Raw genomic sequence first — 72,089 nt, 5'->3', positions numbered from 1 at the left:
TGTCGTAGAGCCGAATGAAGCGTTTAATGTTGATATAAACAAACACTCTTCCGAAGACACTGAATCTGTGCATTCAAACACGAGTCTTGAAGAAATTTCTCCGGCTCAACTCGAAAGAAGGCCAGCTGAAGTTGACGAAAGCTCTTCTGTTGAAGAAGAAGTAAATGTTGCTCAAGTATCTGATCCTATTTTGAATGACAGCAATTTAGGATCTTCAACTGCTGAAGAGAAGTCCAAGCAGAACAGTGGAGCTTCGAAGGAAAAACTGCAAGCAAGTATTGATGCGTAGAGTAAAACTGAAGCGTAAATTATATTTAATGCAGTGTTTAAATTGGTCTAGAACTATACAGCGTATAGAAAAATTATGTTGTGTTGCTTGTGATTTTGGTATAGACGGTCATATAGTTGTGTATGTATAAGTTTTTAGTTACTTTATAATAAGTGTTAAGTTGTTTTCTTTAGTTTTTATTAAGTTTAATTTATCGATATAGTTTTGCACGTTTTCTTATAAAGTTATATCATGTGTTTTAATAAATAATGACAAAAAATTACTTATAATATTAATTTGAATAGTTTATTTCAAAAATAATAACCAAGGCTTGTGAAACAACCAGAACTTAAATTTCACAATATATTCATTCTAAAATTATAAACTTTTAAAAATTTTAAGTGTGAAGTTACCAAAAAAGCATGCTTGAAAAATTTACAAAAATACTCTTTGTCAGCTTACAGAATATACCTAGCAATTGCCAAAGACTATGAATAAATGTACAATAAATTTTCTTTCATTAAAGAAACTTGTTGCACAGTAAATGAAAATTTGTATGGCTTACTAATAAGAGTAGTTATCAAAATAGTTGTATCGTTTAACGAAAAAACTACTAATGCATAACATGAATACGAAACCTTATTATCGTAATCACCCACTGAGCACGAAATATTGAAAGTAATTGTTTTCTTATACTTGATATCTTCACTTTGCTAGTCAACTACCCATTTAATTTTTCCTTCACATACTATGTATTGCCCTCCAACTACAAAAATACCACTTTATAACATAATCATCTATATAAAACGCTACTACAAACAGGATTCTGCAGAAACTGTTTTACAGTAGGCCGTCTAATATTCATTAAAGCATTTTTATCATCGTTTCAAGCCTCAGATTATTTTGTATATGCTTTAAAATTATTTTTAAGAGCCAGAGTTTGCTGACTACGCTCTTGATTATGTTTGGTTGTTTACAAACTTTAAAAACTTCTGTTTTTATTAAAACTTACTTAAATAACTTAACTTTTTGATTAAAATTTTATTATGTTAACCTCAGAGACACTTGATGTTGATAAGCCTACTATACCTGTATATTACCACACCTTAGTATGATTATTTTTTATCACATATGCTTATTAATAAAATACATGTTATCTGAAATATTTTTAGTTATGCTGTTTGAATGTAAACTTTTTACATATATGAATGTAAGTCTTTTATAAATAGAACTATGTAAACTGAAAATTCAAAAGTAAAATATTTTCTTATTTGCTTTTATGCTCAAAGTAATATTTTTAAAATATACTTCATAGAAAGAAAGCATTGTAACAATGTATCATTTGCAGAACAAAAGTGAAATAACAAAGTAAAAATGTACTAACCGAAGCTTATTTTGAAGAGTTTGAATTTTAATAAATAGTATACTTAAATTGTAAAAAATTAAACTATCTCGGGAAAATAGATAATTTATTTTAAGTGCTTAACAGAAATAAAAATTATTTTATCTTATTTAGACATTTTTTTAAATAAGAAGCTTCAAAATGTTAGTACCATGTTGTTTAACGTATTTCAAAAAAAAAACAATAATTATTTTTGGTATTATTAGTTGTTCAAACTGGCTGAATTATATTCATAAAATTAGTAGTTTCAAATTTTAAAGTTTTAATAGCTTTTAGCGCACTATATAGTTTAGGTTACTGAATATAACTACACTTAGCTTGTTTTAATGTGAATTATAGTTTTGCCAATCATAACTATCTTTACATTAATTAAAAAATTTCTTCCACAATATACAATTACCAAAGAGAGCTCCTCGCTTGTCGCGCTTCATAGAAAAATATTTTCTGCGGGACTTGTTTAAAAGAGTTCTGGTAATCAAAATAAACTACTTTTAACCATATGTATTTCGTAATACTTAAGCAATAATAAAGTATTAATAGATACTTATTATTAGATTTAGGGGTTAATATTAGTTTTTACCACATAACTTTCTTGTACTTTTAGTTTAGTTTTTAAAAGTCTACTTAAGTTTAAAATGCAATGCTTAGATTTTTATTATCTTTGAACTATAAAATTTACACGACGTTTTTAAAAAAACAAGTTAATGTATTTTTTTTTAATTCTGCAAGAATCGTTAAATCGCAGCGTAGAATATGCAGCAAAATATAGGAAAAGGTCTAGCCACTGTCAAATACCTGACGATTTTAATTTCAAGCTTTCAATTGAGAGAAAACGAAAAATTAGAAATTGATTAGAATAAATCAATATTTATACCATGCTAAAAGTACTTATCTTTACTGAAGACAGCTTACTTTGCATTTATAACAGAAAAGTCTCAAACATAGCAGAAAAGTAACATAATTTTTTATTATTCAAAATTTTGGTGAGTAGTTTAACTTAAAAACAAACTTAAATAAAAGTATTATAACATGATAAATATTTTTTTTAGAAGCGAAAGTGTAATTTCAAATTTTAAAATATTTTGTAAAATATCTATATCATTTTATGTCAAAAACGAAAAAAAAAGTTAATATAAAACAATTATACTTTATAGTAAGATTGAGCAAATTTTACATCCGGTTATACAAAAGAAGTTAATTTTTTTTCGGCCAGACTTACATGCTCGCGGGCCGCACTTTGCTTACTTCGATCTTTAAAAATGTTGTCTGTTTATAAAAAAAAAAAAAAAAATATATTTCTTATTAAAACTTACTTTAATAGTTTTATAATATTTTTTTTAAGTTTTGTTTCTCTCCCACAAAGACATTTAATGAAAAAAACCTATCATATTTAAACTCTAAAAATGTAAGACTAAAAATATTATTTTTTGAACTTCTAAACTTTGCACTTTATAAAGAAATTGCATGAAAACAATAAAACAAGTGTTGGTTTAAAATATTATAAGATATACACCACATAAGAAAAATGACGCTGTAATACAAAATAAAGTTTAAGACGGTTGAACAAAATAAGTTTTATAAAATTTGTTAATAATCAAAGTAACTCTTTGTAACAAAGTTAATATTTTTTTTTATTTAAAATGTTTCTTTAATGTATTAAATATACTTTTACTGAATAATTTAAGACAACGTTTTTCATAAAACAGTTTAAAAGAAAAGTTAATTTTATATTAACAAATGTCTATTAATAAAATACATGTGTCTTTCAAATGCATAAGTTTTGTTGAAATGTCTGTTTTTAGAATATTTAAGTGTAATTTAAGATTTAATTAGAAGTTTTAAAAGTTAAAAATATAGAAGAAAAAATTTTATTAGTTGTTTAAAATAAATATTTTTACTTTTATTCGTGATTTAAATGCAAAATTTATCGTGAAATAAAACATTTTATTCGAAAATAAATTTAACTTACTAAGGAAATAAAGTAGTATTCGAGATTTATTACAGTCAGTTAAGCTCAATTTAAAATGTGTATAAATTTAAAATTTTAATTGTCTTTTAGACGTTTTAAAAGCTAGTCAGATTAAATAAAGAATATATACATATATAATAGATACATATTACTATATAAATTTGTTATATAAATTTATACTCACCTATAAAAAAATAAAATCATTAGTTCTAAAGATTTCTAGATAAATGCCATAAAATTTCTAATATAAAATTAACTGTTATCATAATCAGTTTGACTTAAAAAGTTCTTGAAAGAAATTAGTAAGATATTAATATTGCTATCGAAACGTTACTATTACTTCATAAAACTTTCTAATACTGTTTAATTTAGTTAGTAATTTTTTCTATTTGAAAGTAGTTTGAACTGTTTGTAGCAACATGAGTGAAAAGTATTTGAACGACATTAACAAAGCATATCAACAATCTTTGACAGCATTGAACAATCTCAAAAAACTGTGTGAAACAGAAGGAAAGAGAGGTGAGGAACTTCTAGCAAAAAGCAAGAGTGTTGCGAAAGTTGTGAAACGTCAGAAAGAAAATCACCGGGTTAAAAGTAGAAAGCATGACGAACTCAAAGAGAAGCATGAAACGTTAGACAAAATTGCTGAAATCAAGTTGAAAATAAAAGATGCTAAAGAGGTTATTTCGACGGTATCTAGTTCTGTTCCAATATGAGATTTGAACATCCAATTATTGGTATGTTAGATGAAGTTTATGAAGAGCTTGGCAAAGAAACATATTCTTCTGCTACAAATCATTCTGCGGAAGAAGAACTGCAAGTGTCAGTGAAACCTGTTTTTGATGCGGGGAAAACCCTAAAGTGTGAAAATCACGCTATTGAACTTAACGGTCAGGTGCATAATGTTCTTGAGTTTGCAAACGAGAGTTTTTCAGTTGACAATGAAAATGGTGAAGAACGTTATCTTGATCTAAAAGAATTATCTGTTTTTCTCGAAAAACAAAAAAAGTCAGCAATAAAAAGAGAAAATCTTGAAGAGGAAAACGTTGGCCCAGTATGTGATCCTGGTTTGAATGACGACACTTCAGGACCTCCAATTACTGAAGTTCAGACTAAATTTGAAAGAGAAGCTTCCAAAAATCAGGCTGCTGAAGAGCAGCTCAAACGTGACAGTGAGACTTCTAAAGAAAAACTACAAGCAAGTATTGATGCTGATGCTAAAATTGAAGTTCAGCTCAAATGTGAAAGAGAAGCTTCCAAAGAAGAAACAGATAAGACTGTTGAAGATAGCAAGTTAGAAACAAATGTTGGCGCGGAGAATTTATCTGGTGCGTAAAATCTATCTAATTCTGTTTACCTTTTGTAGTTTAAACGGTTAAGACTTTTACAGCGTATTCTGGTAACTTTGTTGTTTACTTGTGCTTTAGGACTTAGTTAGTAACGTTGTTATGTTGAATATAAAATTTAGTTACTTCATAAAGCTGCTTTAATTTGCGTTTAAGTACTTGTTATTCTTTGTTTACTTGGTTTGTATGCGTTATAATGCGTGGGTTTTTTTTTTGGAAATAAAATAAAAAAAATCTTACGTTTTTTTATCTGAATCAGTACATTAAAAGTTTAAAAATAAGTTTCTAGATAAAATAAACTTGTTTTAAAAATAGCCTTCCTCTAACAATCAATTAAAATGTATAACTAATTAATAGTTGTCAATAACTGCCCAGTAAAATATCAATAATATCATATACATAGAGAACAAAGTGACTATCTAAACTTAATCATTTTCTACAGAGAAGGTTTGAAATAATTTATAATGAAAATAATGAAAAAATATATATATAATGAAAAGGAAAAATGAAAAAAAAACCTATGAAGTGATAAAAAGTGCACAGCCAGTAACAGATGATAATAATCATGTTTGTCGACTGTGTTTAAAAGTACTAACAGACGCTGTGTATGCGTTAAAAAGGAAGGTTGCTTAAATAAGAGAAAATAATTTATACCATTTTGTCTACATATGGTAAAGCTCCTCTTAATATACTTTACTTTTAAAGAATTTTATAGTCACCTAACTGTAGCTTTTGTGAATTTTAGTTATTTAAAGTGAAATACCGATTTTTGAACCGAATATTTTAGCCAACACGTAATGTTAATTAACAAGGTAAAATAAATTAAGTTGTTAAAAAAACTAAGAATGTGGCATTGTCTTAATAATAGATTAAGTATTTATTATTATTGATTTTATTAAAATAAGTTTGGAAAAGGCTCCCTAACCTATTTTGGTCAGTTTCCAGTTGGTCTTACAACCAGATAAAATGGCATAACGTATTAAACAAGTTCAAGTTTCTAATTTATTGAGTTTTCTAGTATTTTTTATCTAAAATTTCAAACTATTTTAAAAGGTATGGTCCTTGAAAAGTATTAAAGTATTATAAAAGTTTCAATTTTCAGAACTTAAATTGTTCTTAAACTGCTACATATATATTTCACATTTTATTTTCAGGTTTAAAAGACTTATTTAACAATTCTTTATTACCCCAACTACATAATGACTGATACACATACTTTATGATAAGTAGCCTCTCACTGATAAACTTACTAATACTTGTTTTGCCTTCAAAATTTAAGGTTTACTTGAAAATAAACTCACGTCTTTATATAATCTATAAAATACAAAGTAATAATAATTCTTTAATTTCTGTACTGACAAATCAGACATTTTGCCTTCAAAAACTAAATGCTTGTTTACAAATAAAATCACAACTTAATAATATATTTGAAAACATTACTGAAGCTTAAATCATTTGAACTGACAAAATTGACTATTTTCAACTTTATTCAAAAATATATATATTTAGCCTTAATTACCCTGATAAAGCTTGACACACAAATCCGGCTTTTTATATTTTGAATATATCTTGTTAACTTAGTAAGACAACTTATAAAGTTTTAATATTGATAAAAAGTGTGACCTGGTGGATAGGGGTCTTAATGATGGCAAACTTTCTCTGTAGAAAGATTGTTTCTTAGTTAGCACAAAATTAATTCCACAATACTACGATTACAAATTCTGTTTAATCTGTTATTACTAAAAAAATCCTTATAATATATAGTTAGTAGATACATCTAACTATTTTACAACAATTAACAATATTAGTTTATTGAATGAAAAAAAGTAACCTTAAGACATTTGGTACTAGGACGTTTTGCACGAAGGACCTTTTGGTTATCAAGTTTTACACCACGGATACCTTTTAATGTATTTTCCAGTAAAAAATCTTAATTAATCCCTAATGTTTTTAATATTTAAATATCTCTTAACGTTTAATATCATATTAATTGTAATGCAAATGGTTTACTATCATTTCTAACTCTCTGTCATTTCTAACCCGATCATTTCTAACCCGATCACTTCTAACCTGATCACTTCTAACCCAATCACTTCTAACCCGATAATTTCTAATTCGTACATTTCTAACCCAATCACTTCTAATCCGATCACTTCTAGCCCGATCATTTCTAACCCGATTAACCCAATCATTTCTAACCCGATCATATCTAACCAGATTTAACCCAATCGTTTCTAACACGATCATTTCTAACCCGATCACTTCTAACCCGATCACTTCTAACCCGATCATTTCTAACAACATTATTTCTAACCCGATCATTTCTAACCCGATCATATCTAACCAGATTTAACCCAATCGTTTCTAACCCGATCATTTCTAACCCGATCGTTTCTAAACCGATCATATCTAACCCAACAATTATTATTCCGATCTTTATAGATATGTTTGTTTATTATTGTTTTTAAATAAGGATTTGTTTTTAAAACAAATTAATTTCAACATAGTTGTTTGTTTTGTTTAAAATTAAACTTAATTTTCTTGTAGCTTTTGTTAAAATTTAATTTTTGATATTTATTGCTATTGGAAGTTTTTTAAGTCTTTTATCATACGCTAGACGTAGGCATCAAAATCTGGGCCTATAAACTGAATGACACTTAACAAAGAGACAAAAATGTATATACCTTAAAATCAAAAACTCCAGTTTTATCCAATATTTTTAGATTAACAGCAAAAGAAATCAACACTTCAGTGTAATAATAATTGATTTATTTGTGATTTGAAGGAGAAGTATTTTAATGAATTTGGTTTTAACTCCTCAAAAAGCAAGTTTAACATCAATTCTTTCATCAATCAGTGATTTCCAATAAAATCAAACACAGCTGCACAATCTTTCAATTTAGAACTAACTTCCGATTTTTTTTCAACAAAAAACCTTCTCTTAAAAATTCAGCAACATATATTGAAACGATTAAGTAAATTATTTCAATGATTTTAGTGCAGCAATCAGCAAAATAGTCTAAATCACACACTTCTTCATTAAAATAAGGTTCATGGTTACTTTTGTAAAGTTCATTTAGAACATACTAGAATGTCAAAATTCAAACAAACTACAAAAGTTGATGAATAAAATTTATTCTTGTTCAAAAATCAACCGGATATACACATCCTGACTTTTAGAGTTAAGTTCTGTACATATGTGCAACCGTTTTGTATTTCATTGTTTTTTATCAATAATTTTATCGATTTTTCAAGGCATAATCGATACAATTAAATTAAACATTATTGGAATTAAGGTACAGACAATTAAAAAAAATAAAAAGTTTAAGTGCATTGACTAACCACTAAATTGAAAACTAAAAGTCCAAAGCACATTAAGAATACAGGTCAAATAAAAATCTATTTAAAATATTGAAAAACGGTTTATTATTTACAAAGAAAAAGCGCTGCTAATAAAATCAAACTATAGAATGAACCAAATTCTACATATCAAATCAATGATTTATAGGTTTAAAAACTCGTTAAATTAACGACAGCTTCTAGTATAAAGTACTTTATCTTTATCACGTAAACTTAATTCAAAGTTTTTCTTTTTTTTTTGCAAATGTTAGTTTTGTTTGAAAGCTAATTCCACATTTAAACTGAAAGATAATTATGACTAGATGAATTTTTCTATTTATTTTTAAGGTAATTAATGATTTTAATAAGGTTCAAAAATGGATTATAAGTTAAATGTAGTTAATTATTTTTAAAAAGCATTAGAAAAAGTATAAGACTTTTGAATTCTAAAGATTAAATATTAAGTTCTGATAGTCGTTAATGTAAGAAATATAATGAGTATTGCAGCTGTTAAAAACTACTCCGTACTTTTCCTTTGGAGAGATTCTATATGGTTAATACACACATTTTTTAAGTATGCAGACCAGATTGGCAAGTTGAATTCAAACTTAGGGCGATTTATATGAAATACACCTTTTTACGAATATTAGTAACAGTGTATTAGAAACTTGAAATAATACAGTAAATAAAATTTAGTAGTCGTAATTAGTTATGGTAATTTCATTTAAAATTACTATTATTAAATTCTAGATTCTTAAAACGAAAGTGTATACTGATAATAAATCAAAAATAGACGTAGACGTTTTTTTGATATAAAACCTGTCATTTACTAAAACTTAAGTTTCATTTTTTTTTTTTTTTAGCCAATATTAAATTATGTTTAAAGATTTAATAAGAAATATTATATAATAAACTTAAGTATTAAAGTTAGTTGTCGACAACTTATTATTTTGCTTATTTTCTTTCAAAATATGATGTATGTAAAGCTAGATCATGAAAATTTAAAAGTTTTCGAAATTTAAAATTGCAAAAACAGTTTCTTACAATTAATATTAAAAACTTCCTTAAAAAATTGTTTGATATCTTTTGAAAACTATTATTTTACAGATTTCTTTAAACACACAACTTTAAGATTATTAGCGATAGTTAAATATGAAATATAAGTATAAGTTATTTGATTAATATATATAACTTACAAACTTATAATGTTATCATCGTGAGCAGCATCGTCAGCAAATAAAAGATCACGTATGGTGACTTTCTTCAGATTTCGCTTAGCTCTTAGATTTGAAGGGTTGAAAAGGTGTCCGTCAGTTCTTGTATGAAGCTTGATTCCAGTAGTTAATGAATTAAAAGCATGCTTTAATAGCATCGAAAAGAAGATTCCAAACAAAGTTGGAGCAAGTACGCAGCCTTGCTTTACCCCACTTATGATTTCAAATGAATCAAATACACTACCATCATATTGAATGGTTGCCCTTGTGTTTGTATGAAAAGACTTCACAATATTGAATAATTTTGGAGGACATCCAATTTTCAGCAGTATAGCATATAGTCCTTCTCTACTTACCAAGTCAAAGGCTTTAGTGAGGTCAATGAAAGCGATGTACAAAGGCATGTTCTGCTCATTACATTTCTCTTGTAACTGACGTACAGAAAAAATCATGTCGGTGGTAGATCTTTTAGACCTAAATCCACATTGAGACTCAGGATATACTCTTTCAGCCAGCTTCTGAATACGAGGAAGAACCACTCTTTCAAAAACTTTACCAGCAATCGCAAGAAGAGAAATTCCCCTGTAACTATTGCAGTCCGATCTGGAACCCTTGTTTTTATATAAGACTATGATCTTAGCATCACGCATGTCTTGTGGCACTATACCTTCTCTCCAACATTTGGCTAAAATATCATGTAAATGAGGTAACAAGCATGACTTACAATTGCGGACCAAGTCCGCTGGTATGCCGTCACTACCTGGAGCTTTCCACGGAGCCATCATATCAATGGCTTTACTGAGTTCTTCAGTAGTTGGTACGCTATCCAGGTCATCCATCATTGGTAGACTATCCATTCTGTTAAGGGCATCATTTGTAACAATATTCTGTGTAGAATACATAAGGGAAAAGTGTTGAACCCATCTACTCAACTGTTCATTTCTACTGTGTAAGATTTCACCAGTCTCAGATAACAAAGGTGAAGTTTATTCAAATATTTATATCAAGTTTGATTACGATTTATCTATTTTGTTTTAGAAAACATTCAAATACAGTTTGTTTAAATGTTTGAATTTTCTGTTTAAATGTGTTATAGTTTACAAATACTGAAGTATTTTTAAAGTTTTTTTTTTAATGCTTTATAGAAACTACAATTATTTATACACCTGACTTAAACTTTAATAAAAAGTTTATATGAAAACTAATTTAAATAAAAATAATTATTCACGAAAAACTAGGTAAATACATTTATGCATTTTCCATAAAAAAAAGATTAAAAGCTTCATGTAAATAATTTATTATAGTTCAAAAGTTTCAAAAATAGGTTTTTAAAATTTTGTTAAGCTTTCCATTGCTCATATGTTATATAAAAATTCATGTTTTAAGAAATTCATTTATAAAAACTTGATTAGCATTCGTTCAAAGAGTGTTATCATTTAATCGAGTATAAATATTTGTTTATTAGATACTCTAACAAAGAAAAATTTCGATAAGTAAACACATGGTTTAGAAGTTGTTTGTATGGTTTACAAAGATGAAAAAGATCACAAAAAAAGAAAATTCAACAGTTTTTGAAATAAGTAGAAATGAAATTAAAAAACTTTGCATTAGTTTTAAAAATAAGTACATGATTTACAATGTTTACCTTAAACATCAAACATAACATATTTGAATGCATTTACAAATTAAAATTCAAAACAGAAAACGTTTAAAGCAAAAAGCCATTAAAAATAAACTAAATACTACTTAAAAAACGGACAGTTAAAACTTCACGGAATCGTTAATTTTTTAAACTACCTTAGACTTAAATTTATACGAACATTTTGTAACACTATACATTAGCAATGCAATAAACGCCACATTTAATATGTAAAGTTCACTTTTGTTGTTGTTTAACTATCTGGGAAGCGGATTAAAATTGTTCACATTTCACCGGTAACATATTTTTTCATTAATATACGTTCTTTTTGGAGTAAATTAAATTGTTTAAATTGAATCAATCTAAATACTCTTAAAGCTAAGGAAACGTCTTTAAATGTTTTTTTTTTCGTAGTTAAAAAATGTAAACACTTTTATTAAAAGCAAGTTTGAAAACTTTTGTTTTATATTTACAGCAATTACTATGCTGCAAATGGTTAATTGTGTAATTTATAATTATCTTTTGATTTTTAGTTATAACAATTAATTTTAATATTTTAGCTGAAAGCGTATACTAAAGGATATCAAAGATAATATTTTGTTTTAAAAACTGAAGCATATATTTATTATGCAACCATATACAAAACAGTATAAATAACTTTTTATTACCTATATGTTGCTTATTTATAAAAATACTGTAGACAAATGGTATTTAGTTTTTGACAGTTTTGTAGAGATGTACAACATGAGTTTAACTTACAAGTAAATCTGATAAATAAAGTTTTCACCTATGTACTTATTTCGAAATCTGAAGAACCAAGTTTTTACACATGTGTTTATTTTAATTCTTTTTAGGTGTCATTAAATTAAAGCTTATCTATTAATATAAACTAGTTAAGTTTTATTTTTTGAAACTTTATTTATAATAAGAATTAAAATTACTTTGAAAAGCTCTTTTGTCATATTATTATCTTAGATATAATAAACGTACTTTATGATAATTATTTTTATCACGCAGTCAGACTATGTAAAGAATTGTTTGGCAAAAACAACGCTAAATCTGTAGGCTTAAAATTCAAACTTAGATTGCTATTAATTTATAATTAATAAAATTTTCCTTTAAAACGCTTATTGTTATAAAAACTTAAACATTTTTGAATAATGATATTGAAGTTTGTTTATAGTACTAACTACTATGTAACCTTTGTGAAACATTTTCAAAAATGATTATTTAAAAAGTCTTTAAGTTTTTTAACGCTTAAAACTTCGAATAGTTAAAATAGTTTCAGTGCAAACTGCCTATAGAACTCCCACGTGAATTTAACACGGAAGTATTAAACTTCCAACACTTTTTAGTAAAACTTTCTAATGTTAAATTTTTATCATTAGCGCTTTCTAGTTTTGAACAAATTCATAACGATTGTTCAGTAAAACGTAATACAATAGTACTTATTTTCAAATATAAACTAGTTTTGACTAAAAAATAAACAATTCTTTGTGTTATTTAAAACAATTTATTAGTTAAAAACTATAGGAGAACTTCATTAAATTACATAAATACGTAACTGCATTATAAATTTAAGTTTCTTTATCATACTTAGTTATAGGTTTTTTATCAATATGGTTAGCGTTTTCGTAAAGTTTTCGAACATAGATATTCGTTGATAAAACTTGCAATTATGTTATTCATGAAAACTCGTAATTTTATTATACTTATGTTGGTAAATAAAATAATAGATTAACTCAAAATATTAAATTTTATTTAGAAAACAATGTTTCACTCGCTTGAACCAAACCGAACGAGTTAATCACTTAAATAAAATTTGTAAAATTCCTTACATAAACATGCAAGAAGACATTAGGCCAATCTTGAATAAAAATTGGCACTTATGTGTAAAAAATCAAAATAAAACTTATAGTTTAAAGCTAACGATTTAGATAAACTGTAATGCTACCTGGTTATTTTATATTAAGGTTTGAAAATTGTAAGCTACCTAATAATATTATAAACTTAAAACTTATACAAACAAATAAATAAACTTACAATTAGTAGGCTTGTAAAATTGTTGAATAACAACAAAAAAAATAAAGCAACTCTTACAATTAAAGCATTAGACTGAGTAATTGTTTTAACTGTTAAAACTATCGTATCGTGAAGTAGTTATAGATTAGGTTAATAAAATCCAATGGCGCTAAGAGTTTGAAAATTTAAAATTGTTTACACTTGTTTGTTTTAATATTTGCTCGTACAAGCTAAAATTTGTAAAATTTTCGTGACGTATTTATAAAATTTTCTTATAATTTAAAGTAAAGCTTTTTAAAATGAACATATGAAGATGTTAATTTGTTCCTTTTATTTAAAGACGTTCCCCGTCAGCGTTCGCTATTTCCATCTTATCATAGGTACAGGTCATACAGATTCTCTGCGGAGTCCTTATTTGCCCGATGTGATGAAAATTTTCCAGTCAATATTGTAATCAGTGTTATTGTTGTTATAATTTCCAAATATATTTCGACAGTTCGGTTCCGTTTTCCTTATGGACGTTCAAATCTCTAATGTGGCCATACCACCTTGTTTTAAAAGTCTCCCCAGTGCTTCCTACGTATTTCTTTTTTTTTTGTGTTTTAACTGTAGATTTTTAAATTACGTTATTGGTACGATACTACTACAGTAGGCCTCACACTTTTATTTCGATAAATATCTAACAAGTTTAACTTACGATACTCAAATAAATTATTTACTGAGTTTATATTAGTGAAACTTAAAATAATACTACTAAATATAATTAAGTACCTTAAACCATTGCCAAAATTTAAATATAGGTAGTTTTAATTTAATATTTTTACAGTTTGTTCTTACATATTTAATAACTAAAGAGTTAAATTGATAAGTTTTAAGTCGTAGTTTAATATATACATATACAATATATTACCACAGATTTTTATATATATATATATATATATAATAAAGTTATTTAACTTGATAAATTAAATCTTTCACACTGAGCCCACCTAAGGGCTTTATTGATAAAAAGGTTTATTTAAAGATGTAAAAGTCAAAGGGCTCGAGTTTCGTGGCTATGCACTCATCAGCTTCAAAACAAGTTTAAAATAAAGCAATAAACCTTTTTATTTATATATATATATATATATATATATATATATAATTAAGTTGTTTAACTTGATAAATTAAATCTTTCACACTGAGCCCACCTTAAGGGCTTTATTAATATAAAGATATATTTCAAGATATAAAACTCAAAGGACTCGAGTTTCGTGCCTTTACACTCATCAGCTTCAAAACTAATTTAAAATAAAGCACAAAACAAAACAGCTTAAAATTACGTCATTATCTATTTAGGCTAAATTTTTTAACTTTCATTTGTGTGTTTTGTTTTTATGCTTAATTTAAAAATTGTTTTGAAGCTGATGAGTGCATAGGCACAAAACTCGAGTCTTTCGAGTTTCACATCTTGAAACAAACTTTTATATATATATATATATATATATATAAGATGTAACGTTATAAGGCGTTAAATCCTGGAGATCCTGATAAGCTAAGCTTATCGGAATGTATATCACAGATGTTCTTGTGCTAAAACTTTATTTCAACTAACGACGTTTCACTGCTCTCAAATAAATTTAAGAACAGATCTACGGAGTCTCAAAAAGCTCTATTCTTAGAGCTTTTTGAGACTCCGTAGATCTGTTCTTAAATTTATTTGAGAGCAGTGAAACGTCGTTAGTTGAAATAAAGTTTTAGCACAAGAACATCTGTGATATATATATATATATATATATATATATATATATATATATATAAAATAAGGTTAATGTTTAAACATAAACACTTTCAACTGAGCCCACTTGAAGGGCTTTTAAATAATTTATTCAAATGGCGATTTTAAAAATTCTGGAACATATGTTTCACAAAGCTTTAATTTTTCATAAAGCTCTGATCATCAGCCAGTTAAATTCAAAATACAAAGCACTGTACTAAACAAAGATACAAAAGTTATGCAAAAAAACAAAAAACAGTATGACGTAATATTGTACATTACAAATATTCAGTACAAAAATCGATCTACCTTCTAACTAATTAAACAACTAAAATTAACGAAAACAACAGTTATTTGACTATAAAATGCTTCAAAATTTGTTGTGTTTTAAAAGAAGCTTTTTTATATGTCGACAAGACGATATAAATTCGCTTCGCTTATTTAAACAACCTTCCTTTTTTAGCGCATACATAACGGCTGTTGATTGTTTTTTGTTTTTTTGCATAACTTTTGTATCTTTGTTTAGTACAGTGCTTTGTATTTTGAATTTAACTGGCTGATGATCAGAGCTTTATGAAAAATTAAAGCTTTGTGAAACATATGTTCCAGAATTTTTAAAATCGCCATTTGAATAAATTATATATATATATATATATATACAAATATACATATTATAGGTTTTATAAAAAGTTCTGGTCGATAGTGCTCGACAAATTAAATTAGAGCTAAATATTTATCTAGTTATATAAAAACTATAATTTATACAGCTGTTTCATACATGAAATATAAAATTTCATGTACTCCTCATTAAGCTACAGTTTGTTCCAATAGTAAACAGAATTTAGATTTTGAAATTTTTTATAATAATTGTGACGTAGTAATGGTACAGTTTATTGTACGATTAGCTGAGTTTGAAATAACACGCTGTAGTTTTTAATTTTTGCTTTTTAGGAAAGTTTAGAAAAGTTATTTTGGAAAAAAATTTTAAGCTATTAGAAAAAAAAATTAGACTGTTGGAAAAATGTTATAAAATACTTTCGTTTGCTGCTTAAATTTTATTTTGTTTTAATATTTAGTTGGTTTTAATTTTGTTAAAAAAGTATTTTTGATAATGGATACATATGTTTTGTCTTTCGCATTTCTTGTTTAGTGTTACGTTCTTATCTGATTTTTCGATCTCTATTTTTTTAAGTTACAAAGTTTGCAGCCGAATTTAGTATTGAATTTTGATTTTGTCCTGTTTAATATTTTCCATTCAATTTTGTAGTCTGTATTGTTATCTTTTAAATTCCATATGTAGTTTGCTAGTTATTTTGTGTGTCTTTTGTTAATATTGTTAAGTGATGATTTGTGGTTTCTGTATCTTTGTTTAAAAGTATTTCCTGTGGATCCTGCTGTTGCTTTAATTTATTATATTACCCTTTAAATAACGAATGCCTAGTATCAAATATAATATACGTAAGCAACAGTAACTACAAATAAAACAATAAAGATACAGACAATATTATTACGTCACACTGAACAATCGTTATTAACTTGTTCAAAAACTAGATAGCGCAAGTGACAAAAATTTAACTTTATAAGTTTTACTAAAAAGTGTTGGAAGTTTAATACTTCCGTATTAATTTCACGTGGGAGTTCTATAGGTAGTTTGCACTGAAACTATTCTAACTATTCGAAGTTTTAAGTTTTAAATCTAAAATATTTTTTAAATAACAATTTTTTTGTAAATGTTTCACAAAGATTATATAGTATTTAGTACTATATACCAACTTCAATATTATTATTTAACAATGTTTAAGTTTTTAAAACAACAACCGTTTTAAAGGAAACTTTTATTAATTTTAAATTGATAGCAATCTAAGTTTGAATTTTAAGCCTACAGATTTGGCTTTGTGTTTCCAAACACTTCTTCACATAGTCTGACTGCGTGATAAAAATAATTATCATAAAGTACGTTTATTATATCTAAGATAATAATATGACAAAAGAGCTTTTCAAAGTAATTTTAATTCTTATTATAAATAAAGTTTCAAAAAATAAAAGTTAACTAATTTATATTAATAGATAAGCTTTATTTTAATGACACCTAAAAAGAATTAAAATAAACACATGTGTAAAAACTTGATTCATCAGATTTACTTGTAACTTAAATTAATGTTGTACGTCTCTTCAAACATGTCTAAAATTAAATATTATTGGTTTACAGTGTTTGTAAACGAAAAAACTTTGAGACATTTAGGTAATTAAAAATTTTTTGTACTGTTTTGTATATGGTTGCATAATTATCATATACTTTAGTTTTTAAATAAGATTTTATATTTTAAATAATATTATAAATAAGAATGCACTTAAATAAGATTGGTTTTTAAATAAATTTTTTTGGAACCCTTTAGTATACGCTTTCAGGTAAATAATTAAAATGATTTATTGATATTAAAAATTAAAAGGTAAATAATAATTTCGCAAATAATCATTTGTAGCATAGTTATTGCGGTAAATATAAAAACAAAAATGTTTAAACTTTCTTTTTACAAAAGTGTTTACAATTTTAAACTACAAAAAAAAGCTCAATAAAAAAATGACGTTTCCTCAGCTTTAAGAGTAATTAGATTTATTCAATTTAAACAATGTATCTACAACAAAAAGAACTTATATTAATGAAAAAATATGTTACCGGTAAAATCTAAACAATTTTAATCCGCTTCCCAGATAGTTAAACAACAACAAAAGTGAACTTTACATATTAAATGTGGCGTTAATTGCATTGCTAATGTATAGTGTTACAAAATGTTCGTTTAAATTTAAGTCTAAGGTAATTTAAAATACAAACGATTTCGTGAAGTTTTAACTGTCCGTTTTTTGAGTAGTATTTACTTTAATTTTTAATGATTTTTTGCTTCAAACGTTTTTGATGTTAGATTTCAGCTTGTAAATGCATTCGAACATGTTATGTTTGAACACTGTAAACCATGTACTTACTTTTAAAACTAAGGCAAAAGTTTTTCAATTTCACTTCTACTGAGTTAAAAAACTTTTGAATTTTCTTTTTTATTATGTTTTTCAGCTTTGTATACCATACAAACAACTTCTAAACCATGTGTTTACTTATCGATATGTTTCTTTGTTAGAGTATCGAATAAACAAATATTTACACTCGATCAAATAATAACATTCTTAAAACGAATGCTAATAAAGTTTTCAATAAAAATATGAACTTTTATATAACATATGGGCAAGTGAAAGCTTAATGAAATCTAAAAGCCTACTTTTAAAAATTTTGAACTATAAGAACCTAATTGCATAAAGCTTTTAATCAGTTTTTCTTTATGAAAAAATTTATCATTGCGTTTACCTACTTTTTGGTAAATAATTACTTTAAATAAATTTTTTGTTATCAAAGTTTGAGTTAGGTGTATAAATAATTGCAGTTCCTATAAAGCAATAAATAAAAAAACTTTAAAATTCCTTTTAGTGAATGTAAACCCTAACAAACTTAAACAAAAAGTTCAAAAGTTTAAACAAACTTAAAACTTTTAAAACGCTTAGAGTTAAAGAAATAATTTGTTGGATGTTTAAAATAAAACAAAGCAAAATACAAACTATAAACAAACTTGAATGTTTGACTGTAAATATCACCAGTAACTGGAATGGCGATTGTTTTAGGATTTTTAACAATTTGTTCCAATAAAGGTTCAAGCTAACCTTGCATGCACTCACTATGAACGCTATTGCTTTTCCTTTTAATATAAAAGTTGTTTGGATTTTAAAGTTTATAGTGTAGAAAAAAATTATATTGAAATTGTTCAGTCTTTTTATCTAACATAATAGATAACATTTCAATACTACATTTTCGTATATTAAAAATATAAAAAATGTTCACTCACATTATGTTTTTTCTCAAACAAAACATTTATAAACTCAAAATATTTTTGAATTAAAAGCATTTAACGTTTAGCTTCTGCCACCCCAACAAACTTGGATTTAATTAATCCCTGCCTCTTGTAATTATGTACGATTCTGCTTTTTCAAGTTTCGACACTTTAATTTTGATTAGGTTCAATAAGTGCTCTGAAATGTTTTTATTACTGCTGAAAACGCCAAGTCTGTTTTATTGTAATATGTTTAAACACTGTTTAGATGTAAATTTTTAAAACTCAATAATACTGTACTTAGTACAAATAAAACTGGTTCAACTTTATTGTACCACAAAAACATAAACTTAATATCTAAGTTTGAAGACAAAATTAAAAATTGAGTTAAAAGCTTTAAAAGAATGTAAGTAACACGTTTTTATAAATTAATAAAAGTTAAACCTCATCTTATAATTCATATTAATTATCACTTAATCAAGCTAAAGATACAACTAGTAGTTTAACAAGTTTTGCTGAATATTATAGAACTTTTTTATAATAAATGTATAATTTTAAATTTAAGTAGTTTTTACTTAAGCTAGTATAACTTATACTTTTGATTTTTTTAAGCTTTTTAGTTACTTTTATTGGTTATGTGCCAAATTTTTAAATTATTTATAAACAAAAAAGGTTTTAATCGATTCGGCATAAGTTGACTTATTTAGCTAATTTTTGTGTATTTTGTGTTTATTTTAGTTTGTAAATTTAGATTTATAATTTGAAAATTAATTGAAATAGATTGAAAAAACTAAGTAGTTAATGGAAATCTAAAGCTTTAATTTCAAAAAGCGATTTTTTATATTGATGATGTCGTATCAGTAGTAAGTTATATCATATACAAACACAGAAAAAAAGTTTTTGTGAAAAATACTTGTTCTATTTATAATAAAACACATGGCTAACAAAAACTTTTATTGCTAAAGATTTTTACAATGCAAAGTATTGTGTAACTAGTAAGAGCATATTAAGCTTAAGCTAAAATGAAAAAAAAACTAAATTTTGCAGAAATTTGATAAATATAACAGACAGACAATGTTATCGCATTTTTAAAACGGTGTATAAGATTTTTGATACTAATTATAACTAAATGTAATTACAATAAACTTACTAAAAAAATAATATTTTTCGGTTTCAATGAGTTAAAAAAATTATAAAAAAATAAAATCAAACATTTAGTATTCAATGTTCAAACTATTTACAAAAAACAAACCGTTATCGCTAGCATCGTCCACCAATATTATTTCCACCAACAAATGGTCCGGGGTGGTGTGTAGAATTGAATAAATGGTTCGCATCACCAGCGATATTGGTTCGTTGTAAAATAACACAACAACTGACGTAAGTGGTAAGTTTGCTTAATCAAACTCTGATCTTTCCTTGCAACTGAAAATAAGAGAAAGTTTTATATATTTTTTAAATTATGTTCCCTTTTGTAGTTAGTTTTGATTACATGAAGAATTACAGCAGGCTTATTTGTTTTGTTTAATGCAATATTTGTGAATGGTAAGTTTGCAAAATCGAACTTTGGTATTTTTTTGATACTAAACGAAAAGTAATCATTTAAAATTTAGTTTTAATTGGTTAATGAATAAAATTATTTTAGTTTTATATGTTTTTAAAATTACCACTGATATTAGTTGTAAGTTTAAACTAGACTTTTTTGGTCTTGCTTGATTAGTAAGTGGTTATATACTGTAATAAATTTTTTAAAAACTGTTATTATTTCAATAGATGTTATAGTTTATAATCAATTTACAAACTGAACAATAAACTTACTGAATTTATAAACATCTCATAAAAAAACATTACAAAAATAGTTAAGTTAAGAAATTTATAAAACATCCATTTAAGAAATAAAATAAATTTTATAAAGACCTTTTTATATAAAGGGCCTGTGGTATTATGATTTTTTAGAACCGAATTTTGAGTGGCATTGGTATACACCAGGGTTTCCCAAACTCATTTACTAAATCACCCCCTTTTCAGTAACTTGAAAAAAAATCGCCCCCCACGATTTTACAAAGTAGTTTTTCTTTTGAGTACAAACTTTTGAGCTAAAAAAAGATGTGTACGAAATGTAATTTAGTCTTGTACTTCTTATGCACGCACCTTTCAAAGTAGTTTACAGGGCTTGAGAAAATAATTTACAGTCATTTTCTTAGAAGCCCAGTAAAGTGTATCAAAATACTTAATTATTAAAAAGCCTTGAGTAATCTGTAATCAATCCTGTTTTAATATGATCTGCTTTGAAACTATTGAAACTTTTACGTCAGTGGTGGACAACTTTTGTAGTCAGCAATTCATATTTACTAAAAAATATTTTCTATTTTCAACTCGTTAGAAAATGTAATTGCGGGCTGCATGATTTAGAAAAAATACAAATAAGAAAATTAAAAAACTCGAGCAAAATTGTAATAAAATGATTTAGTATTATTGTGATCTATGAAATATTTTTGTGAACTGAAAACGAAATGAAAGCGTATATCAAAATATTAAATATCAAAAAAATAAATTTTATTTATTTTGCACAAGTAGTTTTCAATTTACTTAGCGGGTCGAAATTCGACTGGATCTGCGACTGGATCTAAGCCGTACGTTACCCACCTGAAATCTTAACTTAAACCTGACATTTTAATAATATCTCATAAAACAAATTTCGGACATTTAGAAGTTAATACTAAGTAACTTATTTAAGCCGCACAAAATACTTAAATTACTTTATAAATAGGCTTTTTTAAAATATCTATACCAGAGATTAAAAATATAATATAAAAGAATTAACAGTTTATTTTACACATAATGAAATAAGTATTAAAACATAATTTCTGTTCTAGTATGAGGAAGTTTGACCGACTGGTTGATTATCTCACATAAAAAGTAGTTTCATCAACAGCTTCAGTAAATGCAGTAAAATTATTAATTTCAATGCAAAAATATATTATAAGCAAGTTAGTTGTAAAGTTGAAAACTTTGTTTTATACTTTTTAAACTATATGTTGTGTTGTAGAATACCATCAAATAGTATTTGACTTGGAATAACCTTTGGGAAACTAAACGTTAATTTTAACAATTTTTTTTTTATTTAAGTTCAAAAAAATCCAATGTTTTACAGTTAATTCTGTAAACAGAAAGTAATCAATTTAAAAAAACTTTTAAACAGATTTAAATTTTGTTTTGTAACTGTAGCAGTCTTTTTGATGGCTTATTTAATTCTGTTTAAAAAGTTTTTTTTTCTAGCTATTAGCCTACAATAATTTAACAGAGGAAAATAGTGAAAAACTAAAAGGTAGTGTTGAAGTATTAAAATAAACTAAGTATATTCTAATTGCTAATATATGTTAAATTCAGATAAAACAAAAAACAGTTGTATTAATAGTTTAAAACTCCTTATATTATAATTAACTTTTGAACAATAATAAATCAAGTTAGAAAATAAAATTGTGTTTAAGAAACTTTTAAATGAAAAAGTAGAAGTCATTTCAAATAGAGACCTCAAATTTATACTCTTTTAAAACCAAAAAAATCTTTTTAAAAATAAAAACTTTAATGGTTGTCAAAATATTACAATCAGATAATAGTTTTATAGTGATATAAGTTGTATACAGATTAAACTAGTAATAAAAAAAACCTGTCAAATAAAGGTCTTTCAAACAAATATTTTAATCAATGTGCTATAAAAACTTTTAGTGTAATGTAAAACAACGAATATCAACTACAAAGTTAACCAGGTCAAAATAAAATTATTAAAATCTTTAATACATAAACACTTTAATAAATATAGTAGACTTCCGCTTGTAAACTTTGAAAAAAAACCAAAAAGTGCAAACTCAAAAAATTATTACCATATTTTTTTTTACAAAATGACAAATTTCAATATGTTATATGCAATGATGTTATGAATAAATATGAAATCCACTAAAACATAAAACAAACTTTCATTAAAAAAATAGATCTATATAAGCTATTAAATATTATATATATTTTGTTTTATTAATATTTAGTTAGTAATAGACTTTACTTAGTTAAATTTAAGAAAATATAAATTTGCATTTTTTTTTGGGTAAAAAGTGCGAACTCAAGAGGAAGTCTACCGTAAATAATATTTATTAGGCATTATGCAAACCTGTTGTAGAATAAATAGCTTAATAAAGTTGTTATTATAAAAAGACTACTTAAATACAATACAAACCAGGTTAAATAAGAAATACTTCAAAAGATCAAATAAAATTAAAAAACTTCCATAAAATAATGTCTGCTACTGAAGTCTAATATAATGTGAAGGATGAGGAATATGACTGCTTGCAAGTTTTTCTAATCTAATTCTTAATTAGTAAAATAGAGCCTTAAGTCACCTCCTTTATATATCTAGATTAGACCTTTTGTTCAAGATGTTGATAACTGAACTTAAAGCTTTCTCAACAATATAGCTAGAAGGAAAAGCTACAAACAACAATCTAAATTCCTCTAAAATGATTGGATACTTTTGCCTTAGTTTTTGTTGAGTCCAAAAGCTTTCATATCGTTCCTTGGAAGAATTTACTTTAAGTTCAAGGTCAGTTTGTAAGTCTGAGAAGGTTTCCTGTAAGTCGTTTACTTCAAAAGTATTTGCCTCGAAGGGATCCATACTTTTATCTATATGATAGCTTTTTTGTGTCAAATCTAAATTTTACTACTTAGAATGTTAAAGTTGTTAAAAATTCCAGATTTTTTCCAGGTTTTTTTTTGCTTAATTGTCAAATTCTAGGTTTTTCCAGGTTTCTAGGTAAATTGGCAACCCTGTATAGTTTTATTTCTTAGTGTAACGTAGTGACTTTTCAAAAAGCAACTGGAAATATCATGAGGTGATAGTTAGTAATAAATAACATAAACTTTTACAAACCATTTATAACCCCAAATAACATATATGTCAGGTTATAAAATAGTGAGAGGGATTCCAATCGTCTATGATATATGTAATTGTTAAATATGGAAATATATAAATGAAAATATAGTATTTACTTGAAAGTAAGAGTCATAAGCACTAGATTTTTTTCATTTTTTTTCATAAATAAAATAAACTTTTTTGTTTAAGTTTTACCTCAGGGTCAAATAATTAATAGCAAGCTAAAAATAGTAAAATAGCAAGAAAAAAGTAAAAACCTTATGACAACCCAAAATTTAAAAATCGCCCCCTTTTCGCCCCCTTACTAGTTATCGCCCACCCTTTCGCCCCCTTACTAATTATCGCCCCCCAAAATACTAAAATCGCCCCCAGGGGGGCGATATCGCCCACTTTGGGAAACCCTGGTATACACAATGTGATTTATTAATAATACTTATTTGCTGAAAATCTTCAAAGCTGATACATTGCTACGTCATAAAGAAACTTAAATTCAAATATTATAAAAGTAGTTATAGTTTCTTTTTTCTCATTTAAAACTTAATAACGTTAGGCTTATTAGAATTAGTTTTAATATCATTTTAGTAAAAAACTTAAGTTTTTCATTTCTTATTACATAATGATAGAACAGTTAAAAATAATGAAGAAAACAGCAAATAAATAGCATATTAAAGTAAACAAACTATGTTATATTGTGTAACATACTGATTAAGGGCAGAAGACAGCTTAAATAAGAAATTTTTTGTTAAAAATTTTTTCATAAGAAACAGATATTATATTATTTAAAAAATAGTTAAAAACTGTTTCATTATACAAAACAAAACAATAATTTTATCAATATCTAATTAGAAAAACATAACTAAGTAGATGTATGTTAGTTTATGTAATTATATTATACAAATATAAAATCTGAGTTAGAAAGTATAATTTATTATTAAAGGCCTGTGGTATTACGACCTAGTAAAATATGATTTTAACTTTGAATAGATGCCGGGATACCCAAAAATTGAGAATAATTTCATTATAATATAACTAAATGTTTAAAAGTTGCGCGCTTATTTACATTGTTACGTCATAAACAAGCTGAAATGCAAACAATAGAAAAGCACGAATTTCTTCTACTTTAAGCCCAGTGGCTTTTTCGGAATATAAGAACTAAATTATAAAGTAGTTGAGATAAAAATTAACGTTTGTGCGTTTATTGTTCATTAAATATTTAAAAATAAAAAAGATATTATATAAAATAAATATTAAATTAAATATATACTGTCAAGCTGGCATTACAAAGTTTAACATTAAACTATATAGAAGCTAGAAAAAAAACTTAATTGAATAAAGAAAGCAACAAATAATTAATAAAAACATAGTGTTAAACGTCTTTCTAAGTAAATATTAATTGACTGCTGATGTCTGTTTGTACAAGAAAGTAAGTTAAAAATTAGAGGGTTATCAAAATTAATTTATTTTGAATAAAATTACGAAACTTTTTACATTAAAAAGTTATAGTAAACCATTTAAATTAGAAACTTAATAAACTATACATTATTTGATATCTTTTTGAATATTGTTTGATATATATAATTTATAAAAAAAAGCTTAATATCAAAGTTTAAAGTTAGAGTTTATATTAATACCTAATGAAAAAAATTACTGAGTGAAGCAAAACTTAGATTACCAAAGATAATTTAAAAGTAGAAAATTAAGTTACAAATATAGTTTATATCTAAAGGCCTATAATATTATGACCTTGTAAAAATCACAATTTGAACTCGACTGGATGGTAGTATACCCAAATATCAATAAATATTTTCTCTCTAAATTTTCAAAATTATTGGAAACAAAACGCTTTTTTACATTGTTACGTCATAAACATAACTAAGTGCAAACTCTATTCAAGTATAAATTTTGTCCATGCGAAACGTAAACAAGGTTCGTTGTTTAACATAAAATGTAGGAAATTAATGAAAAAATATTTTTTGTTAGTAAATGACACAGTTTTATTATCGATTAGAAATATTTTTAAAATATTTATAGTAAAATATAAATTCATTGGCATAAAATATTTAAATATTAAATTCATTTTAAAGTGTTGAACATCATAAATACTGTTGAAAATAAAAGTAACAAATATTAATAAGTTGTAATAAATTACATAAAAATTATTTATGAATTCTTTTTTTCAAAAATAAAAGGTAAGTGCCAAAGTTATACTTTAGAAGCTTATTTTAATTAAAAATTAGCTGACTGCAGAAGAATAATATGTTCAATGTTTAAATTGTAAACTTAATTGTTTCAAGTATTTTCGCCCAAAACGAAGTTTAAACAAAGGTTTGAATTTATTTACATCTATAAAAATCTATCATGGTATTGTAAAAACAATAATTTAAACTTTTTTGTATAAAATTCAATTTAGAAAGCAGTTTATGAAAGTAGAACTAAATAATTTTTTATTATGTCTAACAATAATATTTAGACAAAAATAACATTTATATTATTTTAAACTTTAATGTTTTTTTTAACAAAATGTGATAAGATTTAAAATTAATTTTTATTTCTTATTACTATTACTTTTTTAATATTGGACTCATAAGCTCTATCACCATCTAATAAACATTTTTACAAAGGTTTACTAAGCTAAGTACAATTTTTTGCAACACTTTTTACTAAATCTAAACTCATGTTTTGAATATTTTTCTTATTTTCAAAGGCCTATTATATTATGACCCTGTAAAATCCACCGCTAGAATTTGTATGGTACCCGGGCTATAACATTATTGACATATGTTTTCTCACTAAAGTTTTAATATGTTTCAAAGTTGAGCGTTTCTTTGCAGTCTTACGTCATAAACGAGCTAAAATGCAAACAAAAAAACTATGGTTAAAACCAATTTGATTTATTTAACATAACAATTGCTTTTGGCTTATTGAAGATCGATTTTTTAATTTTAATTGTTCTATTTTTACTCTAGAAAAGTTAAGGATTTATCAAATTATTGCAATAAAGCACCAAATAATATAAAACAGAGCGTTTTACATTAAGTGTTCTGTAACTGTATAGAAAAATTACTCAAACCTACTTCAATAAGTTTATAAGTATGTCAAATTCACAAACTTAGTAGTTATTTTTTGTATCCTAGTTTCTAAAATAATTACAAGATTACTGTATATAAAAAAGGCAAAAAAAGTTTTAAAGAGTGAAACCAATATACTACAACATTTTCAATAAATCAAATACTGTTATATAATGCTTAATGTGCTTAATAGTGTTTAAAGTAATAAAAACTATGTTAAAACGTAAACAAACTTAATAATACACATAAATTTAATATTAAGAACAGAACAAATTCATAAAAATTATGTATTGAAAGGCCAACTTTATAATTATATGTTTATTTTATAAAATCTGCCATTATAGCTCAAAAAACAAATGAAAGTTCATAAACATAAAAAATAAAACTTAATTGATTAAAAACTAAGTTTCGAAGTTATGATAAGTAGCTCTTTTGTCAAATATTAGTATATATGTATTACTACAAATGTTTTAAATAAAATAGATACTTTTTTAAATTTTACAACTTATATAAAATAATTTTAGTTTGGAAAGTAATTTGTAATTCAAACTAATATAAACAAGTTTAAAAGATAAGTTTATAGTTTCTTCAAACTTATTTATATAAAAACTGTTCATGCTTCTGTAGTTTTTTCGATATTCCAAAAATCCAATTTGTTTAACTACTTTTTAAAAAATAATAAAATTCAAAACAACATTAGTAAATGTGTAACATTTTAATAATTTAACTTTTTCAATTAAAAAAAAGCTGTTAAATTGACTGAAAAAATACTGTTTATTTAACAGCAGTCTTATAAATTTTTCTATTATATGATTAACAAGATAGTACTATGAATAGTCAATTAAAACCATACTGTTTTAAACGAACAAAAAAAAAAGCTTAAATACAGTTTGTTATGTATTTTTTTATTAGAATTATTAATTAAGGACTATTTAGGATTTTTTTATCAAAAATTTGTATAATTATATTAAATGTTTTATTAATTCTTTTTAAGAATACTGTTTATTCAACATCAGTATTTCGAAATGTTATTGATAAAAGGTAAATTGATATAACTATCAATAACTAATATAAACTAGAATGTTAAATGCATTAAACAAAAAAATAACTAGGATGACAAATACTTTAATATCAAAGGTCTATGATATTTAGACCCTGTAAAAATCAAGCTTACAGTTAGAATTGTGACCAGAATATCCGATTTTTATCAACAATTACTCGATAAAACTTCAGTGTGTTTAAATATTAGCCGCCCTCATCCGATGTTACGTCATAAACAAGTTCAAATGCAAACATGTTTCAAGCAAGAATTTACTTGTATTAAGCGTAAATGAGTTTATTAGATTAATTTTTGTATTGTATTGGAAGCTGATGTGAAACTTGGGTTTTAATTCTTTTTAAATTTGATTAAGTAGTATGTTAACATAATGTTCTTTAAATTAATGCATATTTTATCAATAACTTAAGACTTACCCAATACTCTTAACAACACAGAAATTGTTTTAAAAATCGCTTATTTAAAAAGTAAAAAATAAAAAACACTTTTATTTTAGGTTGAACGACAATGCAAATCCTACTTTTCAAGTTCTGATAACTTTAAAACTATTGTGAATTGTCTACTAAAATAAATATGAAATAAAACTAATCCATTCAAACTTTAATTAAATCGACCAGAACACTTTTGATTTTTTAATAATAAATTACTTATTAATATGCCACTAAAAAAGTTTTTTTTCTAGTCATTATGAATTATTTTATTTTAACATTTATTAAAGACTAAAAAGAGCAGAACTTTAAGAGCTAAGAAATAATTGTTAAGCGCAAAAATAAAATAAAACTTGCCGACAAAACATAGTTTGTTGTAAAAGGCTTGTGATATTTAGACCTTGTAAAAATAAACTTCATATTCACTTGGTATCCTAGTTATCCAACAACATATATACTTGAATGTTTAAATTTGTGTATGTTAAAAATTAATCTATTTCATACATTATTACGTCACACACTAGCTCAGATGTAAGCATTACGGAAAAAAAGTAGCTTTATTATTTGAAATTTTTTTTACATTAGCTTATGAAAGTATGAGTTAGATTTGAGTCTAACGACATTATAAAAATCTAATATTTTTTAACTTTAATTTTAATAAAACCTTAAACTGCTAAAAGCAGTAAAAAAAAAAGAAAATAATTAGCTATTAAACTTACTTAAAGAAAAAGCAAATCAAAACGATTCATAGTTGTATTATAGTTAGTTTATACATTATGATACTGACTTTTTAAGTAAAAGTTCAAATGGTACTAGATGATTAATTTGTACCAGATAAATTGAAACTAATACTTCAATTTTTTAAATTGTAATGCACATGTTACAATAAGTTATATGTTTTGATTAATGACTTTAGGAATATAAAATATTTCTACACAAACTTATTTTATATTTCTGTTGAAGTTTTGAAACAAACATAATTTCTGTTGTATCATACCCTTGAAGATAAACACAGAAAACAAGATGTTTTTTTACAATTGTAATAAATATAAAAAATAAAAAACGACCGAAAAACTATTATAATGAAAACTTTTATATTTTTAATATTGTATAGAGAACATTTATGACATTAAATCGTTTTAATAGATTTAAGCCGAATCTTTAAAAATGTTTAACACTTTAAGTAACATCAAAACAGATTTTGAGAATAAACAATAACAAATTAAAAAGTTAATTTTGTTTCATGTTATATTTAGATAAAGTTGCAAACGATTAATAAACGAATTTGATTATATAAGGCCTGTGGTATTACGACCCTGTAAAATCCAGTTTTCTGTTTGCAGTAACCAGTCTATCCGAATATTATTACTAATTTCTCGCTAAATTTTCAAAATGTTTGAAAATTAACTACCCTCATTCAATGTTACGTCACAAACAAGTTCAAATGCGAACACGTTTCAAGCATGAGTTTACATGTACTAAGCGTAAATGAGTTTGAATTTTAAATAAATTTAGAAATATATCGGAAGCTGATATGAAACTTGAATTTTATTTAATAAAATTAAGTATATAAATGTAATGAATTAGTGTATTAATATATTTAAAAAAATAATTTATATTTTATTAGTTATTTAAAGTGTATTTAATATTCTTAACAAGACATAAATAGTTTTAAAAACTTAAATAGAATCTATTAAATAAATGAAAAATTAACTTTGGTTGAAAGACAATACTAAATCGTATTTTTCAAATTTTAGTAATTCTAAAGCTGTTGTGAATAATTTTTTAATAAGTTTGACTAAATAAACTTTAATAAAATCGAAAGGAACATTTTTATTTTTTAAATAATAAGTCATTAATTTAAGTGTGACATTTTTTTTTCTTATTAGTGGTTATGAACTTTTAATTTCAACAAATTTAAAAAATAAAAAGAGCAACATTTTAAGGGCTAAAAATTATTGTTAAGCGCAATAAAAATCAATAAAACCTAGCTTATAAAACATTATTTGTTATTAAAAGCCTGGTTTATTATGGCCTTGTAATAATTAAACTTCGAATTCACTTGATATCCTAGTTACCCAACTGTATATGTATTTGAATATTTAAATTTGTGTATGTATAAAAATAAAACTTTTTCATACATTATTACGTCACAGACTAGCTCAGATACAAGCATTATGAAAACAGGTAGCTTTATTATTTCTAAACTATATATTTGTATTAACTCATGATAATATCAGTTAGGCTTGAATCAAACGACATTGTCTAAATTAAATATTATTGAACTTTAATTTATAAAAATCCTTATAATGCTAAAAACGGTAGAATGGATATGTAACAATAACTTTTACGTTTTTATTAATGATTTTAGGAATATAAAATGTTTACACACAAAATTATTTTGTACCTCTGGTGATTTTTTGAAACAAACACAATTTCTGTTGTATCATATCCTTGAAGATAAACACAGAAAACAAGATGTTTTTTTACAATTGTAATAAATATAAAAAATAAAAAACGACCGAAAAACTATTATAATGAAAACTTTTATATTTTTAATATTGTATAGAAAACATTTATGACAGCAAATCGTTTTTATAGACTTAAGTCATATCTTTAAAAGTGTTTAACACATTAAAATACATTTTGAGAATAATTAATAACAGATTGAAAAATTAGCTTTGTTTCATGTTATAGTTAGATTAAGTTGCAAACGAATAATAAACGCATTTAATTATTTAAGGCCTGTAATATTATGACCCTGTAAAGTTCCAGTTTTCTGTTTGCAGTAACCAATCTATCCGAATATTATCATTAATTTCTCGCTAAAATTTCGAAATGTTTGAAAACTAACCGCCCTCATTCATTGTTACGTCACAAACAAGTTCAAATGCGAACACGTTTCAAGCATGAGTTTACATGTACTAAGCGTTAATGAGTTTGAATTTTTTAATAAGTTTTGAATTATATCGGAAGCTGATGTGAAATTTGAATTTTATTTATATAAAATTAACTATATAAATGTAATGAATTAGTGCACTAATATTTTCTTTAAAATAATATATATTTTTTCTAATATTTTGAATGAGTTTAATACTATTAACAAGACACAAATCGTATAAAAAGCTTGAATACAAACTATTAAAAAATTAAAATATTTATCTTTTGTTGAACGACAATACTAAGTCGTATTTTTCAAATTCTAATAATTCTAAAGTTATTGTGAATGATTTTTTAATAAGTTTTAAAATAAAGTTTGACCAAACAAACTTTGATAAAATCGAAGGGAACATTTTTATATTTTTCAATAATAAATCGTTTATTTATATGTGGCTGAAAATTTTATTTAATTTTTAGTGGTTATGATTTTTTTATTTTACAAATACAAAAGAACGAAAAGAGCAATGTTTTAAGAGTTAAAAATTATTGTAAACAACAATAAATAAAATAAAACCTAGCTTGTTAAATATAATTTGTTATTAAAGGTCTGTAATACAAAGAAGACCTTGTAAAAAAATCTTCAATTTCACTTGGTATCCTAATTACCTATTGTATACATATATTTGAATATTTAAATTTGTGTATGTATAAAAATTAAACTTTTTCATACATTATTACGTCACAGACTAGCTCAGATACAAGAATTATAAAAACAGGTAGCTTTACTATTTTTAAACTTTATATTTGTATTAACTCATGATAATATGAGTTGGACTTCAATCCAACGACATTGTAAAATTAAATATTATTGAACTTTAATTTATAAAAATCCTTATAATGCTAAAAACGGTATAAAATTCAAAATATGAAATTATTAAACTTACTTAAGAAAAAAACAAATCAAACATATTTCATGGTTGTCTTATAGCTAGGTAATGCATTATAATACTGACTTTGTAAGTAGAAATTAAAATAATACCAGATAATTAATTTGTACCAGATAAAGTGACAATTATTTTTTTAGTTTTTTCTACGTTGTTATGGATATGTAACATGCACTTATGCGTCAGAGTTGATGATTTTAAGACTAAAAAAAGTTTTACACAAGTTCATTTGTATTTTTCGGATAATTTTTGTAACAAACACAATTTCTTTTGTATCATACTGTTCGAGATAAACTCAAAAACAAGATTGTTTGTATACTTGTAATAAATATGATCGATAAACTATTATATTAAAGAATTTATATATGTATACTACGGTATAGAAAACATTTATTTCGTTAAATCGTTTTAAAAGATTCAAGCTATATCTTTATTCGTGTTTAATACCGTAAATAGTATTTAATTTGATTTTAAAAATAAACAACAACTAATTGAAAAATTAACTTTATTTTATGTTGTATTCAGATAAAGTTTAATATGAAAAATAAATACATTTTATTATTTAAAGCCTGTGATATTAAGACCTTGTTAAAATTAAGTTTTCAGTATTCATAAAAATTACTTGGGAAGTTTATGTTTGAAAGTTAGCCGCCCTCACTCAATGTTACGTCATAAACCAATTTCAATGCAAACACGTTGCAAGCATGAATGCACTGCAATTCAAATTTGTGCTTTTTAAATTCAAAAAATCAAACATTTTTGTGAGTCGTCTCTTTTAATAAATGTACAAACAAAATTTATACGTATAAACTTAATATTAAATCGGTATGAACATTTTAAGATTTTGCTGTAATTTATCTAATAAGATGTGGCTGAAAAGATTCTAAAATTTTCTTAAATGTAAATAACTAAAAGGGAGTCTGTTTTTTTATTTAAAAAAATGTTTAAGATCAAAGAGAGCAAAACGTAAAGAATCAAAGATAATTTTTAAGCACAATAAAACAACAGTAAAACCTAGGTAATAAAATCAAATTTTATTATAAAAGGCCTTTGATAACGAAGCCTTGTAAAAATTAAACTTCGAGTTTACTTGGTTTTCTAATTACCCAGTTATATATACAAATTTAATACCTAAATTTCGATATCTGTATTTCATTATAACGTCGTAGACTAGCTCAGATGCAAGTATTATACAAACTAAAAAACGTTACTAATTTTAAACTTTATGTTTACATAAATATATGAACTATCACAGTTTGATTAAGATTTCAATCAAACGACATTATAAAAATTAAAAATTGTTTACTACAAACTTGTAATAAAACTGTAAATAGTAGAATACTGACTGTTTAGGTATAAAATAAAATAACATTTTATAATTACACTGTATCGAACAAGATGCAATTAATATTGTAGTATTTTTAAGTTAAAATAACTAAATAAAAGTTAATACGAAATTAATGTGAGTAAATGTATATAATTTATGTTGATAAACGTACATAAAAACAAAATAATATTCGTTTTTCAAGTTTTAATAACATTAAAGGTCCTGTAAGAACCTTTTAAAAATCAGGTAATTGTAGAGGGTTGGTATCCTGGGTATCCTGAATACTTTTTAGAATGCTTTACTAAATCTTATTTTCAAAAATATTTTTTTTTTAAACAATGCATTGTTACGTCACCATGCAGCTCAAACGCAATCGTGACTTATTTTGAAATTATAGTAAAAAATTGTTGGCACTTGTGTAGTGCGTTGTTTTGAAGCGGCTTAGGGTTTTGATGATTATAAAGAGAAAACTTAATCGCACGTGTAAAATCAATTGATTAATATTAAAGATCTTGTGAGTAAAGAATAAAAAAGTATTATTTGCAACAATATACAGTCTTAAGGATAAGTAGAAAAAAATTTAATAGTTAGAATCAATTAAAAATCAAACTGATTTGGTATGAATAAATAATGTGAATATGAATAATTAAAAACGATTACATTACTATTAAAATCAAAATGTTGATGTTACATTAACAAGTTCAAAACACAACTGCTTGAGTTCATGTTATTATTTAAATTTAAGTTTAAAATATACACGCTTTATATAAATTTATGATTTTTTTTAAACTAGAAAATATAAGTTTATGTTTTTATGCAACCATAAAAAATTATTTGTTTCATTAGTTGTTCTAAAAGTAGTTGTGTGTAATCTAAATTCCATATATTTTGGTTTTCTTATTTCATAGACACTGCTTGTTGCTTATAGTTTTTCTTAAAGAGTGCTTTACATTAAACAACAACCTTAAAATAAAAAATAAGTAAAAATGTTACCAACTTTCATGCTTTATATAAAAAAAGAATAATTTTTAGTAGTAACAAATATTTACTTTTAAACTAATATTTGTTAACACCATCGTGCTAGCACTCTCCAAAACCTTTCGATTCTGTTGTGAAAACCACTATAACTTTTATCCGCTACCACTCGTCAAAGCGCTGATTTCGAGAGAGTTTCAAAACTTTCTTTTCTTCACGGTCGAGTAACTTTTCACGACTGTCGTATGCAGCCAGCATTCAGACAGCATTGTTTATAGAAGGAAACGCAAATGTTTACATTCAATCATGCATTTGCTGCATTCATACGTCGCATAGTGTTGATAGATTTTTTTTTGATTGAAGTTTGTTTTTAGTTATTTAGATTACATGCAGTTAGATTGTTATTTTTGTTATTTAGAAAAAAAAAGTGTATATACCACAAGCATTATTTTTGATGAGCTTTTTTTTTCTGCATTTTGTTTTAACTAGATTTGAATTTGTGACTAAATTAAATTTTGCTTATGTTGAAGTTTAAAGCTTTCACAAAGTGATTTACTTGTTTTTTAAATAAGATTGTAACAAAAACAAATAATATTAACTAATTATTAGTAGCAATTAAAAAATTAATTTTTAAAGCAATAAAATTTGTCAACTAAAATCTAAATTATTAAAACAATAATTACAATCTTTGCTACACATACCTAACGTGTTTGCAGAATTAGAAATTTAAGTTTAAAAACTGCACCCAGAAAACAAACAAATTTGAATTGAAGGAAACCGTACTTTTCAATCGGAAATAATTTCCAAATATTTTCGCGTTTGATTTCACAACGTTACTACAAAACTGAAATTTTGTGTTTTAGCGGGCTTTCGATGAGTCAATCAAGTGTTTTTGCGGCCGGTATTGCTTCCTTTGTTGTTTTATTATGTACATAATTCAGTATACTAGGTTAGTAGTTGAAGCGATTTTAGTTCTAGTTTTATATAAAACTATATCTTATTTTAATCAGCTGAAAAGCGAGGTACGTTTTTAGGTTCGAAATAAAGATTTTTGCAGTTTTGTAAGCATTTGATCATATAATTTAAACATTTATTTTTTCTGTATACTGTTAGAAATTTAAAGTATAAACAAAACATGTTTGAGTCAACTACTTAGTAGTTTTTTTTTTTTAGTAGCAATATCAAATAAAAAGCTTAATGATTTCAATTTTTTCATTTTTAGAGTCAATGATGGACAGAAGTGCATTAATCACCTTTTTTACAGTTTTTTTAAAATACATGATTATCATAATTTGACCACTAAGTTTTGATAATTAGGTTGTTAATAATAAATAACTAGATAGTAGACTTTTTTAGACTATGCTTCTTTTTAAAGATCTTGTTTTATTGGATAAACTAACAGTGTTATAGTTGCTCATGGAACATTGTTTTATCCATAAATTTTGATTCAATATATTTTTATCTGGCACCATCTTAAAAGTTATATGTCTGCCTCTGTCTTAACAAAAGTTTTTTTTTAATCAGATAGGAAGCAAATAAACTTTTATGTTTTTTATTAGTATACTAACGTTTTTGTTATGGTTTAAATAGGTTTTAAAAACTTAAACCAAAACATTTTATCTACTTATAGCGTTTTCTTCGTGTCAAATTTAAGCAGTTTCCATTATAGTTTATTTACAGTAACTGAAATACTAAATTAAAGTATTTTGAGTTCACAAAGTTGTTATTTTTCGACTTAAAAGCCTTTAATTTGCATGTCTGCAGGTGACATTCATTAATTATTTACTATGAAAAGATAGTTTGGCCTTTGTATGACTTCTTGTTAGTTTTTGTTAATTCATTTGAATTATTGTTTGGATATTTGTTATTTTTAATTATAGCTTGGACTGCTAAAATTTTGCGAGATTACGGCTAAAAAAATTAAAGATAAGCTTTTATTTATGAAACAGTAACTAAAAAAGTTGAATAAGCTGTTTCATTATTGTATAATTTTTATCTGTTACAACTTTTTTTTTGATTTGTTTGTGAAAGATTTTAAGTACTTAAAAGTAATTAATTTAATGTTCTTTAATGATTTTAAGCTATTTTATAAAAAAATAATTAATTCAAAGCAGTTTATTTGATAACTGTCCTATGGTAAACAAATTTTTGATTTTATATGTACTTATAGATTAAAATTTGCTAACTTGCCTTCTGCTTTGTTTCAAGTTAATGATCACTTAAGCTATAAATTGATATAAATTAAATGGAAAAGTAGACAAAGGTTTTAAGCAACTAACTTCTTTTACTTTAAGCTACTTCTTAGTTTTTCTTCAACTACTTAGTTGTTCTATTGACTGTTGAGCCCGGAGAGTACTTTAAGTTGTTTACCATCCACAGAGAGATGTTTTGGTTAAATGACAAATAGTGTCATTAAAGAGTTTTTATATTTGTGACAAAATGTTAACTTGTTTTATGTAGAAAGTTTTAGTTAAAAACTAACACGCTTTTGTTACACGTTCTGAGCTAAGAAAAAAATGTTTAACTTTTAATGACTTAAAAAAAAAGTTTGATAGAATATATTCTGTTGTACTTGATCTAGTCTGTATACAATGCATTTTTTGCAGTTTTTAACTCGACTAAAAAATAAAAATAAAAGAAGTACCAAAGTTTGCTTTTATTTTATGTTTTGAAAAACAAACATACATATGAAACAACATAATTTTAGAAAATTAAAGATACAATTAAGAAACTTAATGGTATACAGGAGACTAAAATAAACAAAAATAGCATTAGTGATGTCATGAACGATAATTTAATTGTCAACTAAAAATATTGATAATTATTTTGCAGTGAAAATTCGCACCACTTTTTTATGAGAACTATTTTAAAACTAACTTCAAAACAAAATCTTTAAGTAAAACACTGTCTAATTAAGCCAAAATTTAAAGTTCTAACAAATGATTTTCATAGAACGAATGGAGTCTCAAATTAAATTCTTAAATTTTCAAACAAAAAGCTTAACAGAATTCTGTTCAATTAAGCTAATGTAAACTACATACCTCTAACAAATAACTATTTTTATAGAAAACAATTAGAATCTTATAAATAGTCAATGTAAATGAAGGTGAAAATAAGAAAGTTTTTCGCATTTGGTGTTGTATTAACACTTTTAATACTTGTCCTGGTCAACTACAAGAACTTCGAAAGCTACAAGAAGGCTTTTGGTGGCATGGTGGTCAAGAATATCGAAAACTTTATGGAAAAGGAGGTAAGAAAACAGTTTATTACTTTGTACATAACAAAAGTATGTTACTAGAATTCACTTACCTACAAAAATTTTCGTCGAATTTAAATATCTTCTTGAGTATAAACTTATTAGAAATGTTACGCTATAAAACTACTTGTGTTTATAACTAAAAACAGTAGTGTTTATTTTAAACTGTGTGTGTTTGTAAAACAAAACCTAAATAATTTAGTTTTACAATGCTGAATACAAGTTTTCAAGTTTTTATACGCCTTAATTGTAAAATATTCGATAAAATATCAACTCTCTATTTGAAAAAAAATTATTTTTCATTTACTTATAAAATTGATTTTTTAACTTTTAAAATTTCCAAAACAGAAGTCATGTACTCATTAACTTTTTTAATAACAAAAAAAAATATTTTCAAAACATTCGACTGGTTTTTGTGCAGGAACTCCTCTCAGACAAAAGAAATCTGACAGTCATCGATTACAAGCGACCAGCTCTGCAGCGACCCCCACTGGAAGTCAGGGGCGAGTTGGGGGAGCTGGGGGAGGCGGTTGTCATGGAAACCTACGAAGATGAGGAGGAAAGGAAGAAGCTGTGGTCGATGTACGGTGTGAACATTGCGTTGAGTGAGAAAATAAGTGTGCACAGATTGCTGAAGGATAGCAGACATGAAAGGTATGTTAAAATGTAATAATATTCAAGTTTTACGATTTTTACGACAACTTACTATGTAAGTTATATACTAATGTTTGTGTTCATATTGTTATAAATAGTTATGATTTGTTGTTTATTGAAATTATTTGTAAAGTAATTGGGGTAAACATCGCGTTAAGTGAGAAAATAAGTGTGCACAGATTGCTGAAAGATAGCAGACATGAAATGTTTGTTAGTAGTAATTTTTAGTTTTAGAAATTGTAATACTTAAGTGATTTCGACTGTTCACGTTGATGTTGTCAGAAATTGTGGTTTTTTAGTTTAAAATGTCTAAAATAAGTTATTTGTCAAGATTATATACAATTTAAGTTGCGTTTGAGAAACAGTACACTTTGCTGTTAACATTTTAAAATATTCAGCATAGTAACTTAAAAAAATTAAAAAGGTTGATGGTAATTAGTAAATAAATAGCTATGTTTAAAAGCTATAGAAAACATTTAAGAAAAGTTTTTTTAATTGTTTTTAAGTTGTCATTCTTATACTTTTCGTACTTCTTAATTTTTTTCTTAGTATGCTTATAAAATCTGTGGATCAATTAAAGCCTTAAATCACATTTTGATAAGATAGATATCCTAAAATTAAAAAAAAAAAGCATTTCGAATAAAAAAGTTAGAGGTAGCTTTTTAAAATTTGTGTTTTATTTTAATTGTTTCGTAATGAATTTCTAAACTCCTTAATACATTTTACACTTTACAATTTTTTAATACTCTATATAACTTAATTGTTTTGCTCAAGCACTTTCAATGTTTCTGTTGAAAAACTACACAGCTTAAAACGACACATAAAATTTTAATCTCATAATTTATCATCTTAAAAGCTTTTATACAAAAGATTACTATTTGCAGGCTAGACTAATGTTTAGTTTAAGATTAAGCTTTTAATAGTGCAAAATTATAAAAACTTAGAATACAAAAGTTTTCTCAGCTTTTTCATTAAAAACGCTTTTGTATAAATTGTTTGCTTATTCAATGTACAAATAAAAATAAAAATTAAATAGTGAAACAAGAGTTTATTATTACTCAAGATAAAAAATAACATTATATAAAATGTGTATCGATTTGTTGAATTAAAAAACTATGTATTATGATGTATACTTAATGTTTTACAAACTGAAATACTGTATACAAAGATAACATTTTTGAAAACTTGTTTAAAATTCAAGTCTTGACAATGTTTACTAAAAATACACTGAAGTTAAATTATTGTGTAAATATTTTTTCTTTCCATTGTTGATATTTTAAATTATTTCCTGTTTGTAAAACTTTGTAGAAAAAACTTTCCTTCTTTTAGTTTTTTTTACAGAAACTTCATTTCTATTATTAAAATGATTGATTTGTTAATAATAATTATAGAATAAGTGAATACTAATTTTATAATATCAAATAAAATTCTAAATTCTTAAATTTCATGTCGACTAACATCAAATGCTTTTGTAAAACAATAAAAATCTAACTAGTTTCTAGTTGTCTAACATTTATAAAAATAGGATTAGTAATTGGAAAAATAAACATATTAATTAGAATGTAAATGCTTTAAGTTTAGATTTTTATAAATTTTTTTAATTATTTTATCTAGCTTAACTTTTAAAAGAAATTTTCTCAAAATTAATTTGGTGTATGTTAAGTTAGTTTAGTAAATTTAGTTATGTCTGAAAAAAAAAGTTTGACTTTTTCCGTATACAATTAATTTACAACACTTATTTTCAAAAAATTGTTTTAATTTTTTAACAGATTTCAAGTTCATTACAAACCGGAACTCTAAATACAAAGTGTACTCTATATTTATTTTTGAAATTTATGTTTCTTTTTATATGGGACGATTTCATGCAGTTATATGTTAAACTTTTAAATGTACCAACAAAACTTTGGCTTTAATAGTGATGTAATCATATTTGAAAATGCATATTCAAACTTTTTATTCTAAATTAAATCGCTCTCACTTTAAATTTATTTTAAATGTTAATTTTTCCATAAATATCCTTGAGAATTGCGTATTAATTTAACTAGTAGTTGTAGCTTGTTATTCTTTAAGCATAATTTTTTTAATATTATTATTTTATTCATATTCTAAAAGCATTTGCTTTTTGATATCGTCGTAATTTTAAGTTGCTTCAGAAAAACTCGCTGTTAAAATGCCATTAGATTTTTACAAAATTTCATAACAAGTCACGCGTGCGGTTGAGCTGTCTTGTGACGTAACAATGCACCATTTCAAAATTGTAAAAAACACTACATTTAATGTCAGCAATCGAAAATGTAACGTAGGATACCTAGAATACCAACCCTCTAACTTCACCTGATTTTTAACAGGTCCTTACAGACCTTTTATATTAGAACAACATAAAAGAATAATATTTTATTGTTCGTAGGTTTATTGAATCAAATATCAATTTTGTACTCACAGACTTTTCATAATAACTGTTTTTAGATATTTTATACTTTTGTAACAAGTTTAGTAACTAACAAGTTTTAACTTGGTCCTAGCTTGGTCTCTAATATTAAATGACTTCAATTTTTTTTAATAAGTTTTTTAGTTACTATTTAATTTATAGATGGTAAATATACTTTTAAATGGAATATTAGAGTACTATGTAAATATGTTGCAAAAAAAAAAAATTCAAAAACTTTCATTTTGCATAAAGCTAATTATTTTGTTACTACATCGTTTATTTCTTTATATATTATAAAGTCTTTTTTTTTTGTCATCGTATAAAAGATGTGCAAACAAAGTTTGATTGAAACTTGATTACATTTATAGTTTTGTACATAATTATTTGTATGTTTTCAAGTATTTGGTATAAATAATTGAAAACTAGAGCTACTACTGTTCAACTAAATTTGGTAGCAATTACACTTTTGAACAAAAATAGCAACATCTTTAACTAACTTTAGTTTGAAGCTTTTATTTTGTTTTATAAAAGTCTCAACTATGAAATGAAAATATCAAAATAAATATATAAAATTATAAAGATTTTTAGTTGCATTTTTAACCGTCAATTAGTATTTAAAGAAAAAAAGTTACGTAGTAGAATTTTTTGGAACCTACTCTTATTTGCTTCGTTAACAAATTTTTATTTCTGAAATTTATTGGTATAATAGTTCGTTTTATTTTTATTTTAAAACAAAAAACTATCTATGATTTCTTGTAAACAGTTTTAAAGTAAAGTTAAGAAAAGTTTTAAAAAATATTTTAGATTTAGAATTTATTTTAGATTTATAAAAACGAATTCGAATGCATCAATTTCAAATAAAACAGTTTTAACAATTTCGTTGTTTTCAATTTAATATTCATAGTAGCACGCTTTGGCAGTCAATAAATATTTAATGAGAATAAATCTACCTAATTAATTTAAGCCACATTTAAAATGCATTTTTTACCAAAATATTGTTATATAAATACCATCTAATGCAACTTTTTTATTTATTATTGTCTAATTCAACAACTAATTTAAATGTTATTTATAGTATTCAACACATTTAAAGTATTCTACAGATTTGAAGATATGGGTTTAATTTAAGAAAAATATTTAACGAAAAAAAAAATATACACAATAGCAAAAATGAGTAAATTGTTAGTACAATAGATTTGTGTTTATTGCTTTAAATAGTTGTTCTTTAAGTATTTATAACAAGTAAAAAAAAATTTTGCTTTTGAGTCATGTGTTTTCAATATAAGACTTAATCAAAATATACAAAATGTTATCGTTGTAAAAGTGAAACTTCTTTTAATCGTTGTTAAATATTTTGTTATATTGTTACAAATTTATTACTAAATTTAAAAAAAAATGCAATGTTAATCGTATTTTATTTACTACAAAATAACTACAAAGTTTTCTATTATTATTTTTTAAATTAAGAGTCTTTTTATAATGTATTACCTAATAATATACTAATCAAAAAAATCTGCTTTATTTGTTGTTTTTTTAAGTAAGTTTAACTATTAAAATGTTAACTTTTTACCTTGGTTTTACATTTAAAAAAATTTGTTAAAATTTTATTTCAATACTAGTTGTTTTCTGTTATGTCGTTTACATGAATCTGTTCAAATTATGATAAGACATTGTAATTATAAAGTATAGAAACAATAAAGCTAATTTTTTCCGTAATGCTTGCATCTGAGCTAGTCTGTGACGTAATAATTTATGAAGGAAATAGTTAACAAACATACTCAAATTTCAACATTAAAAAATATATATATAACTGGGTAACTAGGGTACCAAGTTAATTTTAAGTTTATTTTTACAAGGTCTTAAATAACAGACCTTTACAAATAAACAGCTTTTATAAGCTAGATTTTGATGTTCCTTTTGTTGTGCTTAGCAATAGTCTTTAGTTTTTTGAGTTTTTCTTTATTTAATCGTTTTATTTGTAAAAATAAAAAGTTCATAACCATCAAAATCAATTATATTTTTGTATGATGTCTTTTCCGTCAAATTTTATTAAATATTGTTTATTACTAAAAACAAAAATTTTTTGACGGCTTAAACTTTAAATTTATACAAACAACTTTTATTCAAAGTTTAATTAAAATAGAAACTATACAATAATTTCACAGTCATTAGAACTGTTTAATAACTAGAATTTAAACTGCAATGCGTTCATGCGTACACGTTTTGCATTTGAACTTGTTTATGACGTAACATTGAATGAGAGCGGTTAAATTTAAAACGCACTGAAAATTTATATGGTAAATAATTACATGTACTTGGATATCCTAGTCACTAATCAAAATGTAAGGTTGATTTTGCAGGGTCTTATGCCACAGGCCTATAGTGATAAAATATGTTTTTTAACTTAAGTGTTACTGAACTTTTTATTATGTTTAACGATAATTTTAATGTTTTAAGCTTTGCTCTTTTAGGTTTAAAGTTTTTTCCAGCTATGTATTGTTGAATAATATATCATTGAAAAATTAAAATATCTCGATCTAACATAAGTTTAAATTGATAAAATAAAAGATAAACATCAGATTATTTTTGAATTCTCAATATTTGAAAAGCATATGTTTGAACAGTAGTGCTAAATGCTTGCAACGTGTGAATTTAAACTTCTGTGTGACGTTAAGTTGTAAAAAAGGGCTAAAATTTTCAGACGTACTGAAATTGTACATAAACGGTATGCTATAAAATTAAAACCTAAATCTATTGTTGTAGTTATCAGTATAGATTAAGAAATATATTACCATAAAAATCATCATAAATTTCGTTATTGAAAATGTTTCATATAAATTAAGCCTAGGTCTTAAATAACATTTGAATTTTGAAATGAATCAAAACCCACGCTTGTATTAGGTTTGCACTTAGTTCTGTTTATGACGTGATGCATCAAAAAACCGCTAAGTTTTCAAAAAAGTTCAAATACTACTCAGAAAAAAATAATACAAAAAATAGGGTTATTAACTTCACCAAAATTCGATTTTTACAAGGTCACAATACCATAGGCCTAATATAATAATATATATCTTAAACCTAAACTTAATTTATATAAAACATTTTGAATAACAAAATTTAAGATGAATTTTATGGCAATATATTTCTTAATCTATACTGATAACTATAAAAATAGATTTAGGTATTAATTTAAAGCATACTGTTTATCTTTAAAAAATTATTATATTAAGTAATAGACTATTCTGAAAACATTGTTTTGTTAAAACCTTTAACAAAGCTACCGATAGGAAACATTAACAAATAAACTTTTTGTTTTTAACAAAGAAATACACTTATGTTTTCAATATAATTTGTATCAAAATAAGTTTTAAATAATATTTTTGAGTTGTTTACTAATTTTAACTCTTATGAACTTTTTTTTTTGTCGAAAGATTACGTTCAAAGTATTTTACTATTTTTAATAAGTAAAAAATTTTGCTACGAATATTGTGGACAAAAAAAGCGTAATATAATGCAGTAGTTAAATAAAAAACAAGTAAATTGTTTTCTACAGGTTAAACATGTTTTCATTAATTTTTATATAGAGTATCTGTACGTTCTATTATTTTAGAATTGGTTGAGAATATGGCAGTTTTTAAACCTATTAAAGTGGGTACTTTTCTTGTCAGTTGGCCAAATTTACCAGAAAAATTGTTTTTTTAATGATTATTCCTCAGCATTTCTAGAATAAATTAAAATCATTTAAAGCTTTAAAGTTTTAATTCTTTTATTTAGCTAAAAACATTTATTTCAAGTTAGCCGAAATAATCGCAACGTTAATAATAAACAAAGTTGGTGCTTAACATGTTTATTTGTTTGCGTTTCATCTGGTTTATGACGCAACAAAGAAAAGAAGTGTTTTGTTTTGAAACATTTATAAGTTTTAGCGAGCAAATACACATTACTAACATTATAGCCTGGGTACCAAACAAATTCTTGAGGTGGATTTTACAGGGTCATAATATAATAGGCCTTTAATAATAAAACATGTTTTAAAGATAAGTTTAGATTTTGTGAAAAAGTTACAATAGGTTTTACTTATCTTAGTTAACTTTTGTAAAATAATTTATTGGATGCAGAAAGAGTTTATGAGCCGAATATTAAATAGGTAAGTGTTAAAAAAATCAAAATTTATGTCTAAAAAATATCAAATTTCGTTACAGAAAAGACTAGATTTTGAAATGATACGAATGTTATAAATTACTGTACATTATTTTTAGTCATAATAAAATAGTTCAAATTTTGTTTTTACAATTCTATGATGTGTTTTTATTGCTGTGACTAAACTCTAAAATTTTTTAAATTATTGTTTTTTAAATTTTGTTTTAAACAAATAAACTAAAGCAATTATGTTGAAAATTTGAAAGTCAAATACGATATTCTTCCGCAATCAGTTAATTCTAAGTTAAATAAGGTTCTAAAATATTATTTTGCTACTTATCTGGTGTGCTTGAATAAAATATGTTTTTATATTTTTATGTAGTATAAACTCACTACTTTTTGTTTTTTATTATTTTTTTTGAAAAATAGTATTTATATGTTAACCATTTTTAAACGCATTTAACATTTGTATTGAATTCACAACGAATTCGTGTTTTTCTAAGAAAAAATGTTGTATATTACTTGTTCATAATTATGTTGTAAAATTTACTAAATAAAAGTTTTTTTTTATTAGTTTCTTAGATATTGAAAACTATGTTTAACAACAAAATGCGTTTATGTTTTTCAAAGATGAAAAAAGTTTTTGTATTTTGTTTGCATTTGGTTTAGTTTATGACGTAACAATGCTTAAAACCGCTTAACTTACAAACAAACTGACGTTTTAGTAAGTATATATTTTTTAACATTTGGGCAACCTGTGTGCCAGTCGAATTCAAAATCTGATTTTTACAAGGTCATAATATCATAGGCCTTAAAATATAAAATATGTATAAAACTTATATTTTCAAATTATGTTTGGTAATCAAATCGAACTTAGTTTTGCTACGCTAAGTAATATTTTCCTAGTTATTGATAAAAACTCTAAATTTTATGCTTATTACCAAATAATGAATCGTTTATCAAATTTTACTGTTAATGGTTTACAATTAATTTTAAAAATCAAAAATATAATATTTTTATTTTTATTAAACATTTTAAGTATTTCTTCAAATTTTAGTTTATTTTCTCATAGTTGCACTCATCTACAGTCAATTTGTGCTCATCAAGAATGAAGCCTATTACTATATTTTTGTTACTTGTTGCTTTCTTTATCCAATAAAGCATTTTTAATTAACTGCTATCTAGTTTGAAGTTCTACTTTGATTTGATAGTTTTAAAATAGAAAAAAAAACTATTTTTCGTCATTTTATAATTAATAGATGTACAAGCTTAAAATTTTTCTAACTACTTTATAACCTAATTCTTAAAACCTAAAAAAGTCATTGTTCTCAAAATAAAAGAAGTTCATGCTTTTCTATTGTTTGCGTTTCAGCTTGTTTGTGACGTAACAATGTAAATAAACTTACAATTTTTAAACATTTAGTAATATTATCCATAAATTATTCTTAATACTTGGGTATCCCGGCATCCAGTCGAAGTTAAAATCTGATTTTACAAGGTCGTAATACCACAGACCTTTGATAATAAACTATACTTTCTAACTAAGATTATAGTTTAGTAAAATATAATTATAAAATTGAAGATATTTCTACTTATTTATATTATTCTTACTAGTTTTATATAAAGAATTTATAAATTATGCAATAAATGGATTAATATTTCTTTCTTTATGCAAATTAAAACGTACAATGAAATAATTTGACATAAATAATATTCTCCACTCAAAAACTAATTAATAAAATATTAAAGAAGTTATTCATTTTAATTTGCTAATAGTTTACTGTTTTCTTTTTTCAGGCAAAACATCATTTCTGACTATTTCTTCATTATTTAACAACAAATGCACAAACTTGAGTTTTTGCCTAAAATAACTTAAAATATAATTCTAATGAGCCAAACTTTTTTGAGTTTAGAACCAAAGAAGCTATTCGTTTTTATATTGTTTTTATTTCAGCTTTATTATGCTGAAAAGTGTATAAAAGCGCTCAATTTTCCATTATTTTACAATTAAAATTATTGACAAGTGACAATCTTAACAACAATCCCACTCAAAATTCGAATTTTAAAAGGTCATAATACCACAAGCCTTCATATGAAAATATATTTACAACTTATATTTTATTTCAGAAACAGGTGTTATATGATGTTTTTATCAAATGATTTTTTTTAGTTTTCCTATTATATGTTAATAAAATTTGCAAGTTTGTAGGTAAATTAGTACAATAAATATAAATTATAACTACTGTTAGAATAATAACAATTACTTAAAAAAATTTTTAACTATAACCATTTTCTAATCAAGTTAGAGTAAAAAATTCTAGTTTAAACTGTCAACTAATATCAATAGTACTTTTATAAACATATAAAGCTAGAACAACTTTATTAAATAAGCAATTAAAACTAAATTTAAAATGATTTTTTATTTGTTATCAAAAAAGACCTAAAATCGACTTTGCAAACTTACCATTGACATCTATTGCATCAAATAAAGTAAATAAGATTACTGTAACTTACTACAATATATCAGAATTAATAAGAAAAAAAGGATCTAATACTAAAAATTATATTTAAATTTAAATATCAGTTGCAAGGAAAAACCCGAGTTCGATTACCTTAAAGCTTAGTGGTTGCTTTTAAAATAATTAAACTAAAATAGTTAAATAAAGTTAACTATGTAGAAAAAAACAATACTTTATATTTGTTTTTTGTTTTTCAGTTGCAAAGTAAGACCAGAGTTTGATTACGCAAACTTACCACTTACGTCAGTTGTTGTGGTGTTTTACAACGAACCAATATCGCTGGTGATGCGAACCATTTATTCAATTTTACACACCACCCCGGACCATTTGTTGGTTGAAATCATACTGGTTGACGATGCTAGCGATAATGGTTTGTTTTTTGTGAATTGTTTGAACATTGAATACTAAGTATTTCTTTTATTATAAGTTTTCTAGTTTATTGAAATTTTAAAATAATGAGTGTTATTTTATTTTAATTTGTTTACTTATAATTACACTTACTTAAAGTTAGTTTTAACTATCGTAGTTATTGTCTTAAAAGCACAATGACATTGTCGACTTTTCATGTTTTTCTAATCTCTCCAATGTTTAGTTTTGATATTAGTTTAGGCTTAATATATTGTCCTGGACAAGACGTTAAAAGGTATCCAATTGGTGTGCGACTCGATAACAGAAAAGTTTTTCTTGCACCAGGTCTTAGGACCAACCATTTTGAGCGCTTTTATTTTACATTCAATAAACAATATTATTCGTATTGTAAAACATTTTTAGATATAGAATTTTTTAATAGCCATGTGTTTTATTATAGATAAATCAAGTATCTTTCCAAGTTTTTTTATCTATGATGTCATCAACTTACGATATGAAATCTACAACAAACCAAAACATCTTTTAAAATTAAAGTTTAGGATTTGCACTAACTACTTAAAAACTAAAACTAAAGTGAACACAAAAAACACTAAAAAAAGCTAAATAATGCTACTTATGCCAAATCGATCAAAAACCTTCTTCGTTTATAAATAGTTCAAATATTTGGCAAATAACCAATTTAGTTAATTTGTAAAAGAAGCGCTCAAAACTTTTAAAAGGATAAGTTAAATGTTAGATTAAATGTTAACCTACTTAAAGTTAAATATGTACAAACATTATAAAAATTTAAACAATATTCAGAAAAAAATCTTAACTATTAAAAATAATTAACCTTATATTTAGTTTAATTAAGTGATAATTAACATGAATTATAAGAATAAGCTTAAACTTAAGTTAATTTATATTAGAATGTTATTTACTCTCTATTAAAGCTTTTATCTAAATATTTAGTTTTGACTTTAAGCTTAAATATTAAATTTTTTTTTTGGTACAATTAATGTAAATCAGTTTTATTTGTATTAGTTACAATTTTGTCGAAATTTGAAAATATACATTTAGTATCTGAGCTATATTCTAGATATATTACTTGGCGTTTCTAACAGTTATAAAAATATTTCAGAGCATTTACTAAATCTTTTGAAAACTGAAGTGGCAAAACTTGAAAAAGTCAGAATCGCACACAATTCACAGAGGCAGGGATTAATTAGATCAAAACTTATTGGGGTGGCTGAAGCTAAAGGTTTGATGTTTTTGATTTTAAAGTACTTTAAATTACTAAAATGACAATTATAAAACCACTGTATCAGTAAATGTTTATGTTTATAAGTATATTTAAATGGAGTATTGGAATTTTATTGTTGCTTTAGGTAAAGGAAACATTATAGAGTTATTAAAGTTTTTTTTTACAATTAAAAATCATAAAGTTTAAGTGTTTAAGTATTTTATTACAGGAAAAGCAATAGCGTTTATAGATGGTCACTGTGAATGCATGCAAGGTTGGCTTGAACCTTTATTAGAACAAATTGTTAAAAATCCAAAAACAATCGCCATTCCAGTTACTGATGATATTGACAGTGAAACATTTAAGTTAGTTTTAACTTATTATTTCATTTTTATTTTTTTAGAAAGCGCTTAACAACCTTTATTTTACTTGAATTTTATTGAAACTTTTAAATTTGCTCAAAATGTATATTTTTTGTTTAACGTGTTTTATTATTGAATTAAAACTACTTAAAGGATTTTTATAGTTCGTAAAATGTTGTTATATATATAAAAAAGCTTTTTTCTAGTCCTGAGTCAAACTTTGATAACAAGTTTATGTGAAATTTAATATTCAGTATTTGATAACACACTAATAAGTAAATACAATGCCCAATTTTTTTAAAGCAAAATTAAAGAATTGATTTTAATATAATTTGACTATCGTAGTAAAATATTTTAATTACGTACTTTGTTTATAATTATTAAGTTTTTGTCATATATGTTTCAAATAATTTTATATTTGTTCTTGAAAACTTAAACAGTATTCGTTCTAAAGGTGTTATCATTTCATCAAGTGTAAATATTTGTTTTTTTTTCAATAGTATAACAGAAAAAAATGTCAGTAAGAAAACACATGCTTTATAAGTTGTTTGTATGGTAAACAAAACTTAAGTAGAATACAAAAAAAAAAACGAATTTAAAAGTTTATGAATGCAGTGAAACTTAAAACCTTTGTCACAGTTTTAAAAGTAAAAATGTTAATTCTTAAAAGCAAGCATAACGTTTTTCAATTGTATTTATAAATTTAAATCTAAAACCAAAAAGCGTTTCAAGCAAAAAGTCATTAATAATTAAAGTAAATACTTCTTAAAAAAGGTCAGTTAAATTTTCACGGAATTGTTTTTCTAAAGTTGTCTGAGATTTAAAAATAAGTATTATATTACATTTTGTAAAAATCACATTTTCGTTACACTTAACGCCGAATTTAATATGCAAAATTTTATTTTGTTGTTTGAGTAACCGGAAAAGGGGTTAAACTTGTTTTATTTTTACTAGTTGAACATAATTTTTTTGTATGCGTTAATTTTATTATAAAGGTTAAAACTTGAATGTCTCAAAAAAAGTTTCAAGCTAAGGTGAAAAAAAAGTAGCTTCAATATATATTTTAAACTTTTAAACCTATCTTTACGTTTGTAATAAATTTAATATGTCAACAATATTATAATTCCAAAATTAGACATTTTATTTTCATGCTAAACACGAGTTTTTAAAATAATAATTAAAAACTACGAAAAATTAAGATTTTATAAACACTTTATAGGTTTCTAACCTAAATATTTGTTATATTTTAATACTGAGCTGAACACATACGTACTTATGACATCTGTAACACTATGATTTATAGTTTTTGAAAATAATTCTTTTTTCTCTACAAAAACTTAAGCTTATATAACATTGTATCAAAGCTTTATGCTGTAAAAACTTTTGTTTAAAAATAGATGCAACTACTTCATTTAATTTGCAGTTTAATAAAATCTGCGAGTAAAAAACTTACACTTAACAACGGCTTATAATTTATTAAAAATACTTTAACTTAATTTAATTCAGTTTCTTAATATATTGAATTAGTATAATCGTAGGTATAAACTTAAGTTTCATGTTATCTAGTAAAACAAATAGTTAGATTAAAAAATGTTGGTTAATATTTTAATGAAAATGTATCAAAAATACATTTTTTAACTAAAACTCTTTAATTTTAATAATTTTAAAAACATTACATTGTTATGCTTATGATTGTAAGTTTTTAGAAACTAAAAAATTTGTCTCCTACAGAATTTTTACAAATGTAACATTTGAGGTTTTTGTGGTAACAAAAATTTCAAAACTTAACTTTCATACTTTAAGTTTCTAAAAAGTACATACTTTATCATTATGCTTACTGTATTTAATTGTTATTAACTTTAATCTTTTTGTACTTAATGTTTTACCGTGTTGATAGTATAATATAAAGTGTATACAAACAATTATCAAATGCTTCTGTGTAAATTTTTCATAAGAACTCTTTAGTGGTTTTTAGTATTTTACGCATTCAAAAATTATAAAACAAGCTTATTCCAGCTTTTTATATCGCATTTATTTTCTATAGCTCAATAAGTAAATCTAATGGTTTAAATTTATAAGTAATGTATTTTTGATATTTGTTATATCTATAAAATTTATGTTTTTAGTGAAAAGAAATTTGTACAAAACATACAAATTAAAACAACTTAACAAAAGCACTTGTTTTTTTTTTGCATTATAGCTAGTGTTTTTATAAACTAGTGTTTCATGAAATGAAACGATTTTTTATTCGATTGAAATCGATACTGTATAACTGTTTAAAATATCTTACTTACAAAATGTTTTTTATTTTATTTTCATTTTTATCACGCAGTTAGACTATGTATAGCAGTTTATAACAAACTGAACGCCAAATTTAGCTTAAAGGAGTAATTTTTGATGTATCACTCTAAAGTTTTTTATTATATACAGACGTTTAAAAATGTTTAAATCTAAAAATATTAGGCTTCGTTATAGAATGTTTTATATAAAAAAGTATAAACTAACTTTAGAGTGTTCATATCAACAAAAACTTTTATTTAAAAGTTGTTTTAATAAAAGCTTTTAAGTGTTAGCTACCTTTGATACCTCTAAACTACCAATTTATATAATTTACATCTTTATATTACTGTTTATATTAATTTGTTTAGTTATATTGTTTTTGTAATTGATAAAAAAAAAACCGGTTGTAAATAATCTAAACGTAGTTCCTTGATTTTGCTTATATTTAGTATGCAGTATTAAGATTTTAAAATAAGACTGAACATTATTTTTTTTTAATAATTAAACGTATTCAATAAACAGAGTTTTTAATCTGTCGTAATTAACTTTCAACCTATTCTAAACTTTGTTTCTAAAAGCTAAACAATTTGAAATGTAAATAATATTTTTATGTATTCTGTTGTTAAAAGTTCAGTCAGTTGCAACAATTTCAATTTAATAAGTTCAAAATTTTTAATAAAACTCCAACATGAATTTAATTATCAGTAAATAGTCAAAATATTAAACTTTGTAGTAGTCTTTAGAAGTAAAATGTTTATTACTAGCGCTCCCTAGCGTTTATAGCATTCATAATAGAGTCAAACATTATTAAAATGTTTATTTTGACAAGACTAAATATTATTAAAAAAATACATTTTTTATATAAAGTCTATAGCACTCAATAACTAAAGAACTATAAAAAATCTTATTTAGTCACACTAATACGTAAAAGCATTTGAAAATAAATGTTTTTATCATACTAAATTTTATACTTAATTTATAACAACTGTGTTTTTTTTTGTTATTCTATGAGTACAAACTTCAAACAATACTATAAAGAAAGTTGACATAGTGTTTAAAATATAACATTAAATTTTTAGCGAAAAATATTGATTAAGCATAAAATACTTCTAAGATATTACTACAGCGGCTTTATACCTTTTATTGGATATTTTATTAATACAACTATTCTAAAGTATATAAAAAAAGCTGAGAATTGAAACTTTAACTGATAAGAAAAGAAGTAACCTAACATCAAGAATTATGTCATTATTTTTTTTAATATACTAAAATTCTCAAGATATTATTACGGCGGGTTCATACCTTCATTCGGCGGTTTCACGTGGCACCTGTACTTCCACTGGCGGGGAATCCCCCAAGACGAGTACCCGCAACCGGGGCAGGTCATCAAGACGGCCACCATGTCGGGTGGTTTGTTCGCCGTGGATAAGGAGTGGTTTGTGACGTCAGGAAGCTACGACGTCGGAATGGAGGTGTGGGGAGGGGAAAACGTGGAAATGAGTTTCAGGGTAGGGAATTTTTAGTTTTGTTGTTTATTTCTATGTGGAAAGGTGAAACGTGGAATGAGATTTAGAATTGGGAAATTTTTTAAGCAAAAATTGAATAGATAAGTAAAGCATCTTGCTTAATATACAATTTCTGATGCAAGATATCATTAGGTGTCAAGATGTCAGTAGCTTTGTGGTGAAAATAAAAGATTGATGTACAAACTTCTTGGTTTGAGCAACAAAAATGCTTTATGTCTTTTTAATTAGTTATTTTAAGTTATTATAAATATTGAAAAGTTTATACGGTTTAATTTTTAAAGTGCAAGAAATTATAGTCTAAAATTTGGAAACAATCAAAATATTTTTAAAATGATTCAATTCAATGTCAGGACAAATAAGGTACTTAGTTTAATTAAGTTATAAATTTAAGCTTATTTGTAATTGCATAAGTTTATTAAAATAAGATAGTTTTACGTATATTGACTAGCAACTCAGTTGTTAAGCTTTCAATGCTTTGCTTTATGCAATATAAAGCAAAATGTTCATTGTACGTTAGAGTTATTGCACCATACTTAGAAATTTATACCATGGTGACGTCACACTTGGCTGTCTAAATAATTTATGAATGCTATAAGCGCGGTACGAACAAGTCCTAAATGGTCTAGTGGTTGGGATTCTGGCCTTCACTTAGGCGGCCCGGGCTCGGATCCCGGTTTTGGGACAATTTAACATCTTTGCTTTATAAAACTTGACAGATTGACTACTTAAGTTCCAGCCCAGCTTACAGCATTCTGTAGTTTTTAAATGTGTGAATCATTTATTTATTTTAACAAAATTTGAAGTGCTTGCTTCAGTAATTTTATAAAACAGGATTTCTATATAATTTTATCCTATGTTTTCACAGCTTTAGATGCGCGGAGATCAATTACTACTTATCAGGGGCGTCGTATGGGTGTTGCACTGCCGCATTTGCACCACCTTATAATTTTGTAACAAAAATTTAATTGTCTTTAATGTTTCGTTATTTTTTAGAACAAAACCTCTTATAAAACTCCAATTTAGAAAACGACCATTTTGCTCCTTCACTGCCGCAAACTCTTAGCTGAATGCCGCAAATGAACTCAAAAAAGCAAAATTTCTTCTAGAATTACCGCAAAGTCAATATCTTGCGGTAAGTAAGCTAAGTTGAAAGTTCCGTAAAACAGTGAAGGCCTAAAAATCATTCAAGAAGCTATTGTTAAAAAAAATAAAAACAAAGCTAAGCAGAGCAGAGGTAACTCGAGTAGAAGCAGCACAAGCAGAGGTGATTCGAGCAGAATCAACTCGAGCAGAGACAACTCGAGCAGAAGCAACTCGAGCAGAGACAACTCGAGCAGAAACAACCCGAGTAGAATTAACTCGAGCAGAAGCAACTCGAGCAGAATTAACTTGAGCAGAAGCAACTCGAGCAGAAGCAACTCAAGCAGAAGCAATTTGAGCAGAGACAATCAACCAGAAGCAACTCGAGCAGAGGTAACTCGAGCAGAAGCAACTCGAGCAGAAGCAACTCGAGCAGGGACAACTCAAGTAGGGGCAAATCAATTTTTTCTTTCTGTCACCACCTAGGGAAAATGCCACGCAACGCAACTTCTACGTATATCATGCATTCATAAAAATAGATGTAGAATAACAAAATTGTAATTTAAAAATAAATATTTATAAAAAATATCGATTGCATTATACATCTACAGAGGACAATTGGTATTCATACAATGCCCACAAACTAACAAAAACATCTTAAAGATATGATGAAAAAATACTTTTTTTAAAGAAATAAAGTATAGGCAAAAAAAGACAAAATGATAAATAAAACTACAAGTATGTACATACTTTTACTTTAGCATCAATGGATTTGCGGACGATAAGTATTGTTAATTCCATGCTAATACTTTGATATAGTTTAAGTATATATTTATAGTTGATATATATTTAAAAGTTAATGTTTATTATTAATTCACAGCAATGGATGTGTGGAGGTCAATTGTTATTAATTCCATGTTCGCACATCGGTCACGTGAGTAGGAGCAAGAATACTTACAGCAGGAGAACTTTTTGGAAGAATGTCATGAGAGTGGCTGATGTGTGGCTGGATGACTACAAACATTTCTTCTACAATAGACTTCCACAACATGAATTGAACAGTGTTAGTATTTGATAACATATTTTTATAAGTACATGTAGTAACATGTATGATAACCAACATTTGTTCTACAATAGACTTCCGCAACGTGAAATGAAAAGTGTTAGTACTTAATAAGTTTAAAATAAATAGATCTATAATAGTAAATATAACAGACAGTTACAAGCATTTGTTCTATAATAGACTACCACAAAATGAAATGAAGATTGTTGCTTTTTGATTATTTTTTTATTTTAACTAGATATAGTTATATAGTATATGATTAAAAGTATTTGTTTTACTAAAGACTGCCATCAAGTAAAATGAAAAGTGTTTGTTTTTGATAAAGTTTTTTTAACTAAACGCTTATGTATAGTGCGTTTATGTGAACACTGGTCTTTACGCTGACGACTACAAGTATTTGATTCACAACAAAATTCTACTAATTGAATTTAAAAGTGGTTCTCTAAAACCTATACTTTAGTATTTACATATTTGTTTTGGTCGGTATCTTAATTATTTTCATTTTAGTTTTTATATGTAGTTTGTACTATGATTTTTATGCATAAAATCAACTAAATTTAAACAACTACTATACAGCAGCTCTATAACTACTTGCCACAAAATAAACTATCAGATTGATAAAATATGTAAAAGTTCAAGTGATATGTTAAAACTTTTTTTATTTTATAATCTCTCTTTAATATATTAAAAACTATCAATAATACAGATTTGAACCTGTTTCAAAAAACCTCTATTTCAAAAAAGCATACTTCAATAACTTGAATTCTTAAAATTTGAATTTCCAAAAAGTTATATAAATCTAACTATTAACACTTTACAAAACGGCAAAAATCATTTGATAAGCATATATTTAGTGCTGCTTTTACCAACAGCAACTAGCAGGAGATGTATCGGATAGATTGAAATTGAGAGAAGATTTGAAATGCAAGAATTTTAAATGGTATCTCGACAACGTGCATCCGAAACAATACGTTCCTGAAGATTTGCCTAACCAGCATGGCTTGGTGCGTTTATTTGCTTTTTATGAAAATTACAATTTCAAAACACATTCATTTATTTATATCGGTCTAAAAGAAATTCGTTTAAAATAGTTTTTACTAAATAGAGTCTCAAAACGTTTATCAGCAAAAAAATGTCATTAAATTTATTTTTGTTCTTTAATATATCAAAAAATGCAAAACTTATTTTTATTTAAACATGCTTCAAACGAATACAGCTTCATCCAAAATCAAACCCACAATTGTGCATAGATGTATCACAAAGGGGCAGGGAAAACACCATAGTAACTACATACGGTTGTCATGGTTACGGTAATCAGGTGGGAAATTTATATGAATTTTAAGCTAATATGTTTAAAACTTAAGTAAACTAAAGCCTATCAACTGTTTGCTTTGAGTTCAGACACTGACCAAAAAAGTAACAAAAAAAGTTTTTGTAAAAATAGTGTAAGTATAAAAAATCGTTTAATAAATTTTAAGCAACAAACTATGAAAAGTTTACTTTAATTTTAAAGTGGCTTTAGTTAAAACAGTTATAAATTTTATGATAAGTTATTTTTTGTTGTATACTAATAAATTTTATTATTTTGTCGTTTTAAGAATAGAATTTGAAGTTTAAGGTAACTAAAAGCCTTAAAGTGATGATGGTATGTTTTAATTTTTAAAACTTAATATACTTAGACTTCAAAGAATATACATTAAAATGTTTTAGTATTTCGAGCTGAATTCGAAAGGTGAACTTCATTTGGAATTCATTCACGAAATGTGCCTCGCATACAAAAATGATAAATATGATCTCATGGATTGCTTTGATAAAACTCAAGTGCTAGGAAAACATGCCAAATGGAAGTATTTGAAAGTAAGTAAATTAGTTTAAAAAGTTGATTGCTTCGGACAAGACGTTAAACTATATCCAAGTAATATAACCGAAAGGTAACTGAAAGGTTTTTCGTACCTCAGTCTTGGATTAATTATTTTTATTTGAGCACTTTTTTTATTCCTTTAACAAACTAACTTTATATACTTTAATTATTAACTAAATTTGATACTTCGTCAGTAAAACAAGTAGTTTGCTTGTAAGTACTTAACAACTTAATTAAGAATAAATGTATATTTTAAATTTATTTTATATAATTTAGTAGGATAAAGGTAATTTAATACAGTTTGTTAACTAAAATTTTCAAATATTTCTGTTTTTCGTCTTATGAATTACATTAAGTTCATGACTATTTATAATTATTTACTAATTTAATACAAATTATTTTAATAACTCCTTTAACTTTCACAGGGAAATTTAATGCAAAATGTTGAAAGCGGTTTGTGTATGAATTTCGAAGCAGATGGAAAAGTGAAAATGGTCGAGTGCAACTCGAAAAGTATAAGGCAGCAATGGGTGTTCACTGCTAAATGATAAAAACATTATGTGAATTTTTAGTAAACATATTTAGTTTTGGAGAGGGTTAGAAGCTTAAGTGGCATTCCTTAATATTTAGTATTATTAGAATTTGATTTTATTTACAAATTAACATTGTGAGATCTTACTATTTAGTTTATTATACTTTATAATTTTTAGACCTTAATATTTCGTTTAATTAACTATTAAATTACTTATGAAATTCCTTTAGATTTTAATACAAAATTCTATTGAGTTTCACTTATTACAACTTTCCTAGTTAAAAAAAAAATATTTCTTCGACGATTACTAGTTAAAACTAAACTATTAAAAACTTAGCAAATTTAAATTTTTTTTTAACTTTTTGTAAGAAATTTCTCTAGCCTTCATTAATAAGTGTTAAATGTTATTGGTTTCTAAATCTTCAATTTTCTTTTACATTGAATTAGTAGTTAGTACATTAATAAAGTTTATTAGCAGCTTAGCCATGATGTTGTGTGTAGTTTTTTAATATTAAAAAATTACTGAGCATAACTATTTTTTTATGGCTGTAATTTAAATAAAAATTTATAGAAGTAATATTTCGAGGCACTTTGATTCGTACACAAAATTTTATTTGTTTTAGTTTACTTTTTTTTAGCAGTATGTTATCATTCTTAATTCTTTTTTTTTCACAAAAGTAGTTAAAGCAGTTTATAAATATTTAAAGTTTTCTTTAGTCTTAAAGGTACTTAAAAACTTTAATGAAGTTTTTTTTTTAAACAATCTCTTATGTACGTATTGAATTATTATGTACTATATCTTTCTTTTATAAGCAGAATTTTGCAATTAAAAAACATTGAGCTTTTTTATATTCAAAGTACATGTTTTATAGAATTTGAATCTAAAACATTAAGCTTAAATTGTTGCAAAAATATCGTTTTTTATTAAAAGCCAATTTCGAAGGTGCAATTAAACTCGCTGAAAATTATATTTTTTTTAAGTTGCTGACGAACATATTTTTACTTTTTTTATCTTATACTGACTAAATATTTATTTAAAGAGGTTCAAGTGTGTTTTAAAGTCTAACAAACTAAGGCATTGTTACTGCTTTTTTAGTTACTTTGTTATTAATTTGTACATTTTAGCATCAAATAAACTTGTTACTAAAACAAATTTATTCAAAAATTAGCTGTATTCGTATCTATAGTTATTAAAAGTTTTGATCTGTCTTATAACACAAATACTTCGTTATGGTTTATAAAATACAATTTAAGTTTTGTTATGTCAAACTAATCTATAAAATATACAAAATGTTTATAGTATCTGTAATTTTTTGTTTTTATTGTTTACAATTAAAAATTCTTAAAGAGTATCTTGTTTTACTGTTTAATTATATAGTTTTAAGCTTATGTCATTTGACCAATGGGTTATTTACAATGAGATTAACGTACAAGTTATTAGATAATATTTTAAATAGCATTTTCTTTTGCAAAATAAATTAAGATTTTCTAGAGACTTCAAGATAAGACTTAAACTTAAGTTAACAACTTATAAATGCAAATGTTTCATTAAACGGTTATAAAATTAAACTTAAATAAAAAATATATTACACCCCTTTTTAAAAGTTTGAGTAAACATATTGTTAAAGTAATGTATATATTTATTTATTATAAAATATACAATTTAAACTTATATAAGAATGCATAAAGAAGCCATAAATATAATTGCTTCATAATTGTTACTTTTGTATTTTTAAAAGTTTTTTAATAGTTTTTGATGGCTTACTATTAACATTTAAAGAAAATAAAGTTCTTAGCATTAAGTTAAAAGAAAATACTCGATTAACTTTATAATTTACACCAGCTGTCAGCAAACTTCAGCCCGCGATGTACTTTTCAGTTGAAAACATAAAGTAAGAACAAAAGTGATTGTGATAAAAAATATAAGTAGGTTGTTGAAGTAACTAGCAATTACTAGTGCTAATTTTATTAAAATTTGGTTAGATATTATATATATTGTGTTTGCTACAGTGCTTATTTACTAAATGCGACCGCAGAAAATATGTATCATTACAATGCGGCTCGCAAATAATTTTTGTTTAACTTAAGGTTTTCCATCCAGGTTATAGCATTTATTTACACAAAAATAGTATGTGTTACTCTGTTTAAAGACATTATTTTGATCGAATATAATTTTTTTAATACTTATTTTGAAACATGTAAAGTTTTTGATATGAAATATGTAAAATTGCCTTAGTTATAGAATATCAATGTTTGACTGCGTGTTTGTTTAAAAAAAGTTAATTAATTCTAATTTTGTAACATCATTAAAATACTATTTTATATTAAAATACCTTAATTATTCTTACAATAATTAAGTAAAATAGTTAAATTAAAGTTGGAATTTTTTTTGTTGTAAATTCTTGTAAATTATAAAATTATTTGGGACTAAATTACTTTTAATTTTAAATAACACTTTTTAACTATCACACTTTTATAGTTTTGTATTGATCTATTGACCAACATACTACAAGCTTTTAAAACAAAAACTAATTTGTCAAACTGTATGTTTTTAAAAACAAAATAGTTTACAAATGCTAAAATTCTATAATGTAAATAAGTAATTCATTATTTTTACAACTATACTGATTTTTAAAAAGAATTTCAACAGTAATAAAGTAGTTTGTTTTAATTAGCTAATGTGGTATACTTGTTAGTAGTAGCAGTTTAAATTATTAATTTAAATTATACTTTATTATTTATTTTTATTCTTTTGTATAAACTGTTTGCTTATTCAACGACCAGATAAAAATTAAAAAGTGAACACTGAAGTAATTCTAAGTAGAGATAACAAGTAACATTATTTGAAAAGCGTGCCTATTTGTTAAATTTCAAGTTTATGAATTATGATATTTATTAAATCTATTACAAACTGTAATACTGTGTACCAGGGACGTAGCAAAACTGCAGAAACGTATACTTATGTGCAAAAAAACTTGCTTTTTTTAGCTTGAAAACACTCTGCTTTCTTAACTTTTAGTATTCATTTATACTTAGTTTTCCATAAGAGATGATTTTGACATATATCAACTCTTTAGCATTTTTAGTGTCGTAAGAATTAAACGAATTAAATACATCCAAATTGTAACGTACAGCGCGTTAAAGCTTTAATTTTTCAAAAAACTGCATTGCAAAATTGATTCTAATGGAAGCAGTTGCTTCAAAAATAAAAATCATCGGTTTAATGTTACAAAAATTTGCATAACTTGTTGTAACTATTGACTACGTTAAATGTTTGATCTTCAAAACAATATCAATGTTTTTGAGTTAAATTGTGATTTTCTTATACTTATTTTTAATGAATGTTTTCTGGGTTTTACAAGTGTCAACACATATAGAGTCATAGGGGGTGTGAAGCAAAATATATTGCCTTGTATACAGTTATCACTGGTACTTCAACAATCCATTTTTAATGGATTAACATAAGTGCATAATTTCAGATTAAATTCAACAACATTGAGGTAGTTTAAGTTGCTGTGTTCCCGCTAGGACGTTATCACGCGTCATTTCAGATGTTTTAGTTTTTGTAGATTTGTAACTTTTTGAGCTAGCTACGTCACTGCTGTGTACAAAATACTATACTTGAACAATTACTCTTAAAACTGGTTTTTAAAATGTTCTTTGAACATAATTGACACATAAATATATAAGAAAAAACGAAACTAAAATTCAACATTTTATTATTGTTGCCGTTCTAAATTACTTCCTGTTTTGGAAACTTTTTAGAAAAAAAACCCTATTTTAGTGTTCAACAGTACAGTTAATTTTTTCATTCTTACAGCAACTTTGTTTTAGAATATTCATATAAATAGTTTGTAAATATTATACAGTAAACAAAACCTATCGTTGTTTTAGTTTTATTTGTATAGTCAAAGTTTTTTATTCTACATCAACCTTGTTTTAATATTTTTAGTTAATTGGTTTATTATTTAAAATTCTAGAATGTGTAAATACTAGTATTAAAATATCAAATACAGTTCTAAATTTTAAATTTTGTGTCTAATAAATTTTTTTTTATATACTTATAAAGCTAAAACTTATTTCTAGTGGTTTAATTTTATAAAAAAAGAGGTTTGTTAGTAGGAAAGCTAAACATTTTACTGAGAATGTAAATTTTGATAATTACAACTTTTTGCTTAATTTTCTCTAGTATCTAGTTTTAAAGTTACTTTCTTACAAAATTTTGTTGGTGTAATTTTAGTTAGTTTAGTAAATTAAGTAATAGCTAAAAAAAATATTTACGATTATATTGAATAAAATGACTTAATAATACTCGTTATTTTTTTTTGTTTTTGGTCAACTGTAATTTTAAGACAAATCAAAACTTAAGCTTGAGTTTTTGAAACTTAAAACTGTAGTTTTTTAAATACCATAAATTTAAACAGTATTGTATTTGAGTTGTTGATGTAACAACAACGTTTTGACTTCAGTAATAATGCACTCATACTTAAAAATGTATACTCAAAATATATATTTTCAACTCAATCACTTTCATTTTAAATTGATTCTAATTGATGGCTTTCTTTTTAAAGACTGCATGTTGTTGTAACTAATATTTGTAACTTATTATTCTTAAATTGTAAACTCTTTAATATTAGTAATTTAGTTGACACCAATAGCATTTTCTTTTTAAATCATCATAACTTTAAGCTGCTTCAGAAAAACTCACCGTTAAAATGCCATTAAACTTATACAAATATTTAAAAACAAGTCACGCTTGCGGTTGAGCTGTGTTGTGACGTAACAAAGTCAAAACAATTAGAATAAAAAATAAGAATTTGTTTAGTAATTTAAAATTTATTCAGGATATACAATATACTATTCTTTTAAATTAAACTGATTTTTAAAAGTGGATACAGTACCTTTGTTTATAACCAAAATTTATAAATAGAATATTATCTGCATTATATTACAAATGAAGGTTAATCAATTTAAGTAATAAATTTTTCTTTCATTTATTTCGTATAAGCTTTTACTTAATTATTTTATGTTTTTGCAACAACTTCAGTAATTAATTGGTCTTTACAGGACCTTTTATATTGAAAAACTTCAATTTTTTGCTTAGTTTGTTTTTGTAAGAAGCTTTGTAGTTAGTTTCAAACTTGTACATATTTAATAATTTTTCTAATCAAAGTAATAAATGATTGTGTAAATATGCTGTTAAATATATAAAACTGTTCATTAGTAATTGAAATTTAATAATTAAACACAATGCTAGAGATTAGTTTTTAATAAAACACTCAAGAATCTTTTTTTTTTGAAATTAAGAAGTCAGCTTGATTTCAATTATTAGAAATTGGAACGAACAAAAATCCGAAAAAAAGATTAAGAAATAGTAAGTAAAAAAATATTAGTGGTATACTAGAGCAGACATGAAACAGTTGCATTAAATAAAACAACTTATCAAATGAAGTGCTCAGAATTGTTGCTGTGTTTTTAAGAAAACTTTTTCAAAACAAATGGCCAAGTGCTTTTTGAAATCACCGATTTTGTTTCTCTTTTGACCGCAGTTGTAACAAACGAACATTTGTGGCCGGTAGTCGTTGTGTTGATTCGCCAAATGAGTGAAGTAACCGTGTTTCGTCCGGTTCAAGTATTTGTACTCATCGCACAACTTGCACTTGTAAAATACCTCTCCTGAAACATTTCAGACTCGTTTGTAATATTCTAATGCTTATTCTAATTCAATTTATAAGTGGATTTATTTAAAAAACAACACAACATTAAAACATTGTTTACATGTGTAGATGAAATAATTGTAGTTGTGTAAATGGAACTTTGTTATGTAAATTAATTAGTTTTTTTTTTATTAAGAACGATTACATAAAAATTTTTTTTTTTTGCTTTTTAAACTGGTTATAATTTCAAATTAGAATATAGTTATAATTTTAGTTTGTTTTTATGATACTGTACGGATCTATACTTTCTGTTGTTTAAAATTCTTAGTAAAATATGTATACAGTTTTAGTAATATAGTAGATATATCTTTATTAATTCTTATTACATATTAGGTTCTACTTTCTTTAGCACTTAAGAAGATTGTTGCTTTAGTTTATCATAAAATACTTAAACTTTTAATTTGATCTATTTTATTTTAATAGAAAACGTTTTAGTTAATACCTTTAAAATTAAGCTGTTTTTTTAAATCTTCAAAATTAAAACTATCTAAAAAATGCGTTAAAAATAATATTTTCAAATTTAAATTTTAAACACCAAATTTTAAAAAATAAAATTGAACACAAATTACCTTTATCAACTACTTTCTCTCTGATGTGTCCATAAATAGCGTCAAAGAAACTATCATTACTAAGATCAAATAGAGTAAGCGAAACTTTAATCACCAACATATGACCGTGATCACTTCTTAGAATTTTGTAGTCAGTGTTTTTAGGGAGAACTTTTAAATTATTATAAACATTGTCAGTATAAACCAAGCCTATTGAATGCTTTTTAAAAAGTCGCAAAGTATCTTGTTCTTCTTGAATCGCTTTAATTATTTTATGCATCGGTTTAAGATTGTTAGATTTTTGTTTATAATAATCACCAGCATCAGTGTTATACTTGACCATTTTAGCAGTTCTGCCAGACAAATCTGGATCACCATGCATGTAGTTAACAATTTCCTTTCTTCTTTTACTAATGTTCTTTTTATCACCTGACACAGAACTAGCTGCAATGTTGGCGTTTGCTTGGTTATTTTGCAGGTTTTTATCACCCAGTACCAAAAGTTCGTTCAAGTCTGTGAGTTCTTGTACAGTTAGCGGGCTGTCACGGTCCAGAAGCTGCGATAAGTCGTAGTGGTCAGTCTCACTGGTGCCAGAGCTGCTTGTGCTAGGATGATTGCCATGTGTTGGACTGTTTGAGTTTTTGGCGTCGAAATGTTCGGAAATCTCTTGGAACGATTTTATGAGGTACGTGTTCTTATCTGTGTATGTTTTATAATGTGCCACAGAAAGTTTTAAACAGAATAGAGTTAGCTTATTTACTAGAGAATTTTGTAATTGAAGAAATGCACAATTATTTTTATATCGAGAAAATAAAAAACACTGCAAAAGGTTTTATTAAAAATATAAAAAGACTACAACAATATTCCAAGCCAAGGTAATTGCATTACATAAATTTCTAAAAACTTTTACTTTTATTTTAAAAACTTTTACGTTTTCTTAGGAATATTTTACCATGCAGCACTAGTTTTTTTATACGTAATAAATATACAAAATGTTTAATAAATTAAACAGTTATATCCTAATTTTTTATTTGTACTTTATTTTTTTTACTGTTGTTCTTATTGTTCTAACTAAATTAAGTAAAGTAAATCTTCACCTCCAAATTTGATAATTTCGTTTCCAATGTCAATTCTTTTTTGCATCGAGGATTTTTCATTGTCGCTTATTTTGATAAACGATGGAATGTTAGGATAGCTTTCTATTATCGCATGTGCAGCCTTGAAAATAAATTATGAATAAAGTTTCATTCTAAATTAAAAATTTAGATGGTAATGTACATTTAATCAAAAATTATGTCATTAACTAATGCTGTTATGTTACAAGGATAATATCTCTATGTTTATTTATTACAGTGGTTTAAGAAACAAGTATTTTTCCATAAAAAAATTTTCAGTAATTTTATGAAATAATAAATATATTTTTTTTAACTTCTATGACGTGGACACCACAACTTGAACCATCTGTTTGCGGGTCATGTTTGATGACGTCACTGTTCCAATCTTCCAACCACATCTTGCTTCTTATACGTTCTTTCATGATGGGTTCGGGCATAAACTTAAGCGTTTTGCTGAACATTTTATAAGCTACATAAATACAATTTTCTAGCTAAAACTTAATTAAGTCACATCGCGCGACCATCAACATCAGTTCATTGTGACTATTTCTGCCTGGTGAGTCAAAATAAGGGCAAAATGAAATTGTCAAAGTGTTGTTGTTGATGGTCGTGAGTTGTAGTTTAGTAAATTAGCTGAATAATATTTCAGCTTTGTTGAAAATATTTGAATTAGGTAATATTTAACTAGAGCTTTACAAAAGACTGTAAACTTTAGGAGGAGTCAAAAAATGTTTTGTATGAAAGAGTAAGTGATTGCTTGAATTTAAAACGAAAATACATTTGACATTTTTGTGGTTAAAATTGCAATTTTAAATAAAATTAACTAAAATAAACAAAATTGAGAAAATCCTAAACTTTTTATTTATATTACAACAAAAATATGTCAGAAAAAAAATTCATTAGCTACTTGATAACTTAGTAATAACTAACTTGAATTTATAACATTCTTGTTCTGCTAATTGTTTTTCTTCAAAAGGTTCAAGCAGAGAGTCAAATACATAAAATGTTTTGTTATGGAAGTACTGTAAAATTAATTTTTCAAACTTATTTAAAGCAAAATAAATATACAAAATGTTAATAATCTAAGTAATAATAATTTTTTACTATAAATAAATAATAACTTACCAAAAGTCTCCAGTGCCTATTCCCTACGTTGTAAAAAGAAATAAACGATTCGTACGAATGTAGTCTTAGCTGCAAAAAATATATATATATTTAGCCAACTATTTTTTTACACTTTAAAAGTTTTACAAACTTGTGACTTTTTTTCTTCTTCAAAATTATTATTGTTCAGTATGTCAGCAGCTACAGCATTGTCAATAAATTGAATTTTGTCAAGCTTCTTACTAGTAGTTAGTTTTGAGTAAATTGAAAACTTTATGATCTGTGAAAAAATCAAGCAATATAAATTAGAGTAAACAAATACAGTATTAAAAATGAAAGGAACAAACTTTCAATAAACCAAACTATTACAAAAGTTACTCACAGAAGTGTTCAAGTAATACCCAAGACTTCTAAAGTCTCTAATATCAACAATGCATGGAAAATCTTGATTAATTATTCTCAACCGATTAATAACTAATGATGTGTTTTTGCTCTCCATTAGATGTAATACTAGATCCTGTTAAATTGTTCTGTTTGTAGTCTAATGTAACCAAAAAGTAAGTAATAATTTAAACTTTCTATGCTATATTCACCTTATATTATTTAAAGGTTAAAGTTAGGACATAAAAAGAGTAAAGTTATTTATATCTTACCTTATCCTTTAAATTTCTTTCCTTACATTCCGCAATCCACTGATTAATTTTACTTTGTTGACGTTCCTAAATAAATATTTTTTTTAAGTTTTTATCTTAAAACCGTAATAAAACAAAATCGTTTTCTACCTCTTCTTTCTCTGCTTGTTTGTTTATATCTTCAAATTTTTTTGAAAGTTTCCATGCCTAAAATTGTGTTAACTATCAAATAAACATTTGTTTTAAAAGAGAAAGGGGAATTAATAAAATAAAATAATTAACTTAGTTAAACTAACTTTTTTTCTAACAAAGTTTGTTTAAATATTAATTTCAGTCATCTCACATTTTAATAGCAAATAGAGCAGTCAATTGAAGATGACTCGGTTAGATAAGTTATAAATTAAAAAAAAAAGAAGTTTGCTAAAATACCAATATGAATAAACTTACATCTACGTCAATAACTTCATCAGTTAGCCGTTTGTTTGGATTTTTCGCTTCTATAAAAATGGTAAAAATTTAATTGGAGGAACACTGATGGTTCTTACGGTATTTAAAAGATAAATTATAAAAAAAATATATATAAATTTTGCTTTGGAAAACTATCATTAATTTAAAAAGATTAATTAGATATTCTAATCACTATACTGATTAGAATTAATTAATGTTATCTATTTATTGCGTTTTTAATCACAACTTAATCGCTTAATAAACATCAATTATATTACTGATCATTAATCTATAGTACAGTAAGTATTCTTAAAGTAATTTTTTAATCTAAAACGTTATTCAAAGAAAACTAATTTTCGATACTGCTTTTTGTTTAAAACTGTAGTTAGTGGAAACAAATTTTCTTTCATTTTCTAATATGATTTAAGAAGACATTAAACAAACTTGGTAAAATTTTTTATACTTAGTATACAAATAGTACTAATTTTGTATTTACAGTAACATGAAGTTTAAGAAAAAAATATGTATAAATATATATATATATATACACAAATCAAACTACTTTTTCCATCAAAATTGCCACTAAATCCAGGTTCGTTTCCAGCTTTTTCTTGTTTGACTATGGAAAAAAATACTTGAAATTAACAGTTCTATTTATATTTACAAATTTACAAACACCGTAGCAAAGTTTAGAACAGCGATTCTTAACCTGAGGTTAACTTACCCCTAGAGGTAAATTCCTTTGTTTTAGGAGGTAATTTTTTTTTATTACAAGCTGTGTAGACAATTGCTTATCAAATGAGTTTTTTATTTATAAGTTAATATTTTTTCTTTATATTTATAAGTCAAATAAACTCTTTAAATTTTAAAGTTTTTAAATTTGATAAGCAAAAAATTCAAAAAACCTAGATATTGTTCTCAAAATTAAACGCTGTTTTGTATATTGGTGAAAAACTTGGTAATAATCTTCCAAAAAGAGGTGAACTTGGTAATAAATTTCCAAAAAGGGGTAAAACATAAAAAAAAAAGTTTACATCCAAGTAAATGAATAGTTCAAAAACTCTCATTAAACTGTACTCTTTTTTTTTTTTGAAAACTATATTTTGAAGCTTACACAACAGTAACAAATGATTGATGCTGGTTTTAAAAAAACAAAACAATCGAAAGCATATCATATTTCTAAACAAAAATAAAAGCAAACCAACCACGTTTATTAGCAACTTGACTTTCTGACTTTTTATCCTTCTCATTTTTGCTATTTATATCCAAAAGTAAAAGCTTCTTTTCTAATACGGCCATTTTTACCGACTGCGCTTGTACCTTGTTTTGCAAGTTTTTGATAACTTTGTCCAAGCTGGCACCGGGTTTTGTTCCTTCATGAAACATGTTGCGTGGTAATATATTATCACAAACCATTGGAACAGCTTACAATCTGAAATGATATAGTTCTTACAAGTACTCCTTATAAATTTTATTAATTAAACAAAATTACTCTCAATCAGCTGATCAGTGATTAAAAGGTTAAATCAGTGTTAAAAGTTTTTTGACTTTAAAATAAACAAACGTGTAAATTTTTTTAAATGTTTTATTTTCTTTGACTAACATTACTGTCAACACACTTTAATTTATTTATAAGACAGTAATTAAAAATGTAACGAAACCGTATGTTAAACATACCAGAGTAGCCTTTTTATATGGATGTACTAAAAAGTTATAATCAGATTATTGATTAGTTAATTCAAACTAATTTAGTACAATCTGAGTTTTAGTTTTTTAATGAATTTATATTATATTTATACTTAATTCACAGCTATTAAGGCTTTAGTTTTTTTTGCTTATAGTTATTTGATTTAAAATAATCATATATTTTAAACAACAAAACTAAAGTTTTAAAGTTTTTATTAAAGCATTGGATAATGAATAATCTTCATTTATACCTAAGTTATTTATTTACGTTAATAGGTTTGTTTTTTAGTTTTAAACTGTACAAATGAAAAGTTGTTAAACTAATTTTGCTAGAACTAATCCATTAATAATCTTAGCAAAGTGTTTGTTAATTTAGAAAAATTAATTTGTTAGTGTAACATAATTCTAACTAAACGAACTAAAAAATTCAAAAATGTGAGCTATTAAATTCGTGTGCAAACTTCAAAAATCTAAATTTCTTTGTTACTCCCTTGAATATTTTTTTTTACTTTTAACAACTTTAACAAAACTATTTTAAATTAAAAAGCTATTCATTATAGTTTAAATTGGTTTCTTTGAATTAAACTGGCTAACCGTAATGTACAAATATTATTAAGCAAATTATAACGAGTATAAACAATCAAGTATGTAAAGCTAAAAATAAAAATAAACACAGAGCTTTATAGAATTGAAAAAATTAAAGTGAATAACTTATAGTTGACCAAACTTATTTTTTATTTTCCCAGTAAACTAGTGATTCAATAGTTTTTCTTTTTTTTTTATCTAGCCATTAAAATCACTATTGATATAAATCACACTTAATTTTTTTCGCATGTAGCCTATACAAATTGAGGGCTAGATTAGTTTTACTAGCATGTTCATTCAAATCATAATTTGTTTTACATAAGCATCATAATATATTTCCGAATAAATATTAGTCTAATAATATTTATTTAAATTAATAACCAAACAGCTGCTGTATTTGGTTTTACATTATTAAAAACTACCTTTTTATTTAAATTAAAACTTTGTTGTAACATTTTTTTTTAAAGTCTTAGTTTAAAAAACAGCGAATAAACAAATAAAAAATCATGAGAAAGAGGTTTATCCTTAATTTAGAATTCAGATTTCATTCTTACAAAGAAAATTTCGATTAGAGGTTTTTGATAAAATCAGTGTAAGTTTTTCATTTATAATATTTCAAAAGTCAAAACTTTATCTATTTTTATTTGAACGATAGTAAAAGACGCTCAAAGTAAGTGGGTTTAGAAGCTGGTGTACGATGAACCTTTCGGTTATCGGGTCGTACACCACGGATACCTTTTAACGTTTTGTCCAGGACAGATTTGAATTATTAATATTATTATACAGATTTAAGGATTTAATTCAAAAAAAAAAAAACCTAACAGACACGTTTTATAGTACAGTTGGCTTTCTTTTAATTACTTACTTTGAATACAATCCAAACAGTATAAAGCAATGAGAAGTGCGTACTTAACAAGTCTTGAAGTTAAAGCTTTTACAAAACGGCTAATATAAATATGTTAAAACTCACTACTGTTATGAGTTAGTCATAAATCAACTAAAACTAAAACAAAAGTAAAACCTCAGTATAAACATTCTTTTTATAAAAGCTATTAAAAACTAACAACCGAATCGTTTCATAAGTATTTTAAATTTATAGACACGTTTGTTAAAGACTTTGTATCTCCTAATTAAACCTTAGAAAATGAGACTTTGAAAACAAAGTAATGAGAATTGTTATCATGGTATTTAGTTGAAAACTTAAATTAAATCACATTTAATGTTTATAGTAATAAATGTTGAAATTTTTGTAGTTTTCATAAAGTATTTAAAATGTTTTTTTTTTGCAAACATTATTAGAATAAAAAAATAACTACAATTTCTAAACTTTGAATTTTTTTTTTAATTATCTACAGTAAAATTTTCTGCCACACTTCGAAGCTACTATTACATATAATTTTTTATATAATATATAATTTAGAGTAAAATTCAGTTTTCACAAATTCTATTAAAAGATTTTAACAAAAACATTGATTTTTAGATAATTTTAACATTCTTATCTAGATCATGATTTGCGTTAATATAAAATAGACTGATAGTTAAATTTGAAAACATACTTTTTTTTTAGCAAAGGTTATGCTAGCTTTACAGTAAACAAACAAATTTTACATTGTTAACAAAAACAAGAGTAAGTTTTTATTTGAAATGTTAAGAAATAAAATAAAGAACTGGATTACTAGTTAACACTTTGCATTTTATTCAACTGTTTTTTTAATTGTTAAAATTTTTAAAGTTTTTATGAAAGTTAATTATGTAGTCGACCGTTTTTAGATTTTAATAGATTTTATAACGTATGCTTAAGTTAAAAATAACTAACAAAAGTTTGAAAAATTGTCGATCAATATACTACTGTAATAAAAGCACACTATTATTGATATTAAAAACTTTTTGTCTTAGAACTTATTCAAAGCTCATTAAAATAAAAATAAGTCCTTATTCACTTATTATTCATTAGTTGAAACTTGTTATAACACTAAAAACTAATTAAAGTTGCACAGTTGCAAAGATTAGAGTTTCAGACTGATTTTTTTATCTTTAAAGAATACAGAAATATCGAATTTTCATTAATGTGTAAGCTTTTCTAAGATATTTAATTTTAATTTTGTATTACTGTTTTACTTAAACTATTATACAACACAAATATTTTCTTCAGGAAAAGAATATAAAAAAAAACTTTGAATGCAATACAAAAAAGTTGCCATTGATAATAAGATCTTTTGGTTTTTACTAAAAATCATCTGTGTATTTTTTGTCTTTTGTTTTAAAAAACCACTAGTTTATGAAACACAGAAGAGCCAAATCTAGGATTGTCAATAAAGTTATATAAAAGTTTTAGTTTTATCCAATTAGCTATAGTAAGCAATCGCATGATATACGGACCGTTGTAAACTTTTTCTTAAATCTTAGTAAGATTATAAGGCAGAATTAATAAAAAAAGTAAAAGAAAATAAACATGATAATATTTGAAAGCCCAAAAAAAGCTGCACAAAAGATGCAATAAAGGACACTAGGAATGACGTCGTAAAAGGTATAA

The 72,089-nt window shown here is 24.8% G+C and overlaps 1 protein-coding gene across 1 annotated transcript; it reads left to right on the top strand.

The window, feature by feature from the left end:
• Positions 1-37,511: 37,511 nt before the first annotated feature.
• Positions 37,512-57,738, top strand: LOC145833001 (polypeptide N-acetylgalactosaminyltransferase 4-like). Its single transcript, XM_082940203.1, has 11 exons — positions 37,512-37,680; positions 38,108-38,340; positions 47,625-47,797; positions 48,917-49,036; positions 49,248-49,383; positions 52,940-53,168; positions 55,147-55,329; positions 56,202-56,333; positions 56,546-56,647; positions 57,040-57,186; positions 57,616-57,738. Exons 1-11 carry the CDS (start codon positions 37,531-37,533, stop codon positions 57,736-57,738), a joined length of 1,728 nt encoding a protein of 575 aa, XP_082796329.1. The 5' UTR covers positions 37,512-37,530.
• Positions 57,739-72,089: the final 14,351 nt, after the last annotated feature.

Source organism: Thalia democratica, chromosome 4 (genome assembly GCF_965202585.1).
Source record: "Thalia democratica chromosome 4, ktThaDemo2.hap1.1, whole genome shotgun sequence".
Lineage (NCBI taxonomy): Eukaryota > Metazoa > Chordata > Thaliacea > Salpida > Salpidae > Thalia > Thalia democratica.
This window is presented reverse-complemented; position numbering and strand designations above follow the sequence as displayed.

What these genes read in the sequence shown, in the direction of transcription:
- LOC145833001 (XM_082940203.1), top strand. Translation starts at nt 37,531, where the DNA reads ATGAAGGTGAAAATAAGAAAGTTTTTCGCATTTGGTGTTGTATTAACA. An exon ending in ACGTGGAAATGAGTTTCAGG is followed by an intron (nt 53,169 to 55,146) that starts GTAGGGAATTTT and finishes ATTAATTCACAG; the next exon opens with CAATGGATGTGTGGAGGTCA. An exon ending in TGCCTAACCAGCATGGCTTG is followed by an intron (nt 56,334 to 56,545) that starts GTGCGTTTATTT and finishes AAACGAATACAG; the next exon opens with CTTCATCCAAAATCAAACCC.